This window comes from Nicotiana tabacum, chromosome 7 (genome assembly GCF_000715075.1).
Source record: "Nicotiana tabacum cultivar K326 chromosome 7, ASM71507v2, whole genome shotgun sequence".
NCBI lineage: Eukaryota > Viridiplantae > Streptophyta > Magnoliopsida > Solanales > Solanaceae > Nicotiana > Nicotiana tabacum.
This window is the reverse complement of record NC_134086.1, coordinates 48,845,777-48,917,865: the sequence shown is the minus strand read 5'-3', so window position 1 is coordinate 48,917,865 and position 72,089 is coordinate 48,845,777. Positions and strand designations below refer to the sequence as shown.

General features: G+C 39.0%; 2 protein-coding genes and 1 long non-coding RNA gene across 11 annotated transcripts; 2 read left to right on the top strand and 1 right to left on the bottom strand.

Moving 5' to 3' along the window:
- Positions 1–993: 993 nt before the first annotated feature.
- On the bottom strand, positions 994–13,781 carry LOC107828656 (uncharacterized). Of its 9 annotated transcripts, none has more exons than XM_075257195.1 (10): positions 13,626–13,781; positions 11,610–11,780; positions 10,620–10,718; positions 7,922–8,311; positions 7,123–7,249; positions 6,348–6,642; positions 4,679–4,751; positions 1,876–1,966; positions 1,721–1,800; positions 994–1,443 (listed from the first exon to the last, which is right to left on the bottom strand). In XM_075257195.1, exons 3-10 carry the CDS (start codon positions 10,701–10,703, stop codon positions 1,309–1,311), a joined length of 1,275 nt encoding a protein of 424 aa, XP_075113296.1. In that variant the 5' UTR covers positions 10,704–10,718; positions 11,610–11,780; positions 13,626–13,781; the 3' UTR covers positions 994–1,308. The 9 variants fall into 9 exon arrangements, with proteins under 9 accessions (XP_075113296.1, XP_075113300.1, XP_016511494.1 ...); XM_075257199.1 differs by lacking the exons at positions 11,610–11,780; positions 13,626–13,781 and adding exons at positions 8,466–8,528; positions 10,804–10,981; XM_016656008.2 differs by lacking the exon at positions 13,626–13,781 and having other exon boundaries at positions 11,610–13,272.
- Positions 13,782–33,082: 19,301 nt separating this feature from the next.
- LOC107828654 (uncharacterized) lies at positions 33,083–36,083 on the top strand. Its single transcript, XR_012711620.1, has 4 exons — positions 33,083–33,323; positions 33,550–33,668; positions 35,171–35,326; positions 35,822–36,083. It is a non-coding gene; the product is annotated as an uncharacterized LOC107828654 (long non-coding RNA).
- Positions 36,084–40,540: 4,457 nt separating this feature from the next.
- On the top strand, positions 40,541–45,403 carry LOC107828655 (U1 small nuclear ribonucleoprotein C-like). The gene is made up of 5 exons (XM_016656006.2): positions 40,541–40,745; positions 40,830–40,872; positions 43,969–44,010; positions 44,107–44,374; positions 44,884–45,403. Exons 1-5 carry the CDS (start codon positions 40,738–40,740, stop codon positions 45,120–45,122), a joined length of 600 nt encoding a protein of 199 aa, XP_016511492.1. The 5' UTR covers positions 40,541–40,737; the 3' UTR covers positions 45,123–45,403.
- Positions 45,404–72,089: the final 26,686 nt, after the last annotated feature.

Genomic DNA, 72,089 nt, shown 5'->3' with positions numbered 1-72,089 from the left:
AAAAAGGTTTAGTCAAAGTTGCGCGAACACATACTTTGGATTTATTTGAGAGAAATGTAATCATAATAACAATTCAAAACTCGCGCCTAAAGCATTTCTACGAATATTTGATTAAGGCGTTTTAATAAAAAAAACGTTTAACCATGGTCACGCTAACGTATACCTTGGCATCACAACTATGTCAAACGTCTGACTAAGGATATTCAACATGAAGTGGTATTACTAAAGGTAATTTGGTCGAGGTCGACTAAACAGGATTTTTGATGAATATTTCCTCTGTTTGTACTTTTAGGGTTAATCAGGGGTATGTCACTTACAAATAGAAAGAGAGATCATATTCTCTGATAAGAACACTTTATGAAAAGTAGACTTTATCTCTAAGATTGAATACAATTACTACCTTTCTAAAGAGATTCAATCCTCTATTTTTCGCACATTTTCCACCAGATCCAAGAAAGGTCCAAATATTCTAATCTTTTTCTATCATTAATCATTGTCAGAAGAAGGAATCATCCACCTCATTCAATATTGGTTAAACATTCTCACTATTTACTCTAATGTCATTTATTGCTTCTTATTTCTTCCTCATTAATGGTCTTAAAACGTTAAATGCTCCTTGCGTTTGATCCACTATTAGTATCGCACTATGTTATTCTTATTAATCGGTTATAGATTAGAAGTTATTGTTATTAACTAAGTTTAACCCCTCTATTACCTACATTTAATTAGTTTAATCAACGATCTACATTTTTGGTCAAACACAACTCAAAACATTTTTAATACTTCATTTGTTTTCTATAATTTGTTTAATTACCAGACTAGTAAGTATATTCCAAGTTGGGCGGGTTATATTTCTGCGCACTAACCCTAGCTTAACATAATGAAACCCCAAATGAGGGTCCTTTTTTAGCTCTTAAAATGGCAAAAAATTACATGGTTTGCAGTACCTGGTAAATAACACCAAGCCTAAAATGGAATAAAACAACAATGATAGTTGAAATAAGAAGCCTGATCAGATCAACCAGGGCAGAACCAGTGCTTAAGAATTTGATAATATCCGTCCCAGCCTTACATTGAGCTCTATTCTCTAGCACTAGAGACAGAAAAAAGACAAGGGATAACTACCTTACCTATATCGCTATACACATTTGACTGCCAGATTTCTTGAGGTATCAACAACCTCATCACATAAGATGATGAGGAAAAGAAATAAGAGAAAATAATACGAAGAAAATACATCTTTAAGGTGGAAAAGAAGCATATACAATATTTCCTATACAACTTGATCATTTCACCATCATACTCATTTCATGCAGGGATAGAATTTTCAGAAATTTGGACTCGCCAGGAATAGTATCGAATGTACATTGCATTGAGACTCATAGAAGCACCAAAACCCAATACTGATGCTATCATTACTGAATAGACTGCCTGCAATTGAAGCTGCCAAAAGACAAGATTTCCAGGCATTACTCCTCATTTCATATCTGCCAAAAGTGTTCTGTGTGTACAGTTTTCTTAGACCTTTTCTTTTCCGCACTGGGTTTGGTTGGGGTGCGGATTCATGCATGAGTTGTGAATCTGGTGCATCTTTTAACGGTTAAGACTTTTTCCTCTAGAATTTTTTATGGTTAAAGATGACACAAGATCTTCAATGGACAGACTAGAAAATATCCAAGAGTTGTCAAATATCAACTGCATAATAGAGAGTGCATCTTACCATAGAGTAGAAAACATGTAGAGTAATGGCCACAAGAGCAAACTCTAGAGCGGCATATGTCCATATGTACTCTCTAATAGCTGCATTTCAAATGAAAATTCTATAACGTAAGTCGGCTAGTATTTGATAAATAAAATTTAGGGGCTCAGACGTACCTAGGATGACAGCAAAAATAGATGCCAAAAGACCTAGTGTAAACGCAAATGGTGCAGCAATCACAAGCGCCTGAGTTTTCATGTCATGAACCTTCAAGAGAGATTTAAAATATGAATTCCGCAAATAACAAAATATAAAGATAACATTCCACCTTTCTACTTAAGAGTTGGAAAAAGATATAAAAGTTGATGGATGACATTACACGTAGTTGGCATCATCAAATTCCACCTTTCTACTTAAGAGTTGGCAAAAGATATAAAAGCTGATGGATGTGCATTCTATTCCAATGCTGACATCAAAATGCAGCTGACAGCAAGCGTGCACACACACTAATGTTTTTAATTGAGAAAGGCAAGGTAATCAATTCTACAAATTATTGTTTGATAAAACATTATGACTTTTTTTTGCTTCCTAAGCAAGGTGGATTTTTTAGTCAAATAATCAAATGAAAGAGGGCGATGAAAAATTATGCTCAATTTTATTATGTTTAGTAGTTTAAACTCTAATGAAATGTTACATAAAAGGAACAACATGATGGTCTAATTTCTGAGGCAACATGGGCGGATTTTCATATAAAAATTGGGTGCTCGAGCATCCATTAACCTCGACTCGGAGTATGTATAGTTACATAGAAAATTTAAGGAAACAGATATAATTAAACAACAAGCACCCAGGTAACAAAAAACCTGGTGGGTGCTTTGGTTTAGAATGGGTGCTGGAGGGTAATGAAAGTTGAAGGTTGAGAGATCGAAATTGACTCCTAGCAAGATTAAGATTGTTTTACTCCCTTTTTTTTTCTTATATTATCAAGCACTATTTTTTCTTTTATCCCAATTATTAGGTCATCTTTTTTGCTTTTCACTGGCGATTTTTTTGACCCAATACTATTTATTTTTTTAATTCTTTTGATTCTGACTTTGTTAAACCTTTTTCCCCCTCTTTTCCTTCTACTTCATCTAATTCGCTATAGCAAAGAAAGAAAACGAAACATTGCTTCAAAAAAAATTAAGAGTTCCTCCAGAACGGCAAAATACACTAATTTTCTTTCTTGTCAAATGCGTTATCCATCACAGTTTTATGGCATCTGTAATATTAGTACTATGGGTTTCTCATTAATTTTTTGTCGTGTTTAAATAGTTGCGCACTTATACGATTTGATTGGTAGTAACTTTACGTCAAATAAAGTTAAGCACCCATGAACCCAAAATCCTGGATCCATCACTATGAGGCAACAACACAATTATGCAGAGACGATATGTTGGAGAAAAATTATTGCTTTTGAATGCATCACCAGGGAAGAATAGGCCAACACTAAGATAGAGGAACTGTTGGACATCTTAAGCTTTTCCAACATTATGCAACCAAGTTTGGAAAAATGAAAGAAATGCCATATAGTTGCACTTTTCTTTACTCATCTAGAATATATTCTGCTGTAATTTTTCATTTTCTAGCTATTCAAAATCCGAGCTCAATTATTTCTCAGGACAGAGGACCTAGCATCATAGTCGTGACAAAATGAGATAGCACAGTGTAATAACAAGATGTAGAAGGGGCGAACCTACACTCTGGTTAGGGTGGTCAATTGATTACCCTTTGTCTTGAAAATTACATAGCATATATAGGTAAAATATTAGGTTTTAAAGGTGTATAACATATATTGAACACCCTTTGTCGAAATTTTTTTTACTCCTTTCAAGTTTGAACACCCTTGGAGAAATTCCTGGCTTCGCCAATATGCAAGCAGAGGCTAGGGCTGCCTTATGTTCTAAAGGGACATCCTTTCCAACTAGGCTCACTGGGGAGCTTATAGTCATGTAAAAATGATTATCAAATGGATATTGCTCAAAACCCAATATTCAATCAAAGTAAAAATGTTTTGTCTAGTGGATAGACGTACTTATAGTGGGGAATTAATAATAGAGATCATGCCATCTGTGCTTCAGAATCCTCTCTTTTTCTTGGATATGGTAAACCTCAATCCAATAGGAAACAAACAGTGGCTTTACCCACTTTGCTCCCTCAGTGACTCGAAAGCCCAACCTCATGGTTGGAGCTGGAGGATTCCCTTACTACTAGGCTCTCTCTCACTTATTCAATCATCTCCATTTTTGAGAATATGTGTCTGCATATTATGCAATCATCTAGGCAGGGCCTTGATTGCCTCTCCTCTTGCTCAGACTTATGATGTTCGAACTTTGGGTTCAATCTTCGTTTTTTTAAATCAGTTTCACCCCTACAGGTTAGTATATAGGTAGGAAGTCTGTATCTTCTGCCTCCTCAGTTACATACACAACAGCAGAACTAAGAGGGACCAAATTCCCCCCCCCCCCCCAATAAAAAAAAGGGAAAAAGGGCAAGAAAGCATTTCATGTTGTTGCCTTTTACCCAAGTAACTGCTAGTTTGTACCATTGTTCTGATAAGTTCCTCCTACTTTGTTCTCTCGAACAAATCCTAGTTCCTCCACTGGGGCCACATTATGGTTTCCCTGCTTTTCTGGATTTTATGGTGAAGGAAACGGGATGGTGGCTCAGATGAGAACCTGGTCAACGTAACTGGTGGCACTTAGTACTATAACACTACCGAAAGACCCAATTCAATTACTCCTACCCAAGTCCTGGATAAACAAGCAGCTGAACCGGAAATCGGGGTATCCAAGGATCAGATAAATAAATATTTCCGAAATACACAGGAAATTTACCTTTCTATGTTCCAACAGTTGTGTTTTTTTTTTAGGGGAAGAGGGGGTTGAAATCTCAAGCCAGTTTATTTTTAAAATTCTATTTAGAAGCTAAAGTACTCACCAGTAATTGCTCAAGGAAGAAAAAATAGCATATTGTGCTGATCAAAACAAGCACCACAAAATCCTGCCAAGCACTGCAATGACAGAAATTCAAATTTTGATTAAACTCCAAAAACAGACACAGTAACTGAGAAACTAGCTCAACAACATTGTACGGAGTTGTTAGATAGTTATGTATAAATTGTCCTATATATAGTAGGAGTAGAATATGTCCTAGTCCCATATGTAGTAGGAGTAAAATATGTATTATACATATGGCTCATTGTATCATTGTTAAAAAATAGATTTTTCTCCCGTGCATTCTCACATGGCATCAGAGCTTCAGTGAGAAAATTATCGTTGTGTGTCATTCCAACGATGTCCGGGAAGAAAGATCTCATCGCCGTGCAATTTTCCTGCAACTTCGTCTTGTTCCCAAGGTTCATCACTGCTACAGTGGTACTGTGCTTATACCAGTACCACCATCAAATTCGAAACCCTTGTGCGACCAAACCCCAGAAATCTCAGTCCCATCGGAACAGAACAGTCAGTCACCGTGCGTCTTTCCGGTTGACGACTCAAGATTGATTTGCATTATCTCCTCATCGGTAAGCGTTGAGCGAAAACCAACACACCATCTTGTTTGGAAAAGTCAGGCGATAAAACCCCAGTCAATCGCTCCGGCAGAAGTCCCTCACGCGCCTCCACGCGGCAACGGAACTAGGGTTTCGGCAAGCGTGTCTCACCGCCAGAATTTTCAAAAATTCTTTAAAACTGGGGTGATTTCGAGTCCACCAGTACAATTTCCTACAGATTCCGAGAATTTTGGAATTTTCCTGCGAGCTACAGTAACTTTTATGGCGCATGTGAGCCATTCTGGCCATTTTTTGACAAAACTTCTTCGGGACAACTTACTCGTCCAGTGATTCCAAGCCCACCCATATAAATTGCGTCAAATTTTGACAATTTTTATTTTTTCCGGCATGAACAGTGCACTTTTCCGGCATGAACAGTGATTTCAGACGTGACAGTAATTCCCTGAAAAGTTTCTGTTTTCTAGTGGTGTTTTAGAACCTACTTTGTAGTGTGGAATTCGGCTTAGTCTCACTATATTTTTAATTTTTTCTGGCGACGTTTCGACCAACTGTTGTTTATCAGCAACCACCTGATTTTGTTGCTCAGGGGGAGTCTAGTGGCCTTGTATGTCGAATGATCAGCTTGCATATATTTTCATATGTAACAAGCTCAGTACATATGATTTGCATGCACCAGCTTGAGGGGGAGTGTTAGATAGTTATGTGTAAATAGTTCTAGTACTATATGTAATAGGTTTAGAATATGTCCTAGTCCCATATGTAGTAGGAGTAGAATATGTATTATATATAATGCTCATTGTATCATTGTTAAAAAAATAGATTTTTCTCCCGTGCATTCTCACAAGAGTACTGCTCCATCAGCCAGTACTAGAGCTTCTTCCCACTATTCACAACTAAGGGTTCAATTTACTTTTTAATACTAAATGCAGACAGATGTTGAAGAAGCACCAATTGGAAGGATCAAACGGAAACTGGAGATAGAACTTCTTCAAATCTCGCAAGGCAAATGTGCACAATCAATGCAAAAACTAAGAAAAATTTAGAATGTGTAACACAATTGTGTGAAAGAAATCATATTTTCCAAGTGATGTTCACCTTATTCTTCTAGAGTTGTTGTGCTCCTGTATGTTATCTCGTTGATTAGTGCTTGAGACCCGAAGCAAAGTCACAGGTAAATTAGAAACTTCCTGCCGACAAACATCACAAGTTTTGTTCCCTTTCATGCTAAACCACTTGATCGCACAGTCCTCATGAACAAGTCTTAGGTCACCTTTGCAGCTGCACTCCATTTGGAACGTATTGCCTTCATCACATGCATCCAGACATATCCTACAAACTGCTTCCTCTTCAGGGATTTCCCTATCCTCATTCTCAGGAGCAGGAGTAATTTCTTTGTTCATTTTAATCAATTTTTGAAGCGTCGAAGCAGAGGAAAAGTCAAATATTAATCATAACATTTTCAACAGCTTACTATAGAATTTTCGAATACACTAGGAAATGGAAGTCACTAAAAATTTTGAAACACTTTTTTCAATTGATTCAGGAGAAGAATGAAGATTCAGATGCATGGGACTCATTAATCAGCTTATAACAGAAATTATTTTATAAACCAGTAAAGACCAGAATTGGATTAGATAGTAACACGTCTGTGAAGAAATGGTTGCTTTACATTATTGATCTTTTAACTGCCAAAAAGGCTGTATCAGTGATCACTTATTTACTTGGAAGGTTTCACTAAACGTTTGTGATGAATACAATAGAATATGGATAAGTTTAACATCATACAGCTGCATAATTAGTTTGACTTGATTAAACATGATACGCTATTTTTTGATGATTCAGGCACACTGCTTAAACACATTTGACTTACCATCTCCAGCATCTGGAACATGCTCTTCATGGGTAGCAAAGGACATTGATCTAACAATGACAAAATTTCTTCCAGGCACAGAAAGAGACCTTGAAATGCTAGCTTTGGATTCCCCAATCCGTGATGACTGCAAGCAGAATTACAAGTCACAGACTCGAGTTAGTGTACATGGAAAGTAGAGAAACCATTGGATGTAACAGCTATTATCATTACAAGTAGGAAACATCTAATATGTTAATGGCCTCATAACTGGTAGAAGGTTCCAGCGAGTGGAAGGAAAGAGGACTAACTCTAGATTACAATTCAAAGTGAGTTCCTAAACATTTATAATGACAGGAGATCTTCTCAGCCATTAGATATTTGAACATACAGCAGATTGAGGCCGGCCTCCAAAATATTATTGCTTTTTCTGTGGCATTAATTCCTGTCTTAGCGTGTATGAAAAGTATGACTAACACAAGGATCAACAGGTTGACGTGACTGGCATGTTGTATACAAAATATTAGATTACCTGTTGAAGTTTGTCAGACCAGATATATATAAAATAAAAATAAAAATTGCATCATAAATTAAGTTAGATTTGACTCTTTTTATTTGGGGGGAGAGGAGATTGATTAGCGAAATCAAATGCAAGAACATTGAGCATATAGCCTAAATTGTTGCATAGTATAATCAGTAGAATATAAAATGCTATTATTTCTGTGTCACCACATATCAAACTTTCGAAGTTGTTTGAAAATGTTGAATTTATTAGAAACTATTAAAAGTGCATAATTGTTAATGAACAGAAGAAACTCACATGTGACTTTTGTTGTTCGCCATGTGTCCTAGCAGAAATAGGCGTGGAAACTGATGGAGATGAATTTGAAGCAGGGGTCACAGGTAGAGAGGTACATTTTTGCCAATTGGAGGAGATAAAGTTTGCTGAAAGAGGGCTTCCTGGAGCTACCTTTTGATCTGAACTGAGGAGAGAGTTTCTCTCACCGTCAGATGAAGAAACTTTCTTCTTAAAGCTTAAAGCCCGCAGAAAACCTCCTCTTGGACCTGGTGAATGGGGTGAATACTTTCTGCCAATTCCAGTTCCAAAACCAGTATGTTTTGGGGGTATTTGAAGGGAAAGATCAGCTCGTTTCATGCTTGGGCCCAAACTGGCAACCATATTCGAGGACTCCGTTTTCTGAAAATCAGCCTGCGTGTACCCAAAAGATAAAGAATTTCTTGTTACATGTGGTAGTATTGCCACAGAACTTTTAACTTTATGTAATTGCACACTTGTTAATTTCTCCACACTAAGTAACATAGCTGATGGTAATCTTCAGGAGGACAGGTGAGACAGAAACTACCTAATGTTATATTCTCCTGATTAGAGGCATCAGTTTGTCAAATGTAAAGCATTTTTATTTTTCCTGCAACATTTTTTACAAATCATATTCAGGATTAGTTGAGAGTAATGTTAGCGTCATGCAGTGGCAGATCCAAAAAATTTAAATTATGGGTGCTCAACTACTTTTAGTTTGAAGTTCACGAAGAGAGATGAGTGCTCAACAATAAATTTGTGTGTATCATTAGTTTCTCTATATAAATAAATAGCATAGTACTACAAATGTAATGGGTGCTAAAGCACCCAATTGAGAGTAATGTTAGCGTCATGCAGTAGCAATAGAAGTGTTTTTATGCTTGGTGATAGTTGTAAGTGGTAGGAGCAAGTTATATGAAGCATTGTTAAAGGGACTATCATCCTACTTCCTTATGTAATGTACAAACACTTTCCTTTGGAAAATATTTTCATAAATTTTAAGACAGATAACACTTGAAAGTAGAAAAAACATTTTAACTGACGCTCAAGGCCTCATAGAACCCAAAAAATGGGAAGAACTGGGGAAGAAGGGCACACAGGGGATGAATGGGAAGATCGAAAAGTTGGAAGAAGAAAGGACTTTTTGGATCATGGCTTTTGTGAAATTTTTCGGAACTTTGCAAGAATTTATACAATGTTTAAAGCCAAAGTACTATTAAGTAAAAGTCTCTTAGATCTATCATTGACCATCAGACCAGAACTATCCTTCATCTAGATGCCAGATAATGGTAAAAACAGAACTAATGCAAAAATGTCCTTCATTGTGTACTTCAAAGAATATCTACGCATGGACACTCTCACATAATCTTCCTAGCACAAAAAAAGCCTTCAAAAGGGCTTACGTTCTACAATCGCACTTCTTTCCAATGTCACTAGAGATTTCTCTAGCAAAAATTATACCCCTATCAAATGCCATAAGGTAACGTAAAATCACTAAAATAGCATAGAATACCATTGCAATGACAATCTTAATCCCCATAAACAAGAACTCAAACATTTTTCAGAATTAAATTATTATCCAAAAAGTTGGACATATTTCATACATTAGTAGGCACCTAAATAAAATGAGGAAAGCACTACCTCTCGAAACCGAGACCTGCATTTCCTGAAGCTTTAAAAAAGCTATCATCCCAAGAAAAGAATGGCATAGGGATATGAAGAGTCAACTCATCTAATCTTTTGTTTGAATTCGGACATCCATCTCACCTTTTTAAATAAATTTACATATTTGGGAACTACATAGAATGGGAGCCTCAGAGTAACAATAAAATTGACTCTGTGTGACCTACAGGTCACTGGTTTGATCCGTAAAATCATCCATTTACGGAATCCTTGGGGTGACCTACAGGGTAGCCTGGCTACATAACACCTCCTTGGGGTGCGTAACTCGGGATCCTTTGTGCACCAAGCTGCTCTTTTGTTTGGATACTACATAAAAAGTGCTAGAAATCAACTTTTTACATTTAAAAATAATCAAATTTATTAAAAGATGGTCGTCTAATAAAACACGATGTGGTCTCCAGAACAGTGAGTACCAAACAATTTGAGATAGAGGGTGCATTTGGTATGAAGGAAATGTTTTCGTTTAAAAGTATTTCCTTGAAAAATATTTTCTTGGAAAATAAGTGGTTTTCTTACTTGTTTTCCTGTGTTTGGTTAGGTCGCAGAAAATATTTTTGGAAAATATATAATTTAGGCAAACCAATATGAGACGAAATGGGTAAGGGCGGGAGGGTGGTAGGTCGGGGTCTAGGGACCTGATTGGCGGTGGCAATGCCCGGGGTCAGGGAAGGAGGTGGAGGGTGGGGGTGGGCGCATAGGGGGAGAAGGTTTGGAAAACGTTTTGGAAAATATGAGTTCACGGGAAAAATATTTTCCAAAATATTTAAACCAACCAAACATTGGGAAATCAGAATTTCCTTCATACCAAACACATCCAGAGAGAGTACATATATTGAGCACACTCATATTTATTTATACTCTATAACTGATTACAAAAGAAAGCTTTTATGCACAATGGTAACATATGAATCCAGATACTAAAAGCACCACCTGAAGCTGAACAAAAACGAGAGAGGAAAAAAAAAAAGAATCTCTATACTGAGCAGCCACAGCAGTAAAAGTGTAAAACTACACTAACCTGTGATGTAATAGGAGAAGCAGGAGGAGGACCATTATCTGAAATTGATGTAGATGCTGCTTCTGTTCCTCTAGGTGCATCCATTCTTTATAACTATTACTTTAAAAGCACAAAATAATAAGAGATTGTTTAGAAAGCCAAGTAAAAATATTCAAGAAAATGAACAGAAAATTTGCCAACTTACTTTACATACAGAGGATTAAAGATATCTATGGAGATTCTATAAGACCCCTAATTCCCAAATGAAGGGTACTAAGAAAGAGTAAGGAAGACTAAGAAGAATGGATTGAGACAGCGGACTGGTTGTTTGTTTGGAATAAGACTGAGAATCAAAGTTACATACGTTTACGGGGGTGTTGTTGGCCCACCACTGTATTGAAATCGTTTTTTCTTGCCGCTTTATTAAATGTTGAAAAATTTTATTTTATGTCTCACACTTCTTAGCGAGGCCTTTTTTTTTATCTTACAATTATGTGGGTCCCGGAATTTTATGGACACAAATATATAAGATATGAATACACAAGTATATGAGATAAAAAGAGATCTCACACAATTAGTGTAAGTTGTGTGAGGCACAAAATAAAATCACTTAAATGTTAATATATGTTTCTTTTTCTAATTTTATATGTATATATATACCAACAAAATTTCTTACCAACAGTAATTATTTGTCTCCTTTTTAAGGTACTATTTTAATTTGTTATAATAATCATTTGGCATTTAATAATTTGATCTTGTAAAGATAGTAACTCATCAAATCTTGGTGGAAAAAGTTGTTAGTATATGTGTTTGTGGGAGGTTACAGGTATCCCATGAAATTAGTTAAAATACGTGCTAGCTGATCCAAATATTACAATTATAATAACATCTAGTAACTCATTTATGTTATTCCTTATTTTTTGATAATTACTTGTTGATATCAACAACAACAACACCCAGTATAATCTCACAAGTGGGGTCTGTGAAGGGTAATATGTACGCAGACCTTACCTCTACTCCGAGGGGCAGAGAGGTTGTTTCCAGGAGACTCTCGGTACTTGTTGATATCGCTGATTTAATTTTTTGATCCTGGGTTCAGGCACATCTATGATTGTAAAATTTGGCCCACTTCCAAATGATCTGCCCAACTCGCCCAAGGTTTGGCTGGTTATTGACCTCCATCTATTGAATGGAAAAAGTCATGATATATTCCTTTACTATCAAAAATTATTTAAAATTACGCTTCGTTATACTATTGGATCAAAAGAACCTCATGTCGTCTTAGTATTCAAACATATATACTTCTAATTTGACGGACCGGACACTTGGCACGCATTCAAGGTTGTTGGTCCATTTGATTTTAAATTAGACCCGACTCACCTATTACCCGGAACCCGATCCATTAAATTTGACCCGCCAAATGCAGATGACTCGTTTCATTAAATGTTGAAAAAATAATTAAACTTGATGCACCATTGTTAAAAAATACAAATTGTTCTTTAAATTAAATGTTGCAACAACTCACACAACTAATGAGTCAAATAAACACAGCAATTACCGTCAAAATCCAACATTACAATTTCAAGAACAAAGACCCAATTTTTATACTTCTTTTTGAATCATAGATTGAGTTCATATGTTAAACCATTAAAATACAAACAACTGGATAGAAACCCTCTAATTCTTTCAATAATTTCATACAAATTGAGGAAAAATTATATAAGCCGAATAGTAACTTCTTCTACTTAGGAGGAAGCACAATCTCTCCTTTGAAGGTAGGAATTGTCATAATATGTGGCAAATCAATTGTAAGTATTAAAGTTGCTTCATCTGATTTAAGTCCTTTCAAAAATCCGTGCAAAAAAATTGCTGTGACTGAAGAGAAAATCTTCAATTTCTTCTTGATTGTAGAAAAAATATTGATTTTTTTTCTTTACATTCCAGTGAATGTAGCCCAGCTCAAGAATTGGGTCGAGGACGGAAGAATTTGAAAGAAGAAGAATGTTAGTAGAATGTGAATAAAATTGGGTCAAGAAATCAGAGAGACCCATTTTGTCTTCTTCAAATTTCTCAAAATTCTTATAATGGTGTTTGCAAATTTCTTCAGCAAATCAATATTTTAGTGTTGTACTCACAATTAAAGACTCAAATCAGTAATAATAAATGAAAATTTAACCAATATTTTTCAACTTCTTTTTTAGATTTTGATTCAAACCCAAAGCTTCGATATGTCATAAATGGTGAGTTTCGACTTTTACCATCAACTTCTTCCAACAAACAGCAGTATAATTTAGACCTAAGCATAACAAATAATACAAAATCAAATTTCAATAATGTAAATCCCCAATCAGTCATTGAACCAAAGGACCCATTCGAACCCAGACTTGGAAATGAGCTTCGAACCCCGCCAATGGAGATGAAGCTTTCCAATTCTTCAAATCAAGACACTGAAGTACCATTTCAAAAAGGTTTAAGCTTTACTCCATTATACCAAATGCATTAAAGTTCTTTTCTAATGAATGAGAAATAGAGAAAGAGCGATAAATTAAAATGCTTATCTGAACTCAATCTCTTTTGGGTACCGAGTAAGAGGGCGGATCGGGTCTAATTTAAGACCAAATGGATCGACAGCTTTGAATGCGTGCCAAAAGTCCTTCAAGCTAGGGGTATATGTATTTGAACAGTAAGACGGCGAGTTCTTTTGATCCAACAGTAAATGGATATATTAGGACCTTTTCCGTTTGTTGAACTCACCCAATCCAAGTTGGATTGATTTTTAGCCCATATTGACCATAAGTAACTTTGCTAAAATATCTTAAGTTTTTTCTTGTTTGATATATTATATATGAACCTAACAAAAAAAATTATTGAGTAATACAATTCATAAGAAAACAACACATATTAAGTAGTAAAAATTTTGTGGGATAGCCACTTTTTAAAGTGGTATTTACTTTTTATCCAACATTTTTAATGCTTAGCAATAGTAGCCACTAGTCTATTAAAATTAATATGAAAAGACTGTGTTACCATTTCTTCTATCTCCAACAATGCATGTCTCTCCTCTAACGAAGATAGTTTAGGTTCTCTACTCGGTCAGAAGACCAGCAAAGATTTTAGTACTTTCTGTTTCCACCTTGCTTTCAGTAGAAGTTGTGGATCTAGTAGCAGAGGTGCTCGTTTCTTGGCACGTCCTCTTCATTTCGTTGTTCTTTCCTTCTTTTTAATTTGTGTTGGTTCTGGTTTGTGAGCTTCAGTGGTGTGCTAATTAAACTAGTCGTGATCTTTGATCGTATGCAATTATGGCGGTAGATGTATTTCGGTTTGTGATTTATGTGATGTATTTTTGGTTTTCTGCTACGTTATGGATCATGAACTTACATTTACAAGTTCAAAAGTTAAGAATACTTGGTCATGAACTTCGAGCTCCAAGTTCAAAAGTTAAGGACACTTGGTCCTGAACTTAGATTAACAAGCTCAAAAGTTAAGGATAATAGGTCTTGAACTTACAGTTACAAGTTCAAAAGTTAAGGACAATAGGTCCTAAAGTCCTGAACTTAGACTAACGAGCTCAAAAGTTAAGGACAATAGGTCCTGAACTTAGGCTAAGAAGCCCAAAAGTTAAGGAAAATAGGTCTTGAACTTAGACTAACAAGCTCAAAAGTTAAGGACACTTGGTCCTGAACTTACAGTTACAAGTTCAAAAGTTAAGGACATCTAGTCCTGAAGTTAAGTTGAAAAGTTAAAGACATGTAGTCCTGAAGTCCTGAAGTTAAGTTGAAAAGTTAAAGACATGTAGTACTGAAGTCCTGAAGTTAAGTTCAAAAGTTAAGAACATGTAGTCCTGAAGTCCTAAAATTAAGGACATGTAGTCCTGAAGTCCTGAACTTAGAGTTACAAGTTCAAAAGTTAAGGACATGTAGTTCTTAAGTCCTGAAATTAAGTTCAAAAGTTAAGGACATGAGCAGAAGGGTATTTTCGTCCGGGCAGTTAAAGTTTATTAAAGCAGTGACTAAAGACTAAAGACATTCTAAATAATGCTTAAAAGCAAATACATGTGTTATTAGTGACTAATCGTGCATTTCCCCCTATTAAGTAAAACTTGATAAGAGTTGGACGGGTTGGGCTATAACCCAAATTTTAGCGCATCTTGACCCAATACATCTTAGCCTAAGTAACTTTTGAGCGAGTTATTTGACCAGCCCAATTATTGACTCAATCTATTTTAACTCATCCAAAATCAGCCCAACCTGCCTATTTGACATCCCTAGGCACATACATTCCTTTTTCTTTGGATTATATATATGTTATTGAAAATATTAAAAAGTTATATATCTGTACCAAATCTAAAGTTGTAATTACATAGAAATTGTAAGTGCAATGATGCACCGCTTCCAAGTTCAATCGACTCCACCTATGTCCCAGAAGTTATTGCTTAGGATTCCAATGTCTACAAGTGTTCCAATAAGTGAACTTATTACTAGCGGATTCAGAATATTGGTATCGTCTGGCTATATTTGGTAGGAGTTCTTTTTCTTTCTTTTGGCTATCTCGTATTAGAAATTTAATGGCCCGATTAATCAAGATTAGAGTCCGTTTGACTAAATTGTCAAAAATTACTTATTCGAAAAAGTACTTTTGCAAAATAGCAATTTGTGTTTGGCCAATTCGTTTGAGTACTGTTTTTTGCAAACTCATTGTGTTTGGCGAATCTTTTAAAAAGATACTTTTAAGTATTAAATTACGAAAAAACACAGTAAATGTTCAATTTGAAATTTGTATTACTTAGAAAAGCAAAATAAATTTGTACATTTATATATTATGTTAAAAGGATGAAACCCCTTCGTGAAATATCGGTCGCCTTTTTTACCCTTTAAAAATAAGGTTTACACTTGATAAAATAGTCATTTAATTATTTTCCTAATATTTAGCGCCTATAAATTCGTTGAAAATTGGTTATATTTAAACTAGGTACCTAAAATTTAGGACTTTAAAATTGTACCTTAAATATAGGTTTAAAAAGTCAATTATTTGGAATATTAATACAAAATTTAAAGAGTTCGTTTGAAGTAGTTTTTACATAGCATTTGGAAAGTAAAATTTTACCGGTAGTCAAATTGTATTTATGGTGAACAAACTCATTTTTTAACATTAATGAGTAATTTTTTAAAGAGCAATTTTACTTCATTTAGTATTTGCAACAAATTAATTTAATTATGTGATAAATAATGTGAGACAAATTAAAAACTACTAAATATAATCAAATTAAAAATGTCGAACTCTCAATCTGCTCATTTGAACGTTGATGCTGAGTATGGCCACCATAGCGAGAACAACAATGTAGTGCCCAGCAACAAGGTGCCTCCTGTTAACCTAACAAAGTTCCGGTTGCAGACCTAATCGATGTCAACTCACATGTGGTCACCGATGCAAACTTGCCTATCAACCCCGAAAACAGCGTTTGCGGGGGAGCCCGATCAATGCCCAGGGTACACACGACGGCGAAGGTGATGAGATCAATTTACGAGTGATCTTCGAAATGTTACAAGCTCAACAGGCGGCGATAGTCCAGTTGCAGATCAAAGTCGCGCCCCTAGCAGAGTTGAGCCTGAACCATCTAGGGAAAACACCCGCATAAATGAACCAGCCACAGAAAGGCCAGGTGAAGTTAAACTAGGGACCAACCCCAAAATAATAAAGATGCTTGGGGAGATGACAAAGCGGGTGCAATCGGGAGAAAAGAAAATTGAAGCCAATGACAAAAAAATGAAGACCTATAACTCTAGGGTTGATGAAATCCCAGGAGCATCCCCGATATTGAAAAGCCTGGATTCCAATAAATTTATCCAAAAGCCTTTCCCTCCGAGCGCAGCTCCGAAACCAATCCCAAAGAAGTTCCGCATTTCCGAAATTCCAAAGTATAACGGGACCACAGATCCAAATGAACATGTGACCTCCTACACGTGTGCCATCAAGGGAAATGACTTAGAAGATGACAAAATCGAGTCGGTTTCTGCTGAAAAAGTTCAGAGAAACCCTGTCTAAAGGAGCAATGATATGGTATCACAACCTGCCCCCTAATTCTATTGATTCATTAGCTATGCTTGTAGATAGCTTCGTAAAAGCTCATGTCGGGGCCGTCAAAGTCGAGACCAGAAAATCGGAGCTCTTTAAATTGAAACAAAGAGATAACAAAATGCTCAGGGAATTCATGTTGAGGTTTTAAATGGAAAGAATTATCCTGCCCCCGATTGCGGACGATTGGGTTATTCAAGCATTCACTTAAGGAAAAAAACCCCAAAGATCCTTGGCTTCATAGTGGTTGAAACAGAATTTGATAGAGTACCCGGCGGTAACTTGGGCTGACGTTCATAACAGGTACCAATCAAAAATTAGAGTCGAGGATGATCAACTCAGCGCCCCCTTTGGGTCTGTGTATCCCATCAGAACTAATGATAGGTCTAAAAGAGTCATCTATCATGAACCAAGACTAAACAGAGATCGATATCAATTGTATATTGGAGATCGAAGAGGCAGCAGATCCGGACGTAACCCTGCGAGGAATGAAAAAAAAAATGATCTAGGTCATAATAGCTGGGGACTCATGACCAAAAACTGTTTCGATAGGCCACTCGGGGCTAGGGAGGCACCGAGGTTATCAGAATACAACTTTAGCGTTGATGCTGCCGGTATCGTATCTGCCATTGGACGTATCAAAGATACTAAGTGGCCTCGGTCATTGCAGTCTGATCCTGCCCAAAGAGACCCACACCTGATGTGTAAGTATCTGTGCAATCACGGCTCGGTTATTCAATATCAGGCACCTTCGGGAATTTCTGAGTGGTCGAGCCAAAAATCACTTCGGGAATAGGGACTCCAACAAACAGACCGAGCAAGAGGAACCTCAGCACGTCATCAACATGATCATTGGTGGAATCGACATTCCCCAGGGGCCAATGCTAAAGCGCACTAATGTATCCATTGCAAAAGAAAAACGAACCCGAGATTACATACCGGAGGGGACCATCTCTTTCAACAATGAAGATGTTGTACGCATCATGCAACCGCATAACGATGCACTGGTAATTTCTGTATTCATAAATAAATCTCGAGGTAAGCATGTGTTTATTGATCCAGGTAGCTCAGCCAATATTATCAAATCGAGGGTCGTAGAGCAGCTGGGTCTACAAGACCAAATAGTGCCTGCAGTTCGGGTCTTAAATGGATTTAACATGGTATGTGAAACTACTAAATGGAAGATAACCCTACCAGTGAATACCGCCAGAACTATTTAGGAAATGAAGTTCTACGTGATCGAAGACGATATGAGATATAATGCTCTATTCGGAAGGACATGGATTCACAACATGTGGGCAATACCCTCTACACTACACTAGGCATGGAGGTTCCCCACAGGGAGGGATGAAGATAGTTTACGAAGAGCAGCCGGCCACAAAAGAAATATTCGCGGTCGATGAGGTGATCCCGATGTTCGCACTCTTGACATCAAAGAACCCTGAGTTAGTTAGGAAGGAAGAAACTAAATAGCAATCACCGACACCGGCCCTGGCCTAACGGAGAAGCAAGAGGCAGACGAGGATGATGATTATGGAAGGCGTTCATCACCCCTGACAATTCCGATGCCACCAAGTCGACGATCGAGGAGCTGGAGCAAGTAATATTGATCGAATACTTGCCCAATCGGAAGGTATATCTGGGCACGGGGTTGACTCCCGCGCATAGAAAAAAACTCATTAAATTACTTATAGTTAATGTGAATTATTTTGCCTGGTCCTATCTGGATATGACAGGGATCCCGCTGGAAGTAACCACTCATAAGATAATCTTAGATCCGAAGTTCTACCCGGTTAAACAGAAAAGAAGGCCTCAGTCCGAAGTCAAGCATACATTCATCAAAGACGAGGTATCCAATCCTTAGAACAGGTTCTATTTGGGAAGTTAAGTACCCGGATTGATTGGCTAATGTAGTAGTAGTGTCTAAAAGGAAAATAAATTAAGAATGTGTGTAGATTACAAAGGATTGAACAACGCGTGCCCCAATGATTCTTTTCCTTTGCCTAACAATGATCGCATGAACGATACAACGTCCGGGCACGAGATACTCAGCTTTCTTGATGCCTACTCTGGGTACAACCAAATCCGGATGGACCTGGGCGATCAAGAAAAAACTTCCTTCATCACTGAATTCGGCACCTATTGTTATAACGTAATGTCGTTCGGACTAAAAACCGCTGGTGCCACTTATCAACGCCTAGTAAACCAGATGTTCAAAGAACAAATAGGAAAATCAATGGAGGTTTACATTAATGACATGTTAGTTAAGTCTGTGCGAGCAGGGGACCATTTTGAAACATTTGCAGGAAACCTTCAACACACTGAAGAAATACAATATAAAGCTGAACCCATAGAAATGTGCATTCGGGGTTAGGTTCGAAAAGTTTCTTGGATTCATGGTGTCCAACCGAGGGCTCAAGATCAATCCCGACAAAAGCAAAGCTATAGAAGACATCACCATGATGGACAATGTCAAGGTCATTCAGAGGCTAATTGGGCGCATAGCCGCCCTGAGCTAGTTCATATCAAGGTCCTTCGATAAGATCCATCGGTTCTTCTTGTTATTGAAGAAGAAGAATAACATTCATGGATCCCGGAGTACCAGCAGGCTTTAGAAGAACTCAAACGGTACCTTTCAAGTCCACCCTTGCTTCCGAAGGCAGACGAGCAGTTGTACTTGTACTTAGTGATTCAAGATAGCGGTTGTAGGCATATAAATTTTATTAGAATTAAATCGATAAAATAATTTGGACTATATTTTAAATTCAAGATATATTGGTCCAAATAAATATTATGGGCTAATATAATTGAATTAATTATATAAATCCAGTATATATGGATTAAATAAATAAGTCTTAATTCATTGAGGTAAAGTGATGAACCCACTTCATTAGGCTCAAGATGTCATCTTCCTAGAGGCCCAGTTTGGTGACATGTGTCTTATGACATGTCACGCCAAGTCAAACGGAAGAGCCAATAGGATCATGCCACGTGTCAAAATGACAAGGCATGCCAAGTCACATTAGAAGCATGTTTTGACCAATCAAATGTGACTATGTCACACTTCAATTTGATTGGTCAGAAAGAGTTTATTCTTATCCCAACTCCTCCCTTCCACAACTATAAATAGGGTCTTCATAACTCAGAAAAGAGACCTGAAGTTATAACAAGAAGCAAGGGAGAACTCGTGGATCAAACGCCGCAAATTTCTCTACAAGTTTCAAGCTTCAAGCAACCAAGTTCAAGTTCAAGCTCAAGAACGAAGAACAAATCAAGTTCAAGCTCAAGAACGAAGAATAAATCAAGGTTCAAGGAGTACGAGTTCAAATCAAAGTTCGTGTTGGTTGAATTCAAGATCATCAAATATAAATTCAAGATCAAGCTCAAAGGCCCTTGAATTTATTTACTATTAAAAAGAAGAATCAGAGGATTCATAGAGATTATACACTCATATTATTTGAAATCAAATACTACGACTGTTGCAATATTTTTCGGTCTTGATTTTATTTTTTCGATGCAAATTTATTGTCTACAGTGGTAAGTGGAGTCTTAGTCCGGAAAGAGGAAAGTACGCAATTTTCTATCTATTATGTTAGTCGGACTCTAGGCGAGGTCGAAACAAGGTACCCTCACCTAGAGAAATTGGCGCTCACTTTGCTAAGCGCCTCCAGAAAGTTGAAGCCATATTTTCAATGCCATCTCATTTACGTCGTAACTTCTTACCCACTAAGGAACATAATGCACAACCCGAGTTCTCGGGCCGATTGGCCAAATGGGCCGTAGAAATTAGCGGGTACGATATCGAATATCAACCCCGAACTGCCATCAAATCTCAAATTTTGGCAAACTTTGTGGATGACTTCATGCTGGCCTTATAACCGAAGTCGAAAAGGAATTGTTGTTAACCTTAGGGACCTCCTCGAGAATCTGGACCCTCTTTATGGACGGTACCTCGAACGCAAAGGAGTCCGAACTCGGCATTGTATTGAAGCCGCCTACGGGTATTGTAGTTAGCCAATCTATTAGAACTGTGAAATTGACTAACAATGAAGTCGAGTATGAGGTCATGATTAGGGGTCTCGAATTGGTTAAAACCCCGGGGGCCGAGGTGGTCGAAGCTAAGTGCGACTCCTTTCTTGTGGTAAATCAAGTCAATAGGACATTCGAAGTAAAAGAGGAACAAATATGAAGGTACTTGGACAAATTACAGGTAACGCCGCATCAATTCAATGAATGGACCTTACAGCACATACCCCGGGATCAAAATAGCAAAGTCGATACTCTGGCTAACTTGGGCTCATCGGTTGATGATGATGAATTCAGCTCAGAAATGATCGTACAACTCATAAAGTCAGTAGTGGAAGAAGGCCTTGCCAGAATAAACTCAACGAGTTTAACTTGGGACTGGAGCAACAACTATATAGACTACTTGAAGACTGGGAAGTTTCCTTCGGATCCTAAAGAACCGAGAGCTTTGTGCACTAAGTCAACCAGGTTTAGCCTGTCCGAAGGTACTCTAATCAGAAGAACGTTCGATAGCCCACTCGCCATATGCTTGGGGTAGGGGTACACCAAATATGTTTTAAGGGACGTTCACAAAGGCACATGCGAATATCATTCAGGGGTAGAATCTTTGGTTCGAAAGATAATCAGAGCCAGCTATTACTGGATCGACATGGAGAAAGATACGAAGGACTGTACGGATATTCGACGGTTGTCAGAGGCATGAAACAATGATCCATCACCCCCTGGAGTTACTACATTCGGTCCTGTCACCTTGGTCGTTCATGAAATGGAGAATGGACATTGTCGGTCCCCTACCGTGGGCACCCGATAAGGCTCAATTTATATTGTTTATGACTGACTATTTTTCTAAGTGGGTCAAAGCTCGAGCGTTCGAGAAAGTCCCGAAAAAAAGTCATCGACTTTATTTGGGACCACATAATATGTCGATTCGGTATACTAACCGAGATAGTATATGATAACAGGAAGCAGTTCAGCGGCAGCAAGGTAAGAAATTTTTTTCGAAGACCATAAAATCAAAAAGATCTTGCCAACACCCTATCACCCTAGTAGGAATGGACAGGTGGAGTCTATGAACAAGACCATACTCCAAAACCTTAAGAAAAGGTTGACCAATGCCAAAGGGAAATGGAAGGAAATTTTGCTCGAAGTCTTGTGGACATATCGTATGACCTCAAAATCTAGTACTAGGGTCACTCCATTTTTGTTGGTCTATGGTGCCGAAGCACTAATACCTATCAAGGTGAGAGAACTGATCCTCATGTTCCAAGATGTGACTGAATAATCAAATAGTGAGGCCATGAGCACGAGCTTGGTACTGTTGGATGAGAGGCGTGAGGCCGCCCTAGTCCGGTTGGCTGCCCAGAAATAGCAGATAGAAAGATACTACAACCGAATAGCCAAACCCCGACACTTCAATATCGGGGACTTGGTGTTAATAAAAGTAACACTGAACACCCGGAATCCGAACAAAGGGAAGCTGAGACCGAATTAGGAAAGACCATACTGAGTCATCGGGATTACCGGTAGAGGTTCATACAAACTCGAAGCAGGAAACAGTGCACAACTACTGAACAACTAGAACATGGTACACTTAAAACAATACTACTGCAAAGGTATGATCTCATTAACTTTTTTTTTAAAATATTGCGAAGGACTAACACTTGCAGGAAACAACCGAAGGAGAATGTGGCTGTTAGGTATGAAAGCACGCATTTCACTCTTTTTCCCTTGAACCATTTTTGTCCCAAATGGGTTTTCCGGCAAGATTTTTAACGAGGCAACAATAAATTTTGCTACCTTAGAATTGAAGACCAATTTTAAATCGAAGTCATTGGTCGCATCAACAGTATCCGAGCCCTATCAAGATCGACCTCGAATATTGGGGGCCATCACCCTCTAGTCAAAAGTTTTAGCAAGGAATGAAACTTTGTGCTTGAATAATTTAGGCTTGATGGTTAAGATTTATTGTAAGGGCCAAAAAGTTAAGTGAACCGCGCCTACATAGGCCACCTTAGCTATAATACGAGCTTTTATGCACCGGCAATCTTGTACATTACACATAGAAATGAAATAAAGTTTCTGTCTTGCTAATACGCACTTTTGCTTCATAAAAGTATCGAGACTAAGGGCTATTTCTACCCGAGGACTATCGAGCCCAAGGGCCACCCCTATCCGAGCCCAAAGGGCTACCCCCACTCGGGGACTGTCATCAGAAATAAATTCAGGCGGTTCGGGTTATCTAAACTCGGAGGCACAAAACCTACTAGGCAGTTCCTAAACCTAAAAGGCTACAGCCACCCTAAAATGGTTTAGAGACGTCCAAAGCCAATAATCAAAACATAAGGCCTTCAATAAAATTCTAAACTTGTTCAAAGGTTGCCCTCGATAAAGGCATAGTCTAAAAACATTTAAGCAAACACCTTGGGGAAATTTCTAGTCACTCTAAGTTTTCACAAGTTTCGAGCAAAAATTACATCAAGGACAGGTTTTATTCGGACCTTTGAAAAATGATGTATTACTATGTTTGATTTTGTGCTAAGGTATTAGAAATATTTGCAATTGTATAAAAAGATGCTAATTTTTCAAAAAGGAAAAAATTTATATATTCCAGAATATCTTTATAAAGGTCCAACAAAAACGGCCTCAACAAAATATATGTACAGGATACAAAAAAAGAATCCTAAAACATCTACGCCTGATCTTCATTGGAACCCGATTCGTCCCTCTTCACCTCGGGGTTCAGCTAGCTTCTTGGCCTCGACCTTACATCTTTTCGCCTCCTCGATCTCGGCAGATAGGTCAAAGCCTCGGGCATGGATTTCTTCGAGGGTCTCCCTTCGGGATAGTCACCTCATGTACTGCTTCAACATTGGCCTTGTATTGGGCCCCATCTCTTCAGCATCAGCCGAGGTTATTTCCAACCCGCACCTCGTTATTTCGAGCTCCTTACCAAGGGCATCCCATTCAATGATGGTCGGGCCCAGTCGTGCTTGGGGGTCCTCATTTTGCTGAGCCCGTGTATAGTCTTTCTCCTTCGTCGCCCAAAGCTGAACTTTCACCGAAGACAGCTTGGCCTAGGTGGTCTCCTTCTCCGAGGCCAGCAGGTCCATCTTGTTCTTCTACCCATCGACCATTACTTGGATATCGTCTATCTTCTTGCTGAGTTGGTCGATCTGGTCGATCTTCTACAGGACCTGCGAAGTATTGTTGTTAGCCTCTGCGACCGGACCCTAATTTCTAACTTCAAAAACCTTTACCTTTTCCACAAAGTCGGCGTACTCCTGTCTTAAGGCCAATTCTTCTTTCTAAGCTGCATCTAGCTCGGCTTGGAGGTACTTGGCAACCCCCTCTTGCTGCTCACTAAGAAGCTTGTACATGTCCCTTTTTTTGGGCAAGCTCCTTGATCTAGAGCTTTAGTTGATTGACCTCAACTCGGTACCTAAGGAAAATCTCGTGGTGAATTACCGAGGCCCGCAAAGAGCCAAAAAACATGAGAAAAATCGAACACAGATAATAATAGATCGATGGAAAGAAATGGTGCCTTATCCGGTTCAGGGCCTGTTGTGCCTCATTGAAAAGGCATGGCACATTCACCTCATTCATTTTTGTTTGATCCTCCTCGTCACCAGGCATCAGAGGTAGATAGCTACCCCTACGGGAGCAAACAAAACCCAACATCCTTCGGGAGGTCAGTTTTATCGACCTCCTGCGACCGTGATCCACACTCGGAGCAGGGAACTGATCGATCAATTTTGGGGTCGAGCTTAGCCCGTTTGCTTTTCAGGATATGTCCTTCTTCAAAACTTCTAGGTTGCCTTGCCTAGAGAAGTTTTCCAAAGAAATCGAGTCCACAACGTCGAAAAAGGAATGAAGGGGATCTTCCCCCCATGGCCCCCCTCATTGGACTTTTTCTTTCTCACTTGGGCTTCCTCGAGCATGGACTCAGTGTAGGAGGGCATCCCCGAGATATCAATTACACTGGGCTCTTCCTTCGGAGCGAAGGCAGCATCCTGGGAAGTTTCACCCAGGGTATCCACGTCGATCTTTGAGTTTGAGGGGGGTCAATCTCAGGATTCTCCCCTTCGGATGCATCCAAGTCCCCAGGATAGGTCGACCTATGGGTAAAAAAATAGATTCATCCTCTGGCTCGTCCCTAAGCCGGAGGAGGGAGTCAGAGTCTGACACCCAGGAACTGGTGCCCCTCCTGGGCTTGCGGAGCACCCGTTTCTTTGGTTTCTTGACCTCAGAGCCTGGGGAGCCCGATGGTTTTATCTTCCTCTTATTTTTCCCTCTGTGGTAGAAATAGAGGGATTAATGGATGGGGGCACATCCTCATCCCCTTCTGAAGGCCTAAGTTCGGTGGTCTTAGGCAAACCTGCAATGACAAAAGTGAAGAGGAGTTAGTATAATAAAAGGTAGAAACGTAGTATTGGCTACTCAGAAAGAGGCATTACCATGAGACGTGCCTCCCATCGGCCCTTCGAGAGTCCGCTCCATGTGCGATCGAAGTACAACAACTGAGTACAGATGCCTTCGATCCATTTTTTTAACCGGGGAACCGCATTTGGAACACGGGCGACATCTGTACAACCATAAGCATGAATGAGAAGATAGAAACTGAAGAAAAGGAATTTTGATGTTTAAATAGAGATTGCACTTACGAGACGCATTCCACTTATTAGGGAATGGCATGTATTCAGGGGGAATCAAATCCTCGATTTTTATTCAGACAATGCGTCCCTACCAACCTTGGTCTCGGTCTTCATCGATACTCAAAAAAGGGCCTTGCTGGCCCAACGAGTAAGCTTGATCAGTCCCCCTCGGAACATTCGTGGACTATATAATCGAAGGAGGTGGTCAATCGTGAACAACGAGACTCAGTCTTGTTCACAAAGTAGAGGAGGAGGGTCATGATCCTCCACAATAATGGACGGATTTGCTCGAGGCACACCTCGTGCCTCTTGCAAAAGTCTAGAATGATCAGGTCCATCGGGCCCAATGTTAAGGGATAAGTGTAAACACTTAAATACCCCTCCACGTGTGTAGTAACGATGTCCTCGGGCCTGGGGACTACTACGTTCTTGCCTTCCCAATTGGAGTTTTTATGAACTATGGGAAGGACATCTTTAATAATAGAACATATGTACCTCGAGACTCCTTTACCCCGGTCTTGTTTGCGCGAAGACTTCTTAACTTTAAAGTAATCTGCAATTGAGCAGCCTCAGGAATGAACGCTGTCAAGTGAGGCTCGACGGCTGGTTCGTTAGCAACCACAATGGGGGAAGCCATTTCGAGGGAGACCACTTCAGTACCAGCAACCAGTTGAGAAGATAAAGAGGCAACTTGTTGAGGAACAATTTTCGATGTTTTGTCCATTGTCATCTGGGGGAGTGTTTTGAAAATTTGAGGAAAGAATGCAAAATTTTGGAAAATGGGGTTTGAAGATAAAGAACAAAGTAGGAAGATTTAGATAAAATCTAGGCAAAAATCTGGAAATTCATATGAAAATTAAAGAACAAGGATGAAGATATGAAAGTTTGAAGAAGTTTTGATGATGGCTGGAAAGCTCGAAGGTAGTAATTCAGCCGAAAAGTAGAAAAAGAGCAAATGGAGGAAGCTTTTATAGGGAAACAATCAACATTTCGCATTCGGGAGCAACCTGCCAATGGGCGACACGTGTTCGAAGTCAGAACGACATGACTGATGGGACGTTTCGGCTCCATCGTCGTAACGTACGAAAGAGGGAACTAGAGTCATCTGTTGTTTCCTATTATTTCGGCAAGCCTACTCTCTGAGAAATTAGGGGACTATTTGTATACGGGTAAAATCGAGCCCATTAAGCACCCCGGAGCAGGAGCGTGACTGTGACCATGACCGTAAGGAATCGAAGTCAGAGCAAGGAGCCCCTCATATCGGGGCTCGAGCAAAACACCTACTCTCGGGAGCATCGGGACCACGTCCTCCGGGTCTGGTTCGAGCCTTAAGACTTCGGAGAGCATTACCAAACAACTGCACACGACTAACAAAGGGTCGTGATGTCCGTGCCCAACCAGATATCACGACGTGAATCTCGGCCCGTATCGATAGAAAATCAGTGATTAGTGAAACAGAGGATTTTTACCTTTCTTAAAAAAGGAATAAAAAAATTAAAAATAAAATAAAATTGGTCATACTGATTAGAAGCATAAATCATCTTGAAGAAAACAAGAAATACTTCACATCTTTATCTAGGTTGATTAATTACTTCTTTGAAATTTGGGAAACAAACCAGCTATTGAAAAAGTATACTTCATAATTTATGGCCGTATCATTTGAAAGCAAACAATGATTAGTATGACTACTATAAGAGGTATTTTCGAGTATTCATGATCTACTTGATGCTTGCTACTGACTTACCATTTTCAAGTATTTTATATGAATGATCCATAAGCTACAACTGATAAGTTGTTACCTATAATGTCACTTTTCAGGTAATATAAATGTTTAATTTATGTATTAGTACTATATATGTGTTGTTACCTATATGTTATACTTTTGATAAATTTATTCACTAATTGCTTGGTTGAATTGAGTGAAGGAAAGTTATGGCGTTAAATCAAATCCAATAGGTAGGATATACCCCGAAAATAACAATATTTTTGAGAAAGGCTCAATAAATATTATGATAATTATTTTATGATCCATTTAAACTCTAATACAATTTAGAAGAAATATTCTGATTACAAACGGTTATATTTCATATAGATGCTACAAATAATTGATAAAGCTTTTACACTGATTTGAGATTTGTACACTTATTTAAGAAAGCAAATTTGATTTGTTAAGTTGCAAATTAACTGTCTACAACTTTCTTGGCATGTGATTGAAATTAAGGCTTGAGAATGAATCTCAATATTGTTTAGCCTATTATGCCATTGATTGAGGGTAAGACATCGGGATCAAGTCCTGATGCTCCATAATGATAAGAGTTAGGTTTGAGTCCCAATTTATTATGGCCTAACATGCCTTTATATTGGTAAAACATTGGGTTTGAGTCCCAATGTACCATATTGATGATATAATGATGACTAAAGAAAAAATAATATTTTTCATGAAAAGGCATGAAGATTGTCCCACTTGATTAGCCCCATTCTTGAAGTGAATGTGGTAGCAGTGCATAATAAGTCTAAATGAAGACAAGTGGTTGAACAATGAACGCGAGCGTTCCAAATAATAATAATCATCACAATGATTATAAAAGAAGAACAACAAAGGTTCTCAAAATAGTCCTTCAAAATGTGAAGGCAATGTTTACCATCAAATTGGTATGGAGCACATCGCTGATTATGATTCATTCCTTGAAGAGAATGTGACTTGTGATAAGCATTGAGAATGCAGACCCATTCCTAAAGGTGGAAGTAGTAATATGTGATAAAAGTAATGAATAAAGACATACAAGGCATGATTGGATGAATACCACACAACTCACCTTTGAGGGAGGCTTGAGAGAAATAAAGAGAATAAATATTATTGTGTGGTTAGATGAATATGTCATTGGTCTCGTACATGTGATACCCAAAAATATTTTGGCATTCCTTATAAAAGTTACTAAAGGCAAAATTAAAGCAAAAAATGACGTTGCTTATGATGATTTTGACCATGACAATTTATTATGATATAATTTTGTTCGTGAAGGAATCATTTATCATATGAATGGTGTGACAAAAGATCTTGTAGTACAAAAATTGTTAAGAGCTCCGGAAAACTAATTTTTTACTATCTGGATGAATAAAATTATTCATGACATTGATATTGTAAAGTCTCAAAAGAAACTTTTTGAATTTCAAATGTATAAGTCAAAGTAGTTGGCATATTGAGACTATAAATGAAAGGAAGATTGAATATTTTCATATTTCTATAATTATACCAGGTAAATATGAAAGGTTATTCAATCTTCTTTCTATTTGTACTACACAAATATAAGCATGATGCTGGAATCATATGTCACAAGTAAACTAGAGGTTTACTAAAACAAAATATTAGTTGGCATGACCAGTTGACCATCCCGGTTCAATTGTGATGCGAAAAATTAATTGAAAATTACATTGGCATATATTGAAGTAATAGAAGATTCTTCAAGAATTCTTTTGCGCTGCTTATTCTCATGATATACCAGTTAAAAGTTGGGATTGAATCCCTTGATTTCTGGAACGAATAAAAGGTGATAAATATATGGGCCCAGTCACCTGCCATGTGGACCGTTTACTATTATATGATTTTAATAGGTGCATTTATTCTATGGTGACATGTGCATTTGTTATCAACTTGCAGTTTGGCTTTTGCAAGATTGTTTGCTCAAATTATTAGAGCACAACTCCAGAATATAAATTATGATGATTTATCTTGATAATACTGGTTTAAATCCAAGTTGATTTAGCGGAAATTGTATGCCTCCAATTATAGCTAAATCATTGGTTATGAGAACAAAACTCCCAAAAATGAAATTTGATATGAGATGTATTATGTAATATACACCAGCACTTGTACGCATCTAGCCATGTTATAAAAATTTCTCCCTTTCACAATCGGTTCAGGATCAGGAACCAAATAATTTCTATATAGAAATATGAATGTGCTATATGATTTAATTATGCCACCACAATGCACAAAGATGGGTTCCCAAAGAAGGTTGGGAAATATGTTGGTGATCCCAAATTAGGGGGAGAAAATGGATAGCTATGATATGTGAAATGAATTATTATGAATACATATCGATTCTCGTTTAAGAAAATATGAACTTGAAGTTCGAGTGATAATTAATTTATAAATTATTGTCAGACGCATTTGCTGACCCAAAGCTAAATGTCATATTTCAGCTGCTAATGCTCCAAATAGAATAAAGCCCATGAGGGACATAGTCTATGGCACGCATGAAGCGTAATAGACCAATCGGTTCCAAAGATAAAACTCCTTGAAGAAGGAGAGGGGAAAATGTTCAAGATGGTCATAATAAGGAGGCAAGTGATCTAGAAGAGCACCACGACATAACACTTCGTAAGACCTCATGTGAGAGGCTCAGTTACCTGAAAATAATGAGATAAAGAGATCTCAATAAGTTATGTTTTTATTAGGTAATAATGGAACCGACATAAAGTGATCTTCGACGATATTGTTAATATAATGTAGCGCTCAATATTATTAATATTGACGAGGATCTTGAGCTCAAATCTATCATGAAATTTGGACAGATAAATGATTGGCCAAAATAAAATAAAATAAAAAATACGCAATCAAGATTGATTTCACCTGAAAAATGTGAAGTTGGACGGATAGTCCAAACACCTGAAAGTATAAAGCCAGTGAAGGTATAAAATGTGTTCTTGTGAGAAGAAAGACAAGTCGATAGACATAACGACGACTTGTGTCACAAGAAGATTTGCAAATATCCTAGCATTTCAGGTTTTAATCTGGCAATATATGAAAAACTTGATATGCGTATAATGGAAATTATTGAAGGATTTAAATTGTTCTGAAGCATATTATGGTTACTAAGAAATTTATTAAATAAAGCTTCAATAATCCTTATACGGATTGAAACAATCAGCGTGCATGTGGTATAATCGCCCAAGAGAGTACTTGTTGAAAGAATGGTACAAGAATAATTCAATTTGTCCTTGTGTCTTAATAAAAAGGATATGGATTTGAATTTATTATAATCGTCGTGTATGTTGATGATTCAAATATCATTAGAACTCCCAGGGAGCTTCCTGAAGCAGTAGACTGTTTAAAGAAAGAATTTGAAATGAATGATTTTGTAAAGACAAAAAATAAAATTTTGTCTTCGCCTACAAATTGAGTATATGAAAGATGAAATTTTTGTCCATCAATCAGCATACACTGAAAAGATTTTAAAGTGATTCTATATGGATAAAGCACATCCATAGAGTACCCTGATGGTTGTGAGATCACTCGATATAAATAAAGATCCATTCAGACCTCATGAAAATAATGAAGAACTTCTTGGTCGTGAAGTACCATATCTTAGTGCAATTGATGTACTAATATATCTTGCTAACATTACAAGGCATGATAAAACTTTTTCAGTTAATGTCTTAGTAAGATATAGCTCTACTCCTACAAGAAAACATTGGAATGAAATCAAACATATATTGCATTATCTAAAAGGGACTACCGATGTGGGCTTATTTTATGGCAATGATTGCAATCCCGGTCTTGTTGGTTATACCGATGCAGGGTATTTATCTGACACACACAAGACTTGATTTCAAACATGCTATATGTTTACATGTGGAGGCACTGTCATATCTTGGCGATCGACTAAGCAATCAATCGTGGCTACTTCATCTAATCATGCTGAGATAATTGCTATTCATGAAGAAAGTCGAGAATGTGTACGGTTGAGGTCTATAATACATCTTATTCGAGACAAATGTGGTTTGAAGTGTTGCAAACTACCCACAATTTGATATGAAGACAATATAGCATGCATAGCCCAAATTGAAGGGAGGATTCATAAAAGGAGCTAGGACAAAACACATTTCACCAAAGTTATTTTTCATGATCTTCAAAAGAATGGTGATACCAATGTGCAAGAGATTCATTCAAGTGATAATATGGCTGATTTATTCACCAAATCTCTACCAACGTCAACCTTCAAGAAACTAGTGTACAAGATTGGGATGTGAATGATCAAGGATGTGAATTGATGCTCTCATCAGGGGGAGTTGATACGCATTGTACTCTTTTTCCCTTACAAGGTTTTGTCCCACTGGGTTTTCCTTGCAAGGTTTTTGACGAGGCAACCAAAATGCGTATTTCTAAACATGTGTACTCTTTTTCCTTCACTATGATTTTTTTTTCATAGGGTTTTTTCCTAGTAAGGTTTTAACGAGGCATATTATCTATGGACATCCAAGGGGGAGTGTTATGATAAATATCATATTATGGTGGATGTCTACTCTTCCTCCATGATCTTCATCTCAAATGCTTAATGACATATTCAATGACATAATTTGTATGTTCAATGACATATTTTCTTCACTTTTTATGCCTATATAAAGGCCTTGTACTAGATAGGAAAATACACACAATTGAAGAAGAAAATCTCTTCCTTCTCTCTATCTCTATTTCTTGTTCATGTTTTATTAAATTGCTTTTATTTCATAACAACAAGTATTTTTTAGGAAAATATTTTCTTTTATACCAAACACATATTTGAACTTAGTCGAAACTAGGCCGTACATCTTTAGGTTCCTAAACCCTAATATATTATTACTATATAGAAACTAGTATTAGTACCCGCATGATGTGCGGACATAATCCATGTCAAACAATGATTTAGATTATTTTAATTATGTGCAAATAACCTTAAAATTAAACCTTCTATATAGAAATTATAAATAATTATTTAATATTAATTAAGAAGCATCACATGAAACCATTTTCAAATCTCATAGTAGATAACCTGTTTTCTTTTTCTATATCCGTAAGAACCCAACCTCATAATTTAAGCTTGACTATCTCTCTCTATATATGTATATATATTCTTATTATTAAAATATTTTCAATAATTATTTATGTTTTTCTCTTAATTTATATATTTTATGCAAGGTCTTATTTTTATGCTTGAAATTTTTTAATTCTTAAAGTGATCAAATCTTTAATATTTTACGTAAATTTTAGTTTTATTTTATATTTTAACTTACTCCAAAGTATAAATAATCAAAGGTTATCTTAATTTACGTAATTCTGTATTTTTTTTATGTTTTATTATAGTTTTTAAATTAATTCTTTAACTCCATATTTCTAGCTAATATAGAAGTAATTTATGAGATGGATCTCTTCAAGTACTTCCATTAATTATATATATAATTTGTCTAAGATCTATTTAGATTATGTATAAGATTCATTCAAGTACTTTCATTAATTATGTTTCTATTTATAATTTTTAATTATTAATGTTGTCTTAAAATTATCAAGTGGCTTCATTTTTGCTTTCCACTTGGCTTAACCACAATGCATACTACCCTCCTTTTAATATAATATAGATGACATTAGATATAGCCGCTTGTAGCACTCCTATTTAAAATATATTTAACTTTTAAAAATTATTTAAATTTTAATCAGTTTTGACGAGCTTCATATTGAACCTGCTATTGTTGTTGCTTAGCTTCGTGTCTGAAATTGAGTTCTACAAAAGCCTATCTAAATTTGAACATCATTCAAACTTCAAACATAGATCTGAAGTTACACTTTGGCAGCCCCAACTTCAGACCCACAATTTATAACTTCAGAAGCACATGTTTAAAGTTGATTATGAGGTATCCGTAAAAACTTTGTAAACTTAGGTTATTTTTTAAATTGGGATCCTCAAAACGGCTATTTGTGTACTGTTGATATTGTTCTGGAATGGGTCACGACCCGCCCCATTGATAAGCCTAACCCACGTGAACTGTGGGGGGTGGGGGGGCCCCGCAAATTGCAAACATAATAGGCACTATCGATCAATTAAACTGAAGCAGAGTTCTCAGCATCGCTAGTTATCAGAGGAGTAGAAGAATTCGTATCCCCAAATAGCATACACAGTTTCAAGTTCCCACAAAGGAAGAGGATTTGGTTGGCAACTAGGTAAAAATAATCTAACTATGACTGAATCAGTTAAATAGAATGAGCAGAATGAATAATTAAGGATTTACATTATGTATCGTAACTAATTTGATTATTAAGAATAGCTGATTGATTGACTGTACTGCTGTTTGTTTTGAGTTGATTTACATGTTAGGTACCTTCTAGTCCACTAATAAATTCCCTTTTAACTGTTACTAGGTTCTTGAAAATTCTGTTTGATTTGCAGGAATTGGAGCTGTATTAGAAGGGTTGAAATGAAATTCTGGGATTGGTATTTGAAAATTGCAGTTGTTTCCGCCATGATTGGAGGTTCCATGGAGTTGTTCATGATCAAAACTGGCTTTTGTATGTCATCCTTCCTTTTCCTCTCGCCTCTACTTTTCTAGTTGTAGCAGAGCCCGGAATTCGTACAAGGGGATTAAAAAAAAGTATTAGAATGTCACACCTAGGATTTGATCATGTGTCTTAAAGTAATTTTGAATTCCCTTTGCCACTACATTTTTTGCCTATTTGCACGGTATAATTCTCTGGCAAAGTGATTTACTTGAACCGTTAGCCTCCACATAGTTCCGCCACTAAATTGTGTGCCTCACCCCCATTTTTCATTTCTGAGACTAAAGAAAGATTCGAGCATTTTTTGTTTTTGTTTTTTGAGATGGTAACATTTGTGTGTATTAATATACAACAACAACAACAACATGCCCAGTATAATCCCACATAGTGGGGTATGGGGAGGGTAGTGTGTACGCAGACCTTACCCTTACCTTTGTGGGAGGTAGAAAGGATGTTTCCAATAGACCCTCGGCTCAGGAAAGCATAAATACCACAATAATAATAAAAAATAAGATGGGACAACACCGAAAAACCATGTAAAAGCAACATACACAACAAGATAGTAAGATACACAACAAGTTATATATTTGTGTGTATTCATATATAACAGTATATAGGTTCTACTGAAACCATATTTACAAGAGAACAAAAGAAAAGAATAATTGATTGATAATCCTAGTCCTAGCAGTATTCTAAAACTTCTAGGATTGGTACAGTATCTTCTGAGCACTTCTGTTTACACCAAGAATAAAAAAGAAACACAATTCAGTTTGATCTTCTGCACTGAATTGCTACTGTCTTCAAAATATCTAGAGTTACTCTCCTTCCAGATTGTCCACCATATACATGCAGGAACAATCTTCCTCCATCTATCTCTATTTCCAGCTCCAATTCCAGCTTCATCCCAACTAGTAAGCACTTCAGTAATCTTAGAGGGCATTGTTCATGAGATACCTCTGAGATTAATAAATATCTTCCGTAGTTGATCTTTAATCTAGCAGTGGAAAGATTCGAGCTTTATTTCATTAAAAAGGAAAAGAAGAAAGGAAACATACAGATTGAATTTAAGCTTTTGAGTTTTGCAACGACAGTCATTGTTGGAAATATTTTGATTATTCATCATAATGTATTCTTGAGGGACTACGATTGAAATGAAATCTGAATAGAGTTGAGCGGATGCAGGTGATTCATGTAGCTGATCCCATCTAAAATGGGATTGAGGTCTAATTATTGATTGATATCATAATTTATACTAGATATTGCTCGCAATCATATGATGTTTTAGAGATCACTGTTGCTGGACTTAGGATCCGACTTACAGTAGAAATCTAATTTTTCTCATACTTCCACCACTTCTTTGTATCCTTGCCAATGGTAACGGTTTAATTTTACTATATCAGTATTTTGGAGGTTGCTTACTATATCAGTATTTTAGAAGTTTGTTCAAGTGTCACTGCTTCTTTTAAAGTGAAGAAAAAAGCGTGCTGATTATCTTGATAACAATTTTGTATCAGATGATAAGGTGACTGTTCTAGAGGCAGAAAAGAGAGCCTGGGAAAATTCTCCTGAAGCCAAGGCTGTCAGAGATGCTCTCAATCCATGGAGACATCAGGATGCAGAAGCAAGAAAAGATTCTTAGCTCTGTCACTTCTTTTTTGGAGAAGCATAAGGTAAATTGCTAGTTGCAAAATGCTGGTGTGAATTTAAAAGGAAATGACGTGCTTTCTATTACGGAATTATAAGGTCATCATAGAAGAAAGTGAAATTGCCTGCTAAATATGTATAAAGTCTGTAAACTTAATTCAAGCAAGAACACATTGCAACAATCTTGTCAATGAAACTCTATCTCTCACCACCACTTTTGATGGGTTTCACCACCAAAATAACAGGATATTCGAATGTGTATGTCTTTAATTGGTCTTTGCCTTGCTTCTTAAATGTTGGCAGTTCCATAAAACAGTAACCATACGTATTATGTTCGAGCTGCTGTAATTAAAAAGTCAAGCAACCGTTTAGCAGTTAGCAATGAAACTTACGTATTGACAATGAAAAGGGAAGAGATGTTTTATATGTTATTTAGCACACATTTGACATGTTGTAAAGATTATCTCACACTTTGGGACCATTCTCATTGTTATATTCATGAATTGCTCGTCTCTTTACAGCAACTGAGGAATTGGCTTTGATGGAACATGGCCCTGCTTTCTTGAGCTTGCTCGTATTCGTATCTCTTGTGGAATGGTTGAAGAGTGTGTTACAACTGAATGTTTCACCAGCTTGTTTGTTACTTCACTTAGCATGTGATGAAAAAGTTTTATGAAGGGAAACTGGGCATATATCAAAATGTAAACTTGTGGAACCCTACTTCTTGTTTTCCTTCTCTCTATAGACATTTGCTACTTTGGTTTCTTGAATTTGCATGTGAAAGAGAAGCAATCAGTTGCACCTCTGGGATTAAATGGAGCAAATTTGAACATTTGCCCTATAATAGTAATGGTAAAACTTTTTCTTGTCATAAGAGTCAGAGGTAGAGAGATAGAGAAGAGAAACATATCAGAAGTATTTTTTTTTCTCATGTCTTACAAAAGTAAAATGTCATTTCTTTTATGGACAAAACCAATGATTTTCAAATTAAAGAAAAACTCAACACACCACTCTCTCAATCTTTTTTACACTTCCCTCAACTAATAGTCAAAAAGGAGGAGTATAACACACACTAATTTTACCACCTGCAAACAAAATATGTTAAAAAAAAGAAGGAAAACAAATTAAAAATACATCTAGGTCAAGGATAACCTTCTTTAAAGCAAGTCTCCCAGAATAGTCTGTTTCTTTCCACCTCATCTTCTACATTTGGGACCATTCTACCCTTAGCAATAATATTAATACTTGATATATCTTCTTCTTTCTCTTCCATTGGCTCTCCAAAAAATTGGAAACTCTCTTCTTTTCTGCAACAATGGTGTCCTCCATTTTCTTGTTCATCATTTAAGTTAAGTTCTTCATCATGTTCTTCAAAAGCACTAATCACTTCTTGTGAATTTCCAAGAATGTCCTTGGATTCATGACTGCATGATTCTGCATCATCATCCTCAACAATATTATTGGCTTCATCAAGATTTTCTTGAGAGTTGCCAAACTGAATCTTGGAATCAGATTGAGAGTCACCACTGGCTTCTAATAGGAAAATATTACTCCACTTTTCACTTTTATCTCCAAAACATTCCATGTTTATTTTATTGATTAATTGGAATTTTGTGCTCTATTATAGTATATAGATGGTTACTACTTAATCCTTTGCTTAAGCTAATATATATAGATGGTTAATACTTTAATCCTTTGCTTAAGATAATTAATATAATGATTACTGCATAGATGGTGGGATTTTTCGGTTAAGTGCTCGATCTTATCTTTTAATAGTCCATTTGGCCAAACTGCAAAAATCAGTTTATTTTGAGAAGTGCTTTTTTTCAAAAGTACTTTCGTTGAGAAGCAGTTTGTGTTTGGCTAATTAGTTTGAAAAGTACTTCTTAGCAGCAATTAGTGTTTGACCAAGCTTTAAAAAACTGCTTCTAAGTGTATTTTTCTCAAAAGTGATTCTCAAAAAAGTGCTTTTTGGAGAGAAGCTACTTTTTCTGCTTCTCCAAAATTGCTACTGCTTCTGCTTCTCCTCAAAATCACTTTTTTTCCTTCCAAAAGCTTGGTCAAACACTTCAATTTTTGGCCCAAAAAAACACTTTTGACCAAAAAGAAGCTTTGGTCCAAAAAAACACTTTTGGCCAAAAAGAAATTTGACAAAAAAGAAGCTTGGCCAAACAGGCTAAGTGTGATTCATTCATTTCACTCATCCACTTTCTTTTTTGAGGGTTTTTGTGAAGCAGTAGTTGGACTTTTTTTCTATAGAAACATATCACATGCTTTGGGTTGCACTTAAAGGTTAAATTGGAACTGTTTTATCCACTTTTTATGGACACGTCATTCTTAAACTTGACTAGGTTATGGTTGTGACTTGCGAAAGCATTACACCATCAACACGTAAATTTAAATTACTTCATATGTTCCTTGTTATCTACTGCTTTACCTAAAAAATTCCGGTCCAAAAATTTTACCTTGTGCAAATCACAACGAAATTGCGCCGGTTGTCTCAGGATAGGTCTTTAAATTAATAATTCATTACTATTAAAATTGTTCTAACGTTGATAATTTATACTTAAATTTTTAACTCAAATACTGATTTAGTGATTTGCTTTAAAAAATTTAAAACTTCATTATGATCCTTAGAAATTGTTGAAGAAAATAAAGCGGGTCTTTTTCATTGGTGTTATTTGATAAAATTGATAATTGAGGATTGTTTGTGTCGGTATTTGGAGGCGTTGTTTCAATGTTGAGATTTTTGGAGCAGATTTGGGGTGGTTTGATCGAACTTAAAAATTGAAATTGCAAATTCGAAGAACACGTGTTCAACAATATAGATAAAATCATGCATATCAACATATACATTTTGATTAACAATTTAATAGATAGGTCGATTGCAAATAACACAAAGTCACGCCTATCCTGTAGAGTTTGATGAACAATTGAACAAACATAAAATCATGTTAAATGGGTAGAATTTATGAACAATTTTCCAAATAGGTGCAATACGGATAGCACGAAGTCATGCCAATATAATAGAGATTGGTGCACAATTGAACAATCAAAAGGTCATGCAATGGGGTAGAACTTGTAAATAATTAACAATATATGTAGAGTAAATATAATATAAAATCTATCAATCCGGTAGAAAAATTCCTGGCATAAGTATATGTGAGTCTAGAGGTCATACTTTAAATGAAATTTTACATTATATAGATGAATAATGCACCATATTTTTTATAAACTAAAATGCTTTAAAATATTATTATTTATAACCACTATTTATATTTTATAGCAAAGTACAAATATATACAATTCAACACTTAATTTTTCCCTCAACCCTCTCTTTTCCCTTAATTCTCTCTCCCTTTTTCCTCTTTCTTCGGCAAGGCCGCCATCTTCTCCGGCAACTCACCACCATGGCCAGATCTGTTCAGATTTTCGGCTATTCTGCTTCAAATTTCCTCCTTCCCCAGTGACTATACTTCAGATTTTCAAAACCCCAATCCGTATCCATGGCCAGATTTGTTCTCCTACTCCCTTTTCGCTTCCACTATCGGGAGTCTACCACCTCCATCGCGCTAGATTCGATATGGATCCATGGCTTCTTCTCCTTCTTTGTATATCACATATGAGTGATTCGTTTGACCGGATTATAGTAGATACAATGTGATAGTGTATTTTCATATCTGGCCGAATTTTTGTTCATATCCATTTTTAGTTTTAATACAATGTATACAGTATTTTGCTTGGCCAAAGATGCCATCTCCGACGAACTTTCTTCTCTTATTTGCTATTGAGTCACATACAATGATGTAAATGCATTATATTCTGTATAAATATACTCAAATAAATTATATTATGTACATATACATTATATTTATGCATGTATTTATGTATTCCGAAGGTTATTTTTTGTGGCAGATCCCTATATTTTTTGAATTTTTATTGTTTGACTACAACCGAATAAAATATAGTAAATTGAATACATTGTAAAAGAAGCCATGGATGAATATGGTGAATTGAATACAACTGAATATCATTGTTTTTGTGATTTGTTGTTGTTTGAATACAGTCGAATTGAATACGGCGAATTGAATACAATGTAAAATAGTTAAGAGTGAATATAGGTGAATTGAATATAGTGTGTACAACTAAATTGAATAAAGCGATATACACCCTATTTCTTGATTTTTTGTTGTTTGAATACAACTAAATTCAATATAGTAAAATTGAATACAATATAAAATATACAAGAACAAATACATCCGAATTAAATATAGTGTATACAATCTAATTCATACACGCTGATTTATTGCGCTTCCCTTTATTAAAAAGTATTAAATACAGTCACACGAATACATGGAATACAACACAGTGACAACGAAATTGTAGCTATGACCCTTATAGAATTATTCCTGTCAATTACCCGCAAATCACCCATAGCAGTAAAAATAGCACGGGCTAGCCAGATTTTCGGATTGGTCATTCAAAAATAGTCAGCGTTTGCAAAGTCATTGAAAAATAGCCATTATTTTGCTGCAACACGGAAAGTTCCAGCATAATATACTGGAGATAGGTGCACTTTTATATGAACTTCCAGCATATTATGCTGGAACTCTAACACGCGGAAAGTTCCAGCATAATATACTGAAGATTGGAGCACCTGTGTGTGAATTTCTAACATAGTATACTGGACTAGTATATTATACTGGAGTATTTTTTCGGACTTTGAACAATGTTTTTGTTCAAATTTACTTTTACATAAAAAATAACTAAATTTTGATAACTTTTAAAATTATGGCTATTTTTAAATTACCACTTATAAATCTGGCTATTTTTTGAATTTCTCCCTAAGCCGTAGCAACCAAAGTGTAGAGCGACAGTCAGAAGGAGGCCCAGGAGAATAAGGGACCCAAAATGTTAACCATGGTTGACATACTCCTATCAAATTCCCAAGTGAAAGAATTAACTTAAATAATCGTCCATTCAATCGTTTAAACTAAATATAATCAACAAATATTTAATATTTATTTATAATATTCATAGTTTATATATTATGTATATAAATTTATATAATTAATAAATAATTTATATATACCAGCTAAAAAATAAACAATAAATTCGACTGGCTATTTACGTAACTATCCCTTTTTCTTCACTAAATGGGCTATCGTTTTTCTTTCTTGGGCTGGCCTTAAACAGGCGAAGGATGGTATCTACTAGAACCTTCTAGTCTCCAATCCAGTAGTAATTTTCGAGCTTTCATCTTGTCTGAATTTAGAGCGTATTCAAATAGGCATTCCAAAGCCGTCCGATTAGTCGGAGTTCAGATCCGGTACAATTCTCCGATGATACTTCCGGCGAAAATTTCTTACGCAAAATTCGAATTTACATTGTCAAAGTAACTTCTTGAGTTACAAAGTTCTGTCCTTTCTTTAATCCAATGCCTCGGTATGCAGACTTTTTTTCAATATTTTCGGTGTATGCTCATTTTTCGCTTTTGTTTAAGTATTGATCATTTATGTGATTTTTCAGGTATTACTGTGACTATTGCGACACTTACTTGACACATGATTCCGTGAGTTTTATGATTCTTTTTTCTTTGTGTGCGTTTCCCTATGTATTAGTATGCTTCAATTTGAATTAAGTTTATGATAATTTCTATTTCTGTTATAATGCCAGTGTGAATTTTTTATAAGGTTGGATACATGTTGATTTAACTTTCAAACCATTTTACTCTATAATATGATACTCTATCTTATTAGAATATCAAACTGGTAAAATGTGTACTTATGTTATTCATTTAACATACATTGTGCGAAAATGTTAAAGTCCGTTATGTTGAATAACTACTGGGGCATCATCCAGTTAATTACACTTTTCATTCCAAACTGAATATCTGTATCTGAGTTGGCATAGTCTGTTGAAACTTGAGAGCTATATTTATGGATTGTTATAAGCACCTTCACATATGTAAAAAGAGAAATACTTTGTTGAGAAAGAATTTAGTAGGTCTGATGCAACTCTTTTATTGTTTATTAAGGAATTCTTCTACAAAGGCAGAAAAGAATAGTGACTTGTTAAAATTTTATTGTAGTTTAGACATGCAGGACACTCTCTGAGGGTTTGTCTTGAATTTACCATTGCATGTGTGTTATCTATTACAATGTTAAGGAAAGCTAAAATTTGTATCACTTGGACGTAAATGAGATCTGCAACACTGACTTTCAAGTTATATGTTGGAGAGGAAAGAGAATGGATTCCTATATAGAAGAGCTGAATATTATTTTAGATGAGAACAGAGAACTTGAAATATCATTATGAACATTGGGATTATTTGGATTGCCTGTAAAAGAAAGTGATTGGTAATTGATTAACCTCTTGCCGTATTCATTTCAATGGACATGTAAATCATCTCCTGGAAGTATGAGGCAATCATGCTCCTTTACAATTAATGCTGTATGGTTCATACCCATGGATCTTAGTAGTATCAACTTGCACATGATACAACATCATTCTGTGTCATAATTCTTCTTAATAATACATATCGTTGCTTCCTAAATTAGTGTACAGTTATGTCCCTGTTGAGTGGGCCTCTTTCTCCAACTCGGAAGCAATGTGGTAGTGTAGGATCAAAGGGTATGAAGCTTTTAAATCTTGATGCGGCACTCTGTTTCTCTTGGTATGACGTGCCAAAGGATTTATCCGTCAAGTTTCTTTGGAAGCTTTCGTCATGTCGAAGTCAAGTAAACATGCCAGCAGAGTTGTTACTCTTACGACTTTAGAAATATTATGTATACTAAAACACCGAACTGATTTTGACTTTATACTGGGAATATGCTGTTAAACCAGTCAAGGCAAGGGTTTGGATTAACCGTTTTGGTGCAGAACAAGACGGATATTGGCATGATATTCGAGAAGCGGTTACTCTTTGATCCTTGCAATTCTGGGGCTGCCTTTTAGTCAGAACTGATGTACCAATCTGGTACTAAAACTGAAGATTAGAATTGCACGGTTCTAATTAAAGTGGTGCTTACAGCATAGGCCCTAATTCATTTTAGTACTTTCTCAATCAGTGTTCCTTTAACTATTTGGATGCAACTGAAGTTATTGAACTGAGTTAAAAATATCCAGAGAAGAATCCTAAAAATCACTGGTTTAGAAAATTGCATGTAAGTATTAGATGACATCACAGAACTAGGAGTTGGAACAACGAGGCTACATATTGTTTATTAGACGAAATGGAAGATCACCTATACAATTTTCTTGAGTCAGATGGAAAATCCTATTGACTTTTTAATATGGGCGATTCAAGGCTGTGAACCGCAAGCGTATGGGAAAGTGTTATTTTGTTGTCGCACAAGAGAATCAATAATTGTGAGGCAATTCATATTTTCATATATGAAAGAAGGACTAAGGAAAAGATTGGTAGCTGGTGTAATTTACCCTAGGAAAAAAAAACGAAAAAGGGATAAGATTGATAGCTGGTTTAGAAAGTCTTTTGGAAAGACAAGAATATGCCCATTATTGAACTTACTCTTGTTAAAAAAAGAAGATACCAACTATTGAATTAGGAAGGAGTTCTTACCATCTGTCTAAGCCTTGGTTGACACAGTTTCTCGGTATTTGTGCTGGTAGGAGGTAGCACATACCCCGTGAATTAATCGTGGTACGTGCAAGTAGGCATGGACACCAGGTCATAAAAAAAATGAGGAAGTATAAACCTTGTGAAAAATAAAATTGCAGAACTAAAAAAAGAAAGTATGTAGAAGAACTCATTTGATATGGAGAAAGGGCGAGGGTTCAAGTCGGACTCTCGACACTTGTAGATAATAATTGAAAAAAAAACTCATCTGATGTGGACTGCACACTGGCCGGAAGCTATAGTTTGATGACTGTAGGGGTGAAACTAAATGAGATAGCGACCAGCATTTTGGAACAGTTGTAGGAGGGACAGCTTAATTATGTAGAGGAAAGTTATTAATCCATAAAATCTGATTGATTTTGTATTGTCATAATTTAGCACCCAAGGGTGTGGCTTAGTTGTCAATGAAGTGGGTGAGAACCATGAGGTCTCGAGGCAGAAAACACTAGGTGATTTCTTCCCATTTATTACCTGGTACCTGTTGTTGGTGGGAGGTGGCAGCTATCCCGTGGAATTAGTCAAAGGTGCGTGCAAGCTGGCCCGGATACCACATTTATCAAAAAAAAAATTGATCATAATTTTAAGCTTTAACTATTAGTAACTTGTTCCACGACTGAAAATCATTGTTCTGTTTGAGTGATGCTTCTATTGTCAAAACCCAGCACATATCACTTGTTACCAGGCTGCTTTTTCTGAACGGGAAGTCAACAACATCCCTGTTACCAGCCATTCTTGTTCGTAGTGGTTGAGAGAATCCTCTTCATGCCACTAGGTCAAGAGTATGAGCCTGGTACCCTGCCAAAAATAAATAAATCCCTGTTACCTCTTTCAGTTTTCTGAACATGTCTTGATGCGAATATTGTGCATACTTTATATGGTATCTGTAATTCCATGGCAATAGCTTTATCTTTCCAACTCCTAGGAGTTCTGCATTCTGTTGTACAAATGATTTAGAATGGTTTAAATCTTTCTGCGCTTCTTGTTGCTTGGAGGTCTGATTTCTTAACATTTTCCCTTTCACATTCCCAGCCTTCTGTCAGAAAACAGCATAATGCCGGTTACAAACACAAGGTGTGTTTTCCTATTTTGTAATTTTTATGACAATCTTCTCTCCTAACATGAATGTCATCTTCTCTGTAATGGCACTAATACTAGGAAGTTTTTCAGGCCAATGTACGGTCTTATTATCTGAAGTTTGAGGAGGAGCAAACACAAATTCTGATAGATCAGAAAATCAAGGAGCGCCTTGGGCAGGCAGCAGCATACCAGCAAATTGGCGCAGCTTATAATCAACATCTTGCTGCGTTCCCTGGGCAACGACCTCGCCTACCGATGATACCACCTCCTATGCTGCCTGTTCCAGGAGCCATGCCTCCGCAATTAGTGCCAGGTGCCAGGCCTCCCATTTTGCCAATTCCTGTTCCTGGTCCTCCAGGTACCAATCCATGTAATTGTTTGGCGATTCCTTGGTATTTTTGCACTTGTTTGTCTATGTTTATCAGGCAGTCTTTGTTTTCCATTTTGTGAATTGAGTGGGATAATATCTTTCTGTTGGATATTTTATGATGGACTAACTGTTATAAAGCATGTCTTTTCCCTTTTAGGTTGATGTACTTCCTTCAGTTTGGGAGATTTTTCCCAGTACCAGTAAAAGTTCTTTAAAGATTGTTTCAACTTTCACGTGCTGCAGGTTATGGACCGAGGATCTGACTTATTTCATCTTGTCTAATATGCTCTTTTCTTATCCTTTTTCAAAGAGAACTAATATGCTTTGGGATTAGCGTGGCAAAATAAAAAGTAAAATTTTGTTTTTGTCTCATCTCCATGTTATGGGCATCTGGTCGCATCTACGAATAAAGCAAAGAGCGGCTAGACTAAAACAGTCAATCGTGAATGAGATTATTCTGAATTATATACATGTTAACTTCTTGATGTGCTTTTCAGGTTATTCAGTGGTTCCTCCAACTGCACCAATTGCAGGACAGGTGTTGCCTGTTTCATCCTTGCCGATGCAACCTAGTTCTCTTCTAGCTCCTCCTGCACTGAACCCCCTTGCAGGTGTTCCAGGTGGAGCGGCTCCACCTACTTCAAGCAGTGCCCCTGTTCATGCTACACAATCAATGTACCAGCCAAATCCCAATGGAATTGCCGCCCCTTCTATGAATGCTACAACTACCAGCTAGGCTTGCTGCTCGAGCCAGAAATACTTTGACTATCTTCTGTGTTCTCCGTAGGATAATTATGGTTTTGGGTGAAATGGCAAGAGGAACAGTGGCTTCTTAGTGAATAACAGCGCTGAACATCATCAAGTTCTCCTGATAATTGTGGAGAAGAGAAATTACTTCTGCTTCTGGAGTTGACTCTAGGAAGAATATTAAGTATTTGAGTCTGATGTATGGGTAGTTGCTGGTTCTTATGTATTACCTTAATTAATCTTATAAATGGAACCTTGGACTTCTTGTCAGTATTGCTCTATCAATTCTCCTTAATTGGATTGGTCGTTTGAAATTGTGCCTAAAGTTATTCCTCCTCCCCCCACCCCACCCCACCCCTATCATTAGCGGTTACAGGACTTGTATAACGATTTACTCCCTAATCCACAATAAGTAACTAATTTGCTTTTGGCACGCCAATTAAGAAAATACTAAATTCTTTACAAAAATACCTAGTATAATTAAACTACCCTTAATTAAATATTTAGTGTGAGGAGTACGAAAACATTTTAGGAATATGTACATAAGAGTAATTTTGTAAAAACAAATTGAATTCTTTCTTGATTATATAAATGGACACTTATTTTGAACTAAAATTAAAAAGCAAATTGGTTACCTATTGTCGACCGGAGAAAATATTAGTTTAGGATTTGTCAAACTACATTGTTAGCAAGTTTAGAAGAAACAAGTAGCAGTCATGTTCATACATTTCTCTGGCCATAACCAAAATCACCTCCCCATAGCCAACCAATTCAAGGACCAACAAAGGCCAATCTGAGATTTGAAGTTAAATGAGTTTTGGTTTGAATTTTTTGAAAATATGGGTTGTATAATTAAAAGGTAGAAACATAGATAAACACTCAATCTTAGTCCTAATTATGGTTAAGCCTTTGAAGTTCATAGGAAAAACACATATTATGCATTTATTGATTTCGTATAAACATCGGTGTTTGACCAAAAAATATCAAAACCTTTTTGATTAAAACAACTAATAATAGGGATGAGGTCAATCTCAGTCAAACACAATAAAACCTAGATCAAATGATGGAAATAGCAAACAAGATGAAAGATATACATTACCAAATTTGGTGGTTAGATCATACCAGTTTAATCGATAGTCGAAAGAGTGGCGCAATCTACGGTATTCCTGATAGTGTATCACATTGGGAAATGACGTCACTCTCACGTGCGTCATCATTGCACGTCTTCCCGAGGCAGAGACCAATTGGCTTGCCGCTTCGATTTTGATGCCACTAACAGCTTTTTTGCTTCGATTCTGGTGCCATCCAAACCTTATAAATAGATAAAAGTCTGGTTCTTTCAAGAACTTTCGAACATTTCCTTTTCAGTGTATGTGTTATCTTCTTTGGCCATCTCCTTCTACATCTTCAGCTCTACTTTCGTGATCTTTCTTTTCTCATTCTTCCGTTCACCGTTCTTTATTTCATTAATATACCATCTGCCATCGTGATGCCTAGAACACATCGTTCCCTCGAGGAGGTTTCTGACGCCACCCCACTTTCTATAGCGCCTCCCCGTGGTGGTGAGGATGTGACGGTAGAGGAAAGGGACAACCTCCCCACCGTGGAGGAGATACTACCGAGAAACCCTATGTCTCGGAATGATTTCCTTAAAGAGCCTGTTCCTTCTCATGCTCCGGTGATTTCTGAGATCGAGCGGGCTCACATAGATGACCTCCGATCTATGTATAACATTCCCTCCCATGTTGAGATGGTTCCGGCTGGGAGGGACCTCGCGGAAGTCCATAGACCGGGGTATTGTGCTTTTTACAAATATCCCCTCGTGATAGGCCATTCATTCCCCCTTCTTCCGTTAGCGGAGGAATTCTGCCGGTTCTATGAGGTCTGCCCAGCACACCTCTCTTCGTATACATATAAGATATTTTTAATATTGACGAAGTACGCGAAGTTAGCGGGGTGCGAAGTTGACCTTCGCCACCTCTTGCATTTGTTTTCCCCTAGTTTTCACAGGGGCACCATAGTTCATTTGAGGCATCATAGGACCAAGAGGTTGGTGGTCAGAACAGACGATTGTGCGAGCTGCAAATTTTGGCATAAATACTTCTTCGTTAAAACCAAGTATCTTGTGTCGGACTCCGTTGGATTCCCTGGGCGGTGGAATAACAATAGTAGGTATTGGTACTTGTTATCTACTTTTGACCTTTCCAACTTGTTATTCATTTGTAACTCTTTTTGCAGCTGCGAGATGTACACCCCGTCCTATCGTCGATATAGAGGATTGGGTGGCCCGTTTGCTGCCTTACGCGGTGGAGACTTGAGATTGGCCTTCTTTCATTAAACGCTTTGGGCCGAAGGCTCCATCCGGTAAATGTTATCTTCTGTTTTGACCTTTAGCTATTTGTCGTTGTTTATTAATACGGCCCCTAGTGGTGATAGGTCGTAGGGCTTCTAGGAAGAGGGCCCCAATCCTTGCCTTTCGCCAGGCGATCGCATCGGCGGGGATGCAATTCACCTTGGAGGAGTCCATTCAAGGGGGTCGTGCTCAGCCTGTACGGGTGAGAGACTCATCTCGGGATATGGTTGTAAGGGATGAGATTTCCTCTCGACCGACCTATCATCTTGTGGATGAGTCTTCTAATGGGGATGAATCTCCGTCGAGAAAAAAGAAGAGGGTATATCTCGGGAAGGACATTGCCATTGATGCTGGTAAGAGTGGAACTGGTGCATCGGAGACGACACCTATGCCCGTATTTATGGTGGATGCCATTTTGGCGGGGAGGTTCCCTCGGACAGAAGGAGTATACCAAGGAGGGGGGGGGGCTGTCAGTTCAACTGAGGGTGGTGCATCATCCGCCGTTGGAGGAGGGGTACATGCCAGGGGCGACGGCTCGGGTTCAGACATCGACCCAGGAGATGTACGAGAGTTCTTGGAGCATCACACTTGTGTAGAGGTTAGAGCGGAGGGTTCTGATCAGCACATAGTCGTTCCTGGGGACTCCGACTTGTTGTCGAACTGTGATCAGGTGGCGTCGGTGTTTACCCCTTTATGTGCTGGTCCTGAGAATGCGACACTTAAAGCGATGAGTGATGCAGAGTTGTCACGGAGCGTCTCCGGCATGGCTCTACGGGTAAATGTTTTTCTTTTTCTCTTTGTCATTGGATCTGTTTCGTATCCTTAGCCTATTCTTTTGTTTTGACTTTGTTTTTCATATTAGACCCTCATCATGGAGATTGAGCGTGAATGTCGGGAAAGGCGGGGGACGGTCGTCTATGGGAAAATGTCCTCCAAATATCAAGAATACCGCACCAAGCATCGTGCGATGGCCGACATCTTTACTCAGGATCGCGACTTTCAGCTGTTCTGCGATGGGCTTAAGCAAAGGGAGGATCAACTGGCGCATAAGATCGAAGAACTGAAAGAACGAGACGAGGACCTTATGAAAGCTATTGCCTATTTTAGTGAACTTGAGGCGGACCTTAAGGTCAGGGAAGATGAGCTCGAGCTGAGTAAGGGAGTGAAGGCCGAAAATGCCGATCTCCAAGTAAGGGTGGCCAATTTAACCGCCGAGCTTGATAGGAAGGCGGCAGAGGTCGTCGACCTTAAGGGTGAGTTGAGTGCTAATGCTGATGGGTTGGCTCACGCCGAAAGGGATAGGGCAACTGCCATCTCTGAGGTAGCGGCTCTGGAAGATGCCCTCCGTATTTGCAGGTTGGAGCGGGACAAGGAGGTGGAGGCATCTGCGCTTAAGGTAGCGAGATTTGAGGGGCGTATTCAAGAACTGGAGGCGGAATTGTCTGCATTAAACGAACAATTTGCTGCTTTGAAAGCGGGGGACGTATGAAGACAATCGCAGCCTTCTACTTCCCATGCTTCGACTGACCCTGTCGTGCCTCGAGATTTATATGAGCTATGGGTTCATGCCGAAGCCCAACTTGATGTATATAAGTCTCTTCATGCTGATGGGAAGATATCTGATGTGGAACTCCGAGAGGTGCGTATTAAAGCGGCGCCGCTCGAGAGGCATGCGGCTACGACCCCGTTATGCATGATGGAGACAATGTCGATTTCGACGATGCGGACAAGCTCACCTCTGATTCTTGGTACAATGAGGAGTATGCTACGGGGTGGGGGGTGGGTGGGTGATACGTCATAAGACTTGGCTGTATTTATTTTGCATTGCCATTTTTGTTGGGGTGTTTTTGAGCTATTTGTAAAAAAACTTTTGTAATATAACAGCTGTAATGGAGCAATTACTTTTTATTGTGTACCTCTGGATTGTTTTCTTGCCGTGTTTGTTTACTTGGCGACGTCCTTCGTCGTAATCGTGCTTATTTCGAGTTGTCGAAATGTTACCTATTGCGTTTCGAGCGATATTGCTCTTATGTTGAACCTTTTCCTTTGGTAACGACCTTTTCCATAGGGATGTTGCTTTCGAGCTAACGACGAAGTGTTATCCGTTGTGTTTCAAGCGATGTCGAACTCATTCTTATAGCGATGGCCTTAGCTGTGGGGTATCATTTCGGCTTAATGTCGAAATGTTAACCCGTCGTGGATCGACTTGTATCAAACTTTTCGTGGCAATGGCCTTGACCGTGGGGTGTTATTTTGACTTATTGTCGAAATGTTAACCCGTCGTGGTTCGAATGGTATCGAACTCTTTCGCGGCGATGGCCTTGGACATGGGGTGTTATTTCGACTTAATTTCGAAATTTAACCTATCGTGGTTCGAATGGTGTCGAACTCTTTCGTGGTGATGGCCTTGGCCATGGGGTTTATTTCGACTTAATGTCGAAATGTTAACCCGTCGTGGTTCGACTGGTGTCAAACTCTTTCATGGCGATGTCCTTGGACATGGGTGTTATTTCGACTTAATGTCGAAATGTTAACCCGTCGTGGTTCGACTGGTGTCAGACTCTTTTGTGGCGATGGCCTTGGCCATGGGGTGTTATTTTGACTTAATGTCGAAATGTTAACCCGTCGTGGTCCGACTGGTGTCGAACTCTTTCGTGGCGATGGCCTTAGCCATGGGGTGTCGCGTATGCCTGTTTCATTCATTCATTGATTTTGTACATTCAGTGGAGTAATTTTATTCATACATTGGAGATACATATCGATTTTGTACATTCAACGGAGTAATATCCTTGTACCTAGTCCCTTTAGTGCTCAGTCTGGAGATGCTGTCGGCAGGCTGGGCGATGAATTGTACTTTGAACATCAAGACATCCCCCTCGTCGCCTCGTTAAAAACCTCATCGAGAAAACCCGATTGGGACAAAACCCGGATGAGTGAAAAAGAGTACGACTTAGGTTGCGTCATTTCTCAGAAGTGGAAATATTTGAGGTGGGCGACATTCCAGTTGTTTTGTAGTAGTTTTCCTTTCATTGTTTCCAACTGGAATGCTCATTTGCTTGCTGCTGCTGTGATTTTATATGGCCCGTCCCAGTTTGTTCCCAATTCTTCTTCATTTGGGTTTTTTGCTGCTTGTGTTTTGGCCTTGAGGACGTAGTCCCCGACTCTGAGTGGTCGTACTTTGGCCTTCTTGTTGTAGTATCTTTCTGCTTGTTGTTTTTGGGCTATCATTATTATGTGAGTCACGTCCCTTCGTTCTTCTACCTCGTCTAAGTTTTGTATTCTGTTTTCATCATTGCTTGGTCCACTCTCATTGGAGTACCTCAGGTTGGGTTCTCCGACTTCAACGGGTATAACTACATCGGTACCGTAGACCAGTGAATACAACGTCTCACCTGTGCTGGTCTTTTGGCATTGCGCGGTAGGCCCATAACACCTCTAGTAGCGGTTCCAGCCATAGCCTTCGGCGTCCTCGAGCTTTTTCTTTAATATATTCAATATTATTTTGTTGGAGGATTCCTCTTGACCGTTACTGGCAGGGTGGTATGGCGTGGAGAGTATCCGCTTGATGTGCCATTTTTCGAAGAATTCAATCATCTCTTTCTCGATGAACTGAGGTCCATTGTCGCAACTGATTTCTTTGGGGATGCCGAAGCGGCATATGATGTTTTTCTAGATGAACGCGATGACTTCTTGTTCGCGTATTTGAGCGAACACACTTGCTTCCCCCCATTTGAAAAAGTAATCAGTTAAAACCAAAAGGAAGCATATCTTACCTCGCCCTGTTGGGAGGGGTCCGACAATATCCATCCCCCATTTTATGAATGGCCATGGAGAGGTGATGGAGTGCAGGAGCTCGCTCGCCTGGTGTATCATAGGGGTGTACTTCTGGCATTGCTCACATTTCTTGACGTAATCTACAACCTCTTTTTTCATAGTAGGCCAGTAGTATCATGCACGAATAAGACATCTGACGAGGGCCTGGTTACCTATATGGGCGCTGCAGTTGCCCTCGTGTACCTGTTCAAGCACACGCCCTGTTTGATTTGGTCCAAGGGATTTGGCTAAGGGACCGCCGAACGTCCTTTTGAAAAGGTCGTGGTTTATGAGGCTGTACCTGGCTGCTTGTATTCGAAGCTTTTGGGCTTCTTTTTTATCTCATGGGAGTGCTCCCTCCTACAAATACGATATGATGCGGTTGCGCCAGTCCCAAGTTAAATTTATAGAATTTATCTCGATTTGGTCTATTGATGAGTGGAGGAGGGTGACCACGTTCTCCTTGGTGATATTTTAGTTGCTGCTGCCAACTTGGTGAGACCGTATGCTTTGATATTTTGTGCCCGTGGTATTTGGTTGAGTCGGCATTCGTTAAATTCTGGCACCAGCTTGTGGATTTTGGTCTGGTATTTTTGTAGCCTCTGCTCCTTGATCTGGAAAGTCCCAGTAACTTGGTTTACAACAAGTTGAGAGTCGCAATGGAGGATGACTCGTCGTGCACCATACTTGAGGGCCAATTTCAGTCCTGCAATTACGGCCTCACACTCAACCTCATTGTTAGTCATTTCAGGGTATCGTATGGTCTGGAAAATCACTTCACCCGTTGGGACTTCAAGTACAAGTCCCAGTCTAGATCCTGACGCATTGGATGCGCCGTCGGTGTAGAGGACATAGAGGTCGGGTCGCTCAAGAGAGGCGTGAAGCTCTTTTTGCTCGACCTCAGATAGTATTTCCACACTGAGGTCAGTGACGAAGTTGGCGAGTACTTGCGATTTTATCGCAGTTCGCGGTTGATATGTTATATCATGTTCGCTCAATTCTATGGCCCATTTGGCCAATCTACCCGACAACTCGGGTTTGTGCAGGATGCTTTTGAGGGGAAAAGTTGTCACCACCTTTATAGGGTGGCACTGAAAATATGGTCTAAGCTTTCGTGAGCTACGACCAATGCCTGAGCCAATTTTTTGAGGCGGGGATACCTCGTTTCGGCGACAACTAAAGTTTTGTTGATATAGTAAATCGGAGATTGCGTACCTTTGCTCTCATGGACCAAAATCACGCTTACCGCGACTGTGGAGATGGCTCGGTAGACAAGGAGGCATTCGCCTGGTTCTGCCTTGACGAGTAACGGTGGTGAGGACAAGTAGGTTTTCAGTTTTCTCAGTGCATCGACAAACTCCGAATTCCACTAGAGCCCATTGTCTTTCTTTAGCACACTGAAAAATTTATGACACTTGTCTAACGACCGTGAGATGAACCTTGACACGGCGACTATCCGACCTGTCAGTTTTTGTACCTATTTTTTGCTGGTTAGCATTTCCGGTATTCCTTCGATGGCCTTAATCTGATCTTGGTTGACCTCAATACCTCTTTGCGATACCAGGAAACTAAGGATTTTGCCTGAGGTTACGCTGAAGGCGCATTTTTTGGGGTTTAGTTTCATGCCGTATTGTCTTAATATGTCGAAGGCTTCCTTCAGATGATCGATATGATCTTCTTTCCTTTTAGACTTAACCAGCATGTCATCGATGCAGACTTCTATTGTCTTGCCGAGTTGGTTTTTGAACATCTTGGTGACCAGTCTTTGGTATGTCGCCCCTACATTCTTTAGTCCGAACAACATGACCTTATAGGAGTACGTTCCTTGGTGAGTGAAAGTGGTTTTCTCCTGGTCTTCTTCCTCCATGAGGATCTGGTTGTAACCCAAATAGGCATCTAAAAAGCATAGCAACTTGTGTCCTACTATTGCGTCGATGAGTTGGTCGATGTGCGGCAATGGAAAAGAGTCTTTTGGGCAGGCCTTGTTTAGGTATATGAAATCTGCACACATCCGCCATTTTTCATTTTTCTTCTTTACCATCACCACATTGGCGATCCACTAGGGATATTTTGACTCTCGTACAGAGCCATTTGTGAGCAACTTATCGACTTCTTCGTTGACGGCTTCGTTGATTGCGACGTTGAACTTCCTTCTTATTTGCCGTACTGGTGGGTAGAGGGGGTCAACATTCAGCTTTTGCATAGCGATGTCTTTCGGGATACCTGGCATATCTACATGGGAGAAAGCAAACAGATCGGCATTGTCAGTTAAGAATTTACGAAACTTACCTGGTTTCGAGAGGTTATGCCCGATATAAGCCTTTTTTGTGCTGTCATTGCTATCTAGTAGGATGGTATCGAGGTCCTCTATTGTCGACTCGGATGCTTCCACGTTGTCGGGATCTTTGATAACGTCTGTTTGTATGTCAAGTTTGGTTCCCGACATCGCTGATTACTATGCTCCCGCACTGGCCCCTTTTAGTTGTTGGGTGTGAGCGCAATCCAATGCGATAGCATTCCTGTGCGGTGCGTTGTTCGCCTCAGATGCTGAATACCCCCCATGGAGTAGGAAACTTGATTACTTGATAGAGACTGGACGGGACTGCTTGCATGGCATGTATCCACGGGCGCCCTATGATAGCGTTATAGCCTGTATCCTAGGCCATGACATGAAATGTTGTTTCCAGGGCAAATCCCCCGGCTAGGACAAGTAGTATTATTTCTCCAGAAGTCCGCTCGACTGCATTATTAAAACCTGTTAGTATTATGCAACGCGATATTATTTTATCTTTGAGTCTCATCTGTCCGAGGACTCGAGGATGGATAATACACACGCTGCTCCTGTCATCTACCATTATTTTTTTACATCAGTATCTGCAATACGCAAAGTGATAATAAGAGCATCGTAGTGAGGGAAAGACAAACCGTCGACATCCGACTTATCGAAGACGATACTATCTTCGAGGTCATCATACCGTTCATAAGTGATCGACCGTTTGAGTTTATGTGTGGCGGTGAACTTTACATGATTGATTGATGTGTCGTCGCCCCCGCCGATGATCATCTGTATAGTGCGAGCGGGGGAAGATGGTTTTGGAGGTCCCTGGGTTGTTCTCATCCGCGGGCAAAGTTAGCCCGTCCTCGATTGCTCAACAATTGTTTCTGGTGTCCCTGATTTAGCATTCTCACTACCTCCTACCGCAGTCCTATGCAATCTTCGGTTTTGTGACCCCTTTCTTGGTGGAATTTGCAGAGAGCATTCGACTTCCGAGTGCTTGGGTCGGACTTCATATTTTGCGGCCATTGTACCTTGGTACCAAGTTTTTCCAGTGCGTACACTATTTATGAAGGAGAGACACAAATATTGTGAGTAGATAGGAGCGGAGGCATATCATTTTCGTGTCGATGTGGAATTGCATGTCGAGGATGAGCATCCGTGTGCCGCGGAGGAGGTGAAATACATGTCCTGACATAGGGCTGATGCCTTTCTTGGCCGAAGCAAGGCGCCGACTAATCTCTTTGAACATCGTTGCGATGATCTTTCCTTGCTTCAATTTGAACTATCGTCAATTGTTGGATCAAACCGTTAAGGTCGTCCTCGTTGGATCTTACCTTGGTGCAGTAAGCATTATGGATTTCTTCCCAAGTGGTTGGAGGGTATTTCATGAGCCTGCTTAATAATTTTCTGGTTGCTCTCGACCCGTTCATGTTTAGTCCGTTCTGGAAGGCTGCTACCTCCATTCCCTCTAACACATTTGGTAAGCTTATTCTCACCCTGTTGAACCGAGTTAATAAGTCCCTAAGTCCCTTGCCATGCACTTGCCTAACGGTAAATATGTCGTTTACTCTGGCTTCTGCCTTTTTAGCTCCTGCATGGGTGGTAACAAACTTATCTGCCATTTCCTCGAACGTTGATATCGACCGTGCTGGTAGTTGGGAGTACCAGGTCAAGGCTCCCCCTGTTAGGGTTTCGCCGAACTTTTTTAGTAGCACCGATGATACATGTTCTTTCGAAAGATCGTTACCTTTTACGGATGTGACGTAGTGGATGATATGATCTTCTGGATCGGTGGTACCATCATATATCTTCAGATATGGTGGCATTTTGAAGGTCTTTGGAATGGAGTAGGGGGCTGCCTCCTCATTGTATGGTTGCTCGATGAATCGACCAACGTCCCGTTTTGGCAACAACTTTTGGGCACCCGGTATTTTGTCAACCTTCTCTTGGTGCTCCTTCATCTGGTCACGGAGTGCCTTATTCTCATTTTCCATCTCCTCCATTTTCTTTAAAATGGCTGCAAGCGTATCATTACCTGCATCATCAGCAACATGAGTGTTACCTATACGGGGGCATCTTGCTCATCAGTGATTGTCATGACATCTGCATGTGCAACATTCTTGTTATCCCTTTGGGCGGGTTTATCAAGTATGTTGTACAGAGTACTTGTTAGCCATTCTTCCAATAGTTTTCTCACTGCCGGTGGTGCCTCTCCTATTGTACATGTGGAGGCTTCCTTCTTGCGCGAAGCAGTTACACTTTCGTGCAGGGGAGGTGAAACGTCTCCCTTGGGTGTGGTGTTTGGGGTCCTGTTTTCGTTATCTTCCCTACTGTCTTCGTTGATGGTGTTCAGGAGGTTGGTTGTGACGCCTACTATTGCTTTTTGCCTTGCATCTCCTTTCCCTGCCATTGTTAGTTTGTGCAAAGCTAGAAAGAGGTGACTATCCCTTTATATGATCTAGATGAAACTGAAATCTAAACTGAAGAAATCCCCACAGACGGCGCCAAATTGTTTGACCAACAGATGTCAAAACCTTTTTGACTAAAACAACTAATAATAAGGATGAGGTCAATCTCAGTCAAACACAATAAAACCTAGATCAAATGATGGAAAGAGCAAACAAGACGAAAGATATAATAAGTCTATTCAAATCCAATAAAGCTCGTAAATGCAAAAACTTAAATGCATAAGTGGAACCGTCACAGATGCAATCGGTGTAAAGGAGAATAAGTGTGGGATGATTGGGGAATCTTAAGATTTTCTCCGATAAACAAGACTGGTTCTTTATTTAAATCTCAGATGATTCTTTTACAAAAGTGTTCTCCCCCTTTTTCGTTACATTCCCCTCCTATTTATAAGGGACAATCTCACAAAAAACCCTAAAAAGTACAACATGGAGAATATTCGAAAAGCATATTCTTACTTTCTCCCACTAGATGTACATTGTCGTGGATGTTATGCATCGACTGATCGCCCTCAGTCGTTACCTTCCACCACGACGAACCTCAGACGGTGCATCATGATACCCTCGTTCCTCATCCTACTCGGTAATGGTCGTGGTGGCTAGATTTGGACACATACAACCGGGCGTGGGTGAATTTTTATAATATAACTCTAAAAATCAAACTGGTTCTAGCAAAAGAACAATTGGGGAGGTAAAACAATTCATTTTTCTATGCCTTCATAATTTATAAAGGTATGTATAATTATAAAAGTAAACATAATTATAGAAATTTAAGCATACTTAACGATTTGGATTGTGGATGAAAAACTGTAGATACTGTTACTGATACAAGGGGAGGTAAAAATGTAAACCAGCTAAAAGAGGATAAAGTTAAAGTACATAATTTTGCATGCAAATTGTTGCTTCACTTGTGGGGAAAAAGTGAACTTCAACTGTAAGGGGTCGTTTGGTAGAGTGTATAAGAATAATGCTGAATAAGGTGTAAGTAATGCTGTTATTAGTTATGCTTGCATTACTTATGCTGATATATTTATTATCCATTATTTGGTTTGATGTATTAAAGCTTTGCACAATTTCCAAAAGAGTTTCTAAAAGAGTTGTTTGTTTATCAAAATACCCTCATAACCAGTCCATCACTTTATCTTTTTAAAAGAAATATATATTGAGGAATGTTTTTATATGAAAAAGGTTTTAAAAAAATATTTGATTTGTCTACCTATATTGTAGTACATAACTTAATATTTATTTATAAAAATAAAAATATGCTAAATATTTATTTATTTACTAGGGATGTAACTTTATTTCCAACTTTCTTGGATTATTTCAAATTTTCATTAATATGATAGTATATTTTAATCAAGCATAAATTTTGAAGGACAATTTCGTCTTTAACTAAGCTAATGCATGCATTAAAACCCATTGTTATTACCATAGTTTCTTATGCATTAGTTATGCATATGATAATACCAAATAGGGTGCATAACTGATGCATATGTTCAAAAGTGTATCAAACAAGGTATTATTAATACACAAAGCTAATACATGTGTTATTTTACATAATGCATCCTACCAAACAACCTCTAATTGTGCTGAAACTGTATCAAAGTTATTTTCCAAATAGTCGGTTGAAAATCAAGCTAAGTCTATATAGTCTAAAGACCAATTATACACCAAAAAACATAAAGAAAACTAGGGGTGATAACTGGGCGGGTTGAGCTGAATTTGGGTGGGTCAAGATGGGTTAGATCAATAAATGGGTGTCACGACCCAGACTTTACACCGTAGGGAATCGTGATGGCGCCTACTAGTGAAAGCTAGGCAAGCCACCCGTTTGAATTATTTATTTTTTCCCATTTTTAATCCTTTAACAATTAAGAACCAACATTATATAAACAATGAAATTTAATAAGCGGAAGATTGAAATGTAATATTTAAGTAAAGATGCCAATACCGATCCATACATAAACTACCCAAGACTGGTGTCACAACTTCACAGACGGTCTAGGAATACTACAAATAAGGTCCGAAAAATAGATACAAGTCTATCTCTGAATAAGTAAAAACAGAAAGAGAAAAGATAGGAGGAGACGCCAAGGCACGCGGACGTTTGCAGGACTATCTCGGGTCGCCTGTATGGACTGAAGATAGCACCCTCACTGCGGTCCAAATGCTCTGGTATCAGTATCTGCACACAGTGCAGAGTGTAGTATCAGCACAACCGACCCCATGTGCTGGTAAGTGCCTAGCCTAATCTCGGCGAAGTAGTGACGAGGCTAGGACCAGACTACCAAATAACTTGTACAGTTAATTCATATACAGCGGAAATAGAAGCAGAAATGCAGTTAAAGATGGGAAGGGGAAATCATGCTGTGAGGAAACAACTAGTAACAACTGAAAACAGTAGTTAAATGTAAAGAACACCATAACTCGATTATCAGTAAAAGTCAGGAAATCAAAAACAAGTGCACGACATCACCCTTCGTAATTTTACTCTCGTCCTCACCATAAATCAATATAAATGGCGCGGTATCACCCTTTGTGCTTTTACCTCACAAAAATCATGATACGGAATGAACTTTCATGCATTATCACTCATATAAGGGCACTGAATGGTACATCGTGCGGCACGACATCACCCTTCGTGCTTTAACACTCTCTCACAAATATCATACACGGCTTCACCCCTCATGCTTTAAAACTCTCTCACCAAAATAATACATGGCATCACCCTTCGTGCTTTACAATCTTCCATACCCAAACGACAATCACAAAACAATAGGGCAAGGAAATCAACAAATTCACAATACAATCACGGCAAGGGAATAATAGTACAACAATCATATCCCGGCAAGGGAAACAATATCGAAACAATAACATCCCTGCAAGGAAGATAACATTAAAACAACAACATCCCGGCAAGGGAGAGAATATCATAATCCTCTTTTCTTTTCACATTTACTTCACTACTCAATTCACAATTTGTGCCAATGCTCTATAAGGTTCAATTGCCAATTATACTTCTACAAATCATTTTACAACTTGAGCCAATGCTCTTCAATGTTCAAGTACCAATATTACTTCCACAATCCTTGCTCAATTATAGAAATCATCACATAAGGCATGAACAATACAAACGGAGTTATATTAATTATAGTATAAGACTCACGGGCATGCTTGACACCAACATATAGATACTCGTCACAATGCCTATACGTTGTACTCAAAAATTAACATATAGCAAATAGGACTCAACTCCTAATCCCTCAAGCTAAGGTTAGGCCAAATACTTACCTCGATTCTATGAACACAATTCAAGCCTCAACTACCACTTTACCCCTTGATTCCACCACCAATTCGCTCGTATCTAGCCACAAGTTACTAAACTATATCAATAAATGCTACATGAATCAATTCCAATGCATGAAAATAGGTTTTCTAAAGTTTTTTCCAAAAAGTAAAAAATCGACCCCGGGCCCACATGGTCACAATCCGAGGTTCGAACCAAAACCCGATTACCCATTCACCCACGAACCCAAATAGATAATTTGTTTTTAAGAGGTCCAAATCCTCAAATTTGAAAAACCTAGGTTCTACCCAAAATACCCAATTTTCCCCATGAAAACCCTTGATTTTGAGTTGAAATCATGTGAAAAGATGTTAAAGATTGTAGAAAACGAGTTAGAACTGACTTACAATCGATTTGAAGGAGAACTTTTCTTTGGAAAATCACCCAAGAGGGTTTATGTTTTGAAAGAGTTTGAAAAATGAAAGATTTTCGGCTAAGTTATGAACTTGCAGGTCGCAGATGTCGCAATTGCAACCAGGGTTCGCAATTGCGAACCCCTTCAAAACCTGCTAACCTCGCATTTGCGAACAGGGGTTCGCATTTGCGAACCCTGAGGATTCCGATCCTCTTCGCATTTGCGATGCTGCTGTCGCATTTGCGATAAATACATTGCATTAGCGACCAAGGTAGCCCAGGCCATAATTCGCATTTGCGACACATTGTTCGCATTTGCGCGCTCACATTTGCGAGCCAAGCTTCGCAATTGCGAAGACTGCATGCCTGCAATGCACCAGCAATTTCCTAAGTCCAAATTTCACTCCGTGGCCTATCCAAAACTCACCCGAGCCCTCGGGGCTCCATACCAAACATGCACACTAACCTAAAAACATCATATGGACTTGCTCGTGCAATCAAATCATCAAAATAACATCAACAACTATGAATTTAGCATCAAAATCAAAGAATATCTCAAGAACTTTCAAAGTTTTAAATTTCACAACTAAGATTCCGAATTACGTCATATGACCTTCGTTTCTTACCAAATTTTACAGGCTTGACTTAAATCACATATAAGAGTTGTACCGGGCTCGGGACTAAAATACGGGCCCGATACCATCAAATTCAAACATATTTCATTTTCATAAACTCATATATATCCCAGAAAATAATTTTCTTTAAAAATTCATTTCTCGGGCTTGGGACCTCGGAATTCAGTTCCGGGCATACGCCCAAGTCCCATATTTTCCTACGGACCCTCCAGGGCCCATCAAATCATGGGTCCGGGTCCTTTTACCCAAAATGTTGACCGAAGTCAATTTAAATTTATTTTAAAAGAAAAATTTATTATTTTTCACAGATTTTCACTTAATGGCTTTTCAGATACAGGCCCATACTATGCACATAAATTGAGGTGGGATAGAAAGAGGTTTCTAAGGCCGCGGAACACAGAATTTATTTCTAAAACAAGTGACATTCTCTACCTCTAAAACAACCGTTCGTCCTCGAACGGACATAAGAAGGAAGTACCTGAGTCGGGGAAAAGATGGGGATAACGGCTCCGCATATCGGACTCGGACTCCCAGGTCGAGGCCTTAATAGGTGGACCTCTCCACTAAACACAAATAGAAGGAAAACTCTTCAATCTCAACTAACGAACTTGCCGGTCTAGAATAGCTACCGGCTCCTCCTCATAGGACAAGTCCTTGTCCAACTGGACAGTGCTGATGTCTAACACATGGGATGGGTCATTGTGATACTTTCGAAGCATGGACACATGAAACTCTGGATGCACAGCTGATAAAATCGGCAACAATGCAAGTCTGTAAGCCACCTATCCCACTCGATCAAGAATCTAAAACGGGCCAATGAACCTAGGGCTAAGCTTGCCCCTCTTCCCAAATCTCATCACGCCCTTCATAGGTGACACCCGAAGCAACACCCGCTCGCCGACCATGAATGCCACATCTCTAACCTTTCGGTCGGCGTAACTCTTTTGCCTGGACTAAGCTGTACGAAGCCTATCCTGAATGATCCTAACCTTGTCCAAGGCATCCTGTACTAGATCCGTACCCAACAATCGAGCCTCTCCCGGCTCAAACCATCCAACTGGTGACCGATACCGCCTACCATATAAAGCCTTACAAGGAGCCATCTGGATACTCGACTGGCAACTGTTGTTGTAGGCAAACTATGCTAAAGGCAAGAACTGATGCCACGAGCCTCCAAAGTCAATGACCCAAGCTCAGAGCATATCCTCTAAAATCTGAATGGTAAGCTCGGACTGCCCGTCTGTCCGAGGATAAAATGCTGTGCTCAACTCAACCCGTGTGCCCAACTCATGCTGGACTGCTCTCCAGAAATGTTAGGTAAACTACGTACCTCGGTCCAAAATGATAGACATGGTCACACCATGAAGAGGAACAATCTCCCGGATATAGATCTTAGCTAACCTCTCGGAAGAATAAGAGACTGCCACATGAATGAAATGTGCTAACTTGGTCAGCCTATCAACAATAACCCACACTGCATCAAACTTCCTCTGAGTCTGTGGGAGTCCAACAACGAAGTCCATAGTGATACGCTCCCACTTTCACTGAGGAATCTCAATCTTCTGGAACAAACCACCAGGTCTCTGATGCTCGTACTTAACCTGCTGACAATTCAAACACCAAGCCACATACGCAACAATATCCTTCTTCATCCTCCTCAACCAATAATGCTGCGGTAAGTCCTAATACATCTTAGCGGCGCCCGGATGAATAGAGTACCGGAAACTATAGACCTCCTCTAAAATCAACTCTCGAAGTTCATCCACATTAGGTATACAAACTCGACCCTGCAGCCTCAAAACTCCATCATAACCTAATGTAACCTGCTTGGCACCACCGTGCAGCACTGTTATCATCATACTACCGATTTCGGATACACTCCAATAGAGAAGAACGAGTGACTGTGCAAGCCAACACACAACTGGGCTCAGAAACATCCAACCTCACGAACTGATTGGCCAAAGCCTTAACATCTAAAGCAAGCAGTCTCACACCAACCATAATATATGCAAGACTACCTATACTAGCTAACTTCCTACTCAAAGCATCGGCCACCACATTGGACTTTCCCGGATGATATACGATGGTGATATCATGGTCCTTTAATAGCTCCAACCACCTTCTCTTCTTCAAATTTAGCTCCTTCTGCTTGAACAAGTACTACAGACTCTTGTGATCTCTGAATACCTCACATGACACGCCATATAGATAATGTCTCCAAATCTTCAATGCGTGAACAATGGACGCTAACTCCAAATCATGAACCGGATAATTCTTCTCATGAATCTTCAACTGCTGTGAAGCATAAACAATGACCTTGCCATCCTACATCAACACCACTCCAAGTCCAATACGAGATACATCACAATAAATTGTGTATGGCCTTGAACCTGTGGGCAAAACCAACACTGGTGCCGTAGTCAAAGCTGTCTTGAGCTTCTAAAAGCTCGCCTCACACTCGTCTGACCACCTAAGCTGGCACCCTTCTAGGTCAACCTGGTCATCGGGGCTGCAATAGATGAAAACCCCTCCACAAATCGACAATAATAGCCTACCAAACCCAAGAAGCTCCGGATCTCTATAGTTGATGCGTGTCTAGGACAGTTCTTGATTGCCTCCATCTTCTTCGGATCTACCTGAATATCCTCTGCTGATACAACCTGACCCAAGAATGCAACAGAACTCAACCAGAACTCACACTTCGAAAACATAGTATACAACTGACTATCTCTCAAAGTCTGAAGAACCACTCTCAGATGCTGCTTATGCTCCTCCCGGCTATGGGAATAGATCAAAATATCATCAATGAAGACTATCACGAATAAATCCAAGTAAGTCTTGAACACTCGGTTTATCTAATCCATAAAAGCTGCTGGGGCATTTGTCAACCCGAATGACATCACCAATAACTCATAATGCCCGTACCAAGTGCGGAAAGCTGTCTTAGGGACATCAGATGCCTTAATCCTCAACTGATGGTAGCTAGATCTCAAGTCAATCTTCGAAAATACCTTGGCACCCTGAAGCTGATCAAACAAATCATCAATCCTCGGCAATGGATACTTATTCTTGATTGTAACCTTGTTCAACTGCCAGTAATCTATACACATTCTCATCGATCTGTCATTCTTCTTAACAAACAACACCGGCGCACCCCAAGACGAGACACTAGGACTAATAAAGCCCTTATCAAGCAAGTCTTGCAACTGCTCCTTCAATTCTTTCAACTCAGGCGGGGCCATACGATACGGTGAAATAGAAATGGGCTGAGTGCCCGGAGCCAAATCAATGTAGAAGTCAATATCCTTGTCGGGTGGCATACCCGGCAGGTCTGAAGGAAATACCTTAGGAAACTCACGAACAATAGGAACATCAATAGAAGGAACCTCGACACTAGAATCACGAACATATGCCAAATAAGCCAAACACCCCTTCTCGACCATATGCCGAGCCTTCATATATGAGATAACACTACGGGTAGAATGATCAGGAGTCCCTCTCCACTCTAAACGAAGCAACCCCGGCAAGGATAAGGTCAAGGTCTTGGCATGACAGTCCAAGATAGCGTGATAATGTGATAACCAGTCCATCCCCAATATGATATCAAAATCAATCATGTCCAAAAGTAACAAATCTACACGAGTCTCAAGACCCCCAATCACAACTATACACGAACGACGGACACAATCTACCATAATAGAATCACCCACCGGTGTAGACACATATATAGGAGCACTCAAAGAACACTAGGTATGACTAGATATGGTGCAAAATAAGATGACATATAGGAGTACATAGATCCTGGATCAAATAGAACTGAAGCATCTCTACTACAAACCAGAACAGAACCTGTGATAACTGCATTAGAAGCCTCAGCCTTAGGCCTGGCTGGAAGAGAATAACATCGAGGTTGGGCCCCACCACTCTGAACTACATCTCTAGGACGACCTGCTGCTGGCTGGCTTCCACCTCTAGCAGCTTGACATCTAACTCTAATACCTCTACCCTACCTCTAGAACCTCTACCTCCACCTCTAGCTGGCTGAATGGGTTGTGGAATACTCGGTGCTTGAATCATCGCACGAGAACCTTGATTCTGAGAGCTTCTCGATGCTCGAGGGTAAAATCTAGCAATATGGCCCACATCACCACAAGTATAACAAGCCCTCGGCTACCAAGACTGCTGACCTTGATGACCTGAATGACCACCCCAAAAACTCTGGAGCGGCGGTGCATTGATAGAAGATGGTGGTGCACTTTAGGACTACTGATCAGAATACTGCATATGAGAACCACGACCACCTAAAGCACCTTGAGAAACCTGAAGTGCTTCTTGAAAAGGCCTAGGAGGATGGCCTCTACCATACGAATCCCTGCCTCCAGACGAGGCACCACTGAATCTGTCTGAATGACGAGGCCTCCTGTCAGACCCCTGACCACCACCCTATGATAGAACCATCTCAACCCTCCTGGCCACATTGGCTGCATCCTGAAAGGAAATCTCGCTCCCCGTCTCCTTAGCCATCTGAAGTCGAATAGGCTGAATGAGTCCCTCAATGAACCTCCTCTCTCTCTCTCTCACTGGGAAGTATAAGAAGAACATGACGGGCCAAATCAATAAACCTGGTCTCATACTGAGTAACATTCATAGAACCTTGTTGGAGATGCTCAAACTGCCTCCGATAGATCTCTCTCTAAGTGATAAGAAGAAACTTCTCCAGAAATAGCTGAGAAAACTGATCCTAAGTCAAAGCTGGTGACCCAACTGGTCTAGCCAAGCAATAATCTCTCCACCAAGTCTTGGCAGATCCAAATAAGCGAAAAGTAACAAAGTCGACCCCATTGGTCTCCACTATCCCCATGTTCCTGAGAACCTCATGACAACTATCTAAATAATCCTGGGGATCCTCAGAAGATGCACCGCTAAAAGTGGTAGTGAAGAGCTTGGTAGACCGGTCCAATCTCCATAAGGCATCAGCAGACATAGTTGCTCCATCACTGGTTTGAGCTACCACACCCGGCTGAACTGCTCCAACTGGCTGAGCTGCTGGAGTCTGAAACTGGGGAGCCATCTACTCCGGAGTACGAGTAGCGGGATTCTGGGATCTTCCTCCAACCTAAGAGACAGCTGGTGCTATAGGAAGGAATCAAGGTGACACTCTCCATAAGGCCCACTAGATGGACCAGAGCATCCTGAAGTACTGGGGTAGTAATAAACCCCTCTAAGACCTGAACTAGGCCCACCGGAACTATCTGGGTCGGAACCTCAATATCAAAGTCAACCTAAGGTTCTGTCGCTGGCGCTACTGCTCTAGGGTTGAGCTCTGCCCCTACCTCGGCCTCTAGCACAGCCTCGGCCTCGCCCTCTGCCCCACGTGGGAGTTGCTACTGGGGGATCGGGCTGCTGATCAATGGATGAGGAAGCACGTGTTCTCGCCATCTACGAAAGAACAAAGTAGAAATTTAATTAGCATTAATAAACCAAACCGCATGATAGGAAAAAATAGATGTGAAGTTTTACCTAACTCTGTAGCCTCTGGGGGATAAATATCGACGTCTCCGTACCGATCCCTCAAACTGTACTAAGCTTGTCCGTGAATTGTGAGACCTATATAACCTAGAGCTCTGATACCAACTTGTCACGACTCGGATTTCCCACCCTCGGGAGTCGTGATGGTGCCTACTAGTGAAAGTTAAGCAAGCCAACCGTTTGAATTATTTACTTTTTCCTATTTTTAATCCTTTAACAATTAAGAAACAACATTATATAAACAACAAAATTTAATAAGCGGAAGACTGAAATGTAATATTGAAATAAAGATGCCAATACCGATCCATATATAAACTACCCAAGACTGGTGTCACAACTTCACAGACGGTCTAGGAATACTACAAATAAGGTCTGAAAAATAGATACAACGCTGTCTCAAAAATACATAAATGAAACAGGATGAAAGGATAGAGGGAGACGCCAGGGCCTTCGGATGCCTACAGGACTATTTTGAATCTCCAAATAGACTGAAGGCAGCAACCCAAAGCTACGGTCCGTATGCTCCTGTACCGGGATCTGCACACAGTGCAAAGTGTAGTATCAGCACAACCGACCCCATGTGCTGGTAAGTGCGTAGCGTAAGCTTGACGAAGTAGTGATGAGGCTAGGACCAAACTACCAAATAAACCTGTGCAGTTACATCATATACAACGGAAAATAAAGACAAAACTGTGCAATTAAAGATGGGAAGGGGAAATCATGCTGTGGGGAAACAACTAGTAACAACTGAAAACAATAGTTAAATGTAAAGAACACCATAACTCGATTATCAGTAAAAGTCATGAAATCAAAAACAAGTGCACAACATAACCCTTCGTGCTTTTACTCTCGTCCTCACCATAAATGAATATACATGGCACGGCTTCACCCTTCGTGCTTTTACCTCACAAAAATCATGGCACTGAATGTTCCTTCGTGCATTATCACGAATATAAGGGCACAGAATGGTACATCGTGCGGCATGACATCACCCTTCGTGCTTTAACACTCTCTCACAAATATAATACACGGCATCACCCTTCGTGCTTTACACTCTTACTCACCCAAACAACAATCACAAAACAATAGGGCAAGGAAATCAACAAATTCACAATAAAATCCCGGCAAGGGAACAATAGTACAGCAATTATATCCCGGCAAGGGAAACAATATCAAAACAATAACATCCCGGCGAGGGAGATAATATTAAAACAACAACATCCCGGCAAAGGAGACAATATCATACTCCTCTTTTCTTTCCACATTTACTTCACAACTCAATTCACATTTGAGCCAATGCTCTACAATGTTCAATTGCCAATTATACTTCTACAAATCGTTTTACAACTTGAGCCAACACTCTTCAATGTTCAAGTACCAATATTACTTCCATAAGCCTTGCTCAACAATAGAAATTATCACATAAGGCATGAATAATACAAACGGAGTCACATTAATCATAGTATAAGACTCACGGGCATGCTTGACACCAACGTATAGATACTCGTCACCATGCCTATACGTCGTACTCAACAATTAACACATAGCAAATAGGACACAACTCCTAATCCCTCAAGCTAAGGTTAGACCAAACCCTTACCTCAATGCCACGAACACAATTCGAGAATCAACTACCTCTTTACCTCTTGATTCCACCACCAATTCGCTCGTATCTAGCAACAAGTTACTTAATTATATCAATAAATGCTACATTTATTAATTCCAATGCATAAAAATAGGTTTTCTAAAGTTTTTCCCAAAAAGTCAAAAATCGACCCTTTGCCCACATGGTCACAACCCGAGGTTCGAACCAAAACCTGATTACCCATTCACCCATGAACCCAAATATATAATTTGTTTTGAAATCAGACCTAAATCGAGGTCCAAATCCCCAAAATTTGAAAAACCTAAGTTCTACCCAAAACACCCAATTTCCCCCATGAAAACCCTTGATTTTGAGTTGAAATTATGTGAAAAGATGTTAAAAATTGAAGAAAACGAGTTAGAAATGATTTACAATCGATTTGGAGGAGAACTTTTCTTTGGAAAATCGCCCAAGAGGGTTTATATTTTGAAAGAGTTTGAAAAATAAAAGATTTTCGGCTAAGTTATGAACTTGTAGGTCGCAGAATTTCGACCAGGGTTCGCAATTAACCTGCTAAGCTCAAATTTGCAAACAGGGGTTTGCATTTGCGAACCCTGAGGATTCTGGTCCTCCTCGCATTTGCGATGCTGCTGTCGCATTTGCGATAAATACATCGCATTTGCGACCAAGGTATTCCAGGCCATAATTCGCATTTGCGACACATTGTTCGCATTTGCGAGCTCACATTTGTGAGCCAAGCTTTGCAATTGCGAAGCCTGCAGGCCTGCAACACATTAGTAATTTCCTAAGTCCAAATTTCACTCTGTGGCCTATCCAAAACTCATCCGAGACCTCAGGGCTCCAAACCAAACATGCACACTAACCTAAAAACATCATACAGAATTGCTCGTGCAATCAATCATCAAAATAACATCAACAACTATGAATTTAGCATCAAATTCAAAGAAGATCTCAAAAACTTTCAAAGTTTCAACTTTCACAACTAAGGTTTTGCATCACGTCATATGACCTCCGTTTCTTACCAAATTTTACAAGCTCGACTTAAATCACATATAAGACATGTACCAGGCTCCGAAACCAAAATACGGGTTCCGAATCACGTCATATGAATATCGGGAATTTATTGTAATAAAACTATTGGAAATATACGTCAAGGCTGAAGACGTTTGCAATAATAAGGTTGCGCAAAGTAGGAAAATACCTAAATCTTCAGGTGGTTATTTTGGAGTAGTTTTAGCCAAATAGGTTCCGGCCGAAAGAGTTTGTCCGGATCTAAACTTATCTCTACGGGAGAATGAGGAGCGAGGAAATAATTTCTCCCCAAGTATACATAATCCACAAGCTGGGAGGTAAACTTCAATTTTCCTTTATGTTACGATGTATATTTTTGTGTATTGTATTTGTATTAACACTCATATATTCCACAAGGGCTATTGACCTGATATGAATTTTACAAGTTATGAACCAACGACTAGTTGGAATATGCCTAGTTTTGGTGTGTTGGATCATGATGGTCCATCCGGTTGTCAGTATCAACAAGATAATGTGCATTATAGGATATCAACACATTATGATTTGTAAGTGAATATATAAAGTTATATGTATTGTTTGGACCAATTTCAGTAACTCATTATTTCTTTGATTGTACAGTGAAAACGAGCAACTTAATGGTCCTGTCCTAACTCAATTGCCTGAAGACGACGCATTTACTCGGGATATGGCAGACGCGCAAAGTCAGGAAGAGAATAGTGATTATGACAACAATGCCGATGTCTGGAGATGACACACCCTTCCCTAACGGGGGTGATGATGAGGAGGAAGAGAATGCCGTAAAGAATCGTTAGCACGCAAAGAGTAGCATGGTTATATACCACGTTATGTGTATTATCTTGTCGGCCTGATAAAGCTGCCGCTCTGAAAAAGTTGTATTTTACAATAAAGAATCGTTAACACGCAAAGCATAGTGTGGTTATATACCATGTTATGTATTTTTTTCTTGCCTATAAATGACTAGAACATTTTAGTTATTTTCTACGCTTAATCAAAACAAATAGCAAAATTTTCCATAAATGTTTTATTTTTTTTGCATTAATAAATGTCTGGACGCAATGACGTGCCAAGATGCTATTGTGGCACATGCGATTATGAATGCATGTTGGTCCGATGGTCATGTTGGGCGCAGATACTGGATATATCTATACAGGTTTGGAGGCAATGACGGAAATCATCGTATGTTTGAGGAATGGTATGATGAACCCATTAACCAGAAATACTACAAATCAATTTTATAGTATGTTTGGAAATGGAAGAGAAATTTAAGTGGTTGGAGCGGAGAATAATGGGCGGTAGTGACTAAACAAACACATGTATGTGTTGAGTGTTGTATTTTATCTTTATGTTTTCCGTGTCATGTATTTTCATTAGTTGTATCGAATTTAAATTATATTGAGTTGCTATGTTTGTTTTGCCCAGTTTTACTACTAAAATAATAATGACATATTGAAATAAAAAAATTATGCACATATAATGCTTAACCATAGATAAAGTTGCTATTATTTACTGATTGTCATATGTACATAAAAAAAAAAAATCAATGTGTCCCACAGCCTTTATGCTTTAAAGCAGCCGCTAGCCTCAGGCGCATCCCATCCCGCCCAGCAACACTATCAAGATCATCCTCATCACGACGCCTCTTTATCGGAGGATGAGCTACAATATGATCGTTAGTAAGGGGCATGCTCGGTAGAAGGGGCTGTCGGTGCAACAGTAACTACAAAATAATGACATATTTTAGTATATGCAATATATAATAGTAATGTAGGGGTTGGGTGCATACAAATAATTAAAATGTCTTACCATGGTCGCAACGGGCTCTTGAATATACTCATCCGTCTAAGGCATGTGAATGTCTCATTTAGTGGCCTCCGCGACGGGCGAGGGTGATGGCTTCAAAAGGAAAATGTGCTTTAGATATTTATGACTAATCAATGACATAAACACTAATTAAGTAATAGTAATACAAACTAACCAAATCCTGTGGATGATCACCAGCATCCTTCGGTGGTGAGCCATAACTAAGTTGGTGCCACTATCCACATCACGTGCCGGATGAGCATCAGTAACCGTGGATGCCTATGAAGGGTCAACAAACAATGCATCCCAGTCATGTGAGGTAAAGGCCGTGCCCGCAATCGACAATGGATCTGACGAGGTCAGCTACAACGTCCTGGAGTAAGCCCCATGCTAAATGATGGGATATCACTAGGATCAGGGTGGTCACCCGGTTGATCAACTCCAATATCCTCAACAGGTGCCTCAACGCCCCCTTGCTGGGGACCACGTCCTCGCCGACCCCCATGACCTCACTGACCCCCACGACCTTGTGGGACACCCTCGCCTCGTGGCACACCCTCGCCTCGTGGCAAACCCCTGCCACGTCGACCACATTCAGGCTGCATTGGTAGCCCACGATGGTACTGCTCTAGCACCATATAATCAGCCTTGTGTCCTAAGCGCTCATCATCCCAGGCTCGCTGCAATGTCGGCCAGCCAAATCTGTAACCTGCCGGCCATAGTCTTGCAAAGCGGCCGCTCCCTCACCGGTATGCTGCTGCATCCGCAATACCAATTGGTATAACATATGCAGTCTAATAACCTGCACAACATGTATAATATTAATTGCAAACCGATAATGTTAACGTTATAACTAAGTATAGCAAATAACATACCAGCGCCTCATGCCTCCCGGCGTATGGAACGAACAGACCGCCAATGCGATGAACGGTATTCCCGACGATAAGTAGGGTAATGCTATGGTACCAGCCAATATACTTATGTGTACCAGCCATAAGCTCGGGTGGAGGGGGTGGCGGAATCAGGTCACACCACTGGTCCCAAGTCTCAATCTGCGCCTCTAGCCATGGCTCATATGTCTAGTCAACCCTCGAACGATCATCCTGCTATTAATGTGTCCTAACCTAAGCAGGCGGTCGAGGTAAAAGCTGTGGTTAACCAAACTGGCAAAGGACTCGCTCGGTGGCATGATGCTCGACAATATTGAGACACATCAACGGGATAGAAGAGCTTCAAATAAGTCACCGGTCGAGCAATAATCGGGCAAACCAACTATTAACTTGTCACTGTATGGCCTCCAAATGAACTATTACATAAAAATAGGAATCGTGAGTATACAAAACACATATAAATCCAAGCCAAGTAAACTTAAGTATAGAATCACCTGCGCATCCTCTAGCAAATCCAACAAATCTCTACAATAGGGGAGATTATGTCGAGCCTTGTACTCGCATCCGTACTCCGCCTATAAACCCACCTATTAGCCAAAAGGAGAAACGGTGGAGGTGGTACATCCTAAGCTATGGGTGGTAGAGGTGGCTGAAACTGCAGTAACTGCTCCCAGGACCAAACCTAATATACAATTTGAGTGTAAAATTTAAGGTATATATTTATGATGTATGTTATAATGAAGAGAGTATTTGACTATGGTTTCACCTGCAGCAGTGACATAAATCCTGCAACGTCTCGCTGGGTGCCCATGCATGCCCGGCACATCATCCGGT

Bases quoted from the DNA above. Each gene is read 5' to 3' on its own strand.
- LOC107828656 (XM_075257195.1), bottom strand. From the start codon at position 10,703: ATGGATGCACCTAGAGGAACAGAAGCAGCATCTACATCAATTTCAGAT. The intron at 7,250-7,921 runs GTGAGTTTCTTC...TTCTGCTTGCAG, and splicing joins GCGAACAACAAAAGTCACAT to TCATCACGGATTGGGGAATC. The intron at 6,643-7,122 runs GTAAGTCAAATG...AAATGAACAAAG, and splicing joins TGTTCCAGATGCTGGAGATG to AAATTACTCCTGCTCCTGAG.
- LOC107828655 (XM_016656006.2), top strand. The intron at 40,873-43,968 runs GTGAGTTTTATG...TCACATTCCCAG, and splicing joins CTTACTTGACACATGATTCC to CCTTCTGTCAGAAAACAGCA. The intron at 44,375-44,883 runs GTACCAATCCAT...TGTGCTTTTCAG, and splicing joins TCCTGTTCCTGGTCCTCCAG to GTTATTCAGTGGTTCCTCCA.